At 35.1% G+C, this 72,089-nt stretch overlaps 2 protein-coding genes across 3 annotated transcripts; one reads left to right on the top strand and one right to left on the bottom strand.

Moving 5' to 3' along the window:
- Positions 1-20,845: 20,845 nt before the first annotated feature.
- On the bottom strand, positions 20,846-38,887 carry LOC127092321 (tubulin-folding cofactor D). Of its 2 annotated transcripts, XM_051031170.1 has the most exons (17): positions 38,530-38,886; positions 37,873-38,420; positions 37,143-37,245; positions 35,773-35,949; positions 34,856-35,041; positions 33,186-33,302; positions 31,875-31,979; positions 31,500-31,670; positions 31,195-31,410; positions 28,590-28,788; positions 24,737-24,942; positions 24,387-24,611; positions 23,730-24,305; positions 23,373-23,651; positions 22,547-22,591; positions 21,495-21,680; positions 20,846-21,318 (listed from the first exon to the last, which is right to left on the bottom strand). In XM_051031170.1, exons 1-17 carry the CDS (start codon positions 38,722-38,724, stop codon positions 21,028-21,030), a joined length of 3,825 nt encoding a protein of 1,274 aa, XP_050887127.1. In that variant the 5' UTR covers positions 38,725-38,886; the 3' UTR covers positions 20,846-21,027. The 2 variants fall into 2 exon arrangements, with proteins under 2 accessions (XP_050887127.1, XP_050887128.1); XM_051031171.1 differs by lacking the exons at positions 20,846-21,318; positions 21,495-21,680 and adding an exon at positions 21,759-22,037 and having other exon boundaries at positions 38,530-38,887.
- Positions 38,888-63,694: 24,807 nt separating this feature from the next.
- Positions 63,695-69,017, top strand: LOC127092320 (uncharacterized). Its single transcript, XM_051031169.1, has 2 exons — positions 63,695-64,487; positions 68,571-69,017. The coding sequence occupies exons 1-2, from the start codon at positions 63,941-63,943 to the stop codon at positions 68,774-68,776; spliced, it is 753 nt and encodes a 250-aa protein (XP_050887126.1). The 5' UTR covers positions 63,695-63,940; the 3' UTR covers positions 68,777-69,017.
- The last annotated feature ends 3,072 nt before the right edge of the window (positions 69,018-72,089 follow it).

Here is a 72,089-nt window from a genome sequence, read left to right as displayed (position 1 = left end):
AATATTATATATTAAGTGTCTCATTAAAATAAAAATAAAAATTGTTAGATAGAAGCTTGTGGCGTTGTCCCACATGTTTTGTTATCCAAAGTATTTATAATATTTGTATAACACATACTTCATTACTCTTGAATTTAATTTGGGTATTGGTAGTTTTAGTTAGGGGTGACAAACGGAAATGTCCGTTGCGCTTTGGTCTGTCCTGCAAAAGTCCGCAAGAAACGGGATGGGACTGACATATTTGAGGGTTAGACTAAAAACTTTACCCCGTCTCGCATAAAAATGATGGCGAGGCGGGTCCGCGTACATTGAACTTTGGGAATTTTTGTGTATTACTAAAGTACCACGTGAAAATACAAAAATGCTCACAGAATTCAGAGATGCATCTCCGGACACACCCTAAGTCAATAGAAGTCTGACTTAATGTAAAAAAACTCCGAAGATGCATCTCTGAATCAATAAATGTTTAATATGGACATTTTATAGGGGCTGTTTGGGGTGTGCTTTGGAATATTTCAGAGATGAATCTCCATATTCGTGTTTAAAAAAATATGTTGGCGTGCCTCAATGGGATGCATGAGGTGGGGTGTGTTTTGAAATATTTTGGATATGCATTTCCGAATAAATTGTAACATTTTGATTTAAGAAAAATGTGCGTCCGGAGATGTATCTTCGAAATCTGGGAAGCATTTTTAATTTTCCATAGGGTATTTTTCCACCCTATATGGTGAGATAAGAAATCACCATATTAGATTTAGGCCTAAAAATTACAAAATTGTATGTAAAAGCTTGTGTCCATAAAAGTTCAAAAAACAAAGTGAGGCAGAACAAACACATTAAAGAATTATGGCCTAAAATTTTAGTCCACTCTGCGAAAATGCGCGGGTAAAACGACATGCACGGCGGACCGGACCCATTTTACCATCCTTACTTTCAGTCAAACAAATAATAGTCATTTTTTTTATTTTAAAATAAATTAAAATTTTAAAACAATTTCTATTAAAGATATTCTTACCCAACTTAATGGGTATCGAAAAATATATTTTTTATTTGTTTTGAATAATGGCTAATTCTATAAGTGTCAAATTATTTAAATAAATATTAGTTTTTTAATGACAAAGATATATTTATATATATTAAATATATTTTCGTTTAAGCAATCTTATTCACCCACTAGATATATCTACAATAATTAAATTTGTGACAAAACATGATTCATTGGAGTTGAAGAGTCTAAATTTAATTACAATTTTTATAGTAATTCTTTTTTAATCAGAAAATAACTTTTATTAATTCAAAAACAGTTATTACATGGCGATCTCAAGGATCATGCCTTTTACAGATCATCAAGCTAGTTATGTTTGTTCTTAATCTATTATTATACCATCTCCTATAAACTATAGTATCTATAATATTATCCATTATCTTTGTATTATCTACATTATTGCCAAAACATTTATCATTGTGATATCTCCATATGCCATAGATTGTTTTTGTAGCAGTCAACTTAAGGATAGTTGTCATTCATCCTTTACTTTTACTATGCATAGTGATCCATTTCATCTCATCATGCCAATCTTTCGGATCGTGGTTGACTTGGATCCAAGCAAGCACTTTATTTCAAATGGTCTTCAACTCAATGCATCCAAAAAGATAAATGATCAATGGTCTCTACATTTAAGCAGAAGCAACATATATTGTTATCTAATAGACCAAATCGATGCAATCTCTCTTTAGTGGGTAATTTTCCATGGCAACCGAGCCACAAGGTCATCAAAGCTTGTGGTCTCGCAGCATTTCCATAAAACATCATCTTCCAAGGTACCTGTTCAGAATCAGTATCTTTCATATGTATATACATATGTTCATACTAAACTTGATAGTCTGCATCATTTGATCCCAAAAATTCTTCATATTAAACAGGAGGACTCTTTGTTTCAAGATGGCCTTCATAATCCAAGAGTCGTGAGGCTTTCTTTCCATACCCATCAGGTTGTCCTTTTTTATATAGTAACTGTGCACCTACTTTACCCATAAATTATCATCTTTTTTACTCAAGTTCTATAAAAGCTTCATCATAGCTATGTTGTTCCAAGTATGTAGATCAATTATGTTCAAACCACCATATTTTATGGGTTGCATACCTATTCCTAAACAATGGGGATGTTCTTGCTAATAACAAATCCACCAGTCCACACAAATGACATACAAATAGAGTCAATCTGATGGATTACATGCTTTGCCAAAGGGAAGCATTGCATCCAATAGTTGACAATGGCAAAAGAAACATTTTTAATAAGTTGAATCCTCCCTGCATAACTCAATAATTTGATGCACTAGTGTTTGATTCTTCCAATAATTTTATCAACAAGGATCATTCAATGATGGATTGACAAATATTTACTTGTAAGAGGCACCCTCAAATACTCAAAAGGGAGTGATCCTTCCATAAAAGTTGTCATCCTTTTTATAACCTTCTTGGTATTATCATAAACTCCACCGAAATAGATCCTACACTTGCTAGGATTAACAATCAGGCCAGTTGACATAAAGAATACCTTCAGAGATTTCATCATTAACTCCACGGATTTGAGGTAACCTCTAGAAAACATTAGAATATCGTCTACAAAAGCAAGGTTAGTTACGCTCAGTTTTTCACACTTTGCATGGTGGTTAAAGTTTCGACCCTTTTGCATTTTATGAAGAAGTTTGTTCAAATATTCCATGATGATGACAAAGAGCAAGGGCGACATGGGGTCCCCTTGTGTAATCCCCCTCCTAGCTTGCATCACTACGGTGTAATTTCCATTTATATTAAACATGTAAGAAATAAAAGTGATCGTAAGTATAATCCATCTAATAAATTGATTTGGTATACCAATCTCTTTTAAGATGCATTCCAAGGCCCCTCAATCAACCATATCATAAGTTTTTTGAAGATCAAGTTGCATCATACACCTAGAAGTGCCTCCTTTTCTAGAGTAACCTTTGGTTAACTTATAAGCAAGCAAAACATGGTTATGGAGTTGTTGCCCAGGGACAAAAGCAGCCTGACAGAGACTGGTTATGCTACCAAGAACCTTGTCAAGCCTAGTTATGAGAACTTTTGAGATGATCTTGTATAGAGTGGTGCAACCAGTAATAGGCCCGAAATCTCTAATGGACCTAGCCATGTCAGTTTTAGGAACGAGTGTTACCACCATGTTGTTAAAAGCTTTGTAGAGTCTCTCATTATCAAAAAATTCCATAACTGCTACAATCACATCAGGTTTGATAATCTACCAGCTAGCCTTGAAGAAATTTTCACCATAGTCATCAATGTGATCCGCTGTCGCACACGGGTCAAAAACGAGTAATAATATATACTAAACGGAAAGCGACACCTCGAGTATCGTATCGCAAGGACTTTTGACAAATTAACCAAGTATAAAAACAAAATATGGGGGTTTCAATTCGATTTAGAATAAGTGATTATGAAAAGTGATTAAAAACAGTGATTATAGAATAAGCTGACACAAACCAACCTACTGCATCATCTTCCGACTTATCATTGATTCTTATAAAATTCCAAATCCCTAACGGGTCTGCTCCTATTCGATTATAATTACTATTAACAAGCGTAAAGGAAATTATGCGAGTAATATTCCCAAATTATGAATTAAGAAAACGGATTAAAAACTATTGCGAATTAAGCAGACGCAACTTGATCGTTCGTGATAAAATAAAAGCTATGTTAACACGAAATTGATTCGGGATCATCATTCATCAATCGAATTTAAGGATTCTATCCTATAGCAACAATTAGATTAAGCAAATAATTGGAATTATAAGAAGAATTCAAAGGAAACAAATTGGAATTAATAAAAACCTCAAAGCGGATTCTGAATTACAGCAGGTTGATTCAAAAGGGATTAGTTCTCCATAGTCATCTTGCTAGCTCTCAAAAAAATCGTCCATGAACAGAAAAACGTAATACTGTTTTTGGCTGCCTCCGCTAGGTAAAAACACCCAAAACCGTTTCACAACTCAACCGGGTCAAATGTACGATCCAGACCCAATACAACTAACCCAAACAAAATATAAAAATAATGCAGCAGTTTCAATGAAATTTCTGGCCCTGCTACAGTCTGATTCAGCTCTCGACTTCTGAAAAACAGTTGTAGATCTTTTTCTTAGCTTTCCATCGACTGGTAGCACGTCTCAATCCGATACTCCTAGCTCAAGATATAATTTTTCTCGCGAAAGCTGCTAATGCTGAAAATTAAATACGAAAATTAAATAAGTGCAAAAATAAAATAAATTATGAAAACACATTAAAACATAAAAATAATCAAAGCAAACCGAAGAAATGCTTAAGTACAAACATGGAAGAACGTGCATCAAAATGCACTGATCAAATTCCCCCACACTTGAACTTTTGCACTCCGAGCAAAATGAAAAACAAAACAAAACACAGACACATCAACGGTTACTCATTCTAGGCTACAAGTCATCTTCGGTTAAGTTTGCTTCGATAGGTACTAATCTTGCACACTAAGGACATTGTAAGAACACTAATCCACAGTTATGCAGACATAAACCTCCTGAATACACAAATCAACTCGAATCATGTTATTATATTAAAGCCTAACTTACTCATCCTTCTTTGGCTCTTTTTCATTCAGGCGCAATCACATTAAGCCCGTTATCTCCACACACTCATAGCAAGGCGAACGGTTAGTGACTCTGATCCTTTTCTGCACGGGGTTCTGGTACTTAAGTGGCATAACCCTTTGCTTACTCAATTGTAGTTGCGGGGGATCGGACCGTAATCCGCCCTACCAAGTTCAGCACCAGAAACCGCTGAACCAACTACAAAAGAGTCTTATTTCCAACTTTTTTTTGAAGGTTCCACAACCGTTGGGTTAAGTGACCGGGTGAGGGTCACCAAACTTAGAAGGTGCATTCCTTTATTTTTTTCTCTTTTTTTTCGGAACACTCACTTATATTCATCGGCTTCCCTGCGTAGAGTGTGTGTGAGATGGTGTTGACTGCTGAAATAAACTACTCAAGAGCTGTCAGAGGATGAGAATGTAAGGCTAAAACATAATAAAAATTCAACTCAATTTCCATATGCAGGAGACTTACGGTGTTAAAACAATACCGATCTTGTGAATTTTTTCCAAGTCTCCGCAAACTAATCTCAAATTAGTCAGTCTATAGCCTAAAACTTTCAAGAAGATGCATAGAAAAACAGAAAAACAAAATAAACAAAACAAAACAAATAAATGATTCCCTCCCCCACACTTAAGACATACATTATCCTCAATGAAATACCATAAATATAAAATAAGAGTGGGAGAAAGGAAAGAACACACCCGAAGAGTCAAGGCGGATAAGTGATTACATACGCAGCCTTTTCCAAAGAGAGTTCTTCTGCAGTCTCTTCTTCCAAAGTCGGGTTCTCATGTAGTAGCTTTGGGTAGTGTTCATTGACCTTGAAATTTTGATTAGTGTATTCGCCTTGTATTCCAGGATCAAAGAATAATCTTTGATAAGTAAAAGTGTTGAATGGGCGCGTGAAAGTGATCTCCTTTTTCACAATATCAAGAATCAAAGGATTACGGGGCTTCCTCACTACTTTTATTTCATCTTTAAGTGAGATTCTATGCATACATATGGATGGGCTAAGATCACGAGTGTCAGCCTAGGTCCATCCAATTCCCTTCTTATATTTTTGCTTAAGTTGAAGCTTTGATGAATAATATGAATCCTTGGGAAGTGGTTTAGGCTCTAAAGAATGTGGTTGCTCAATGGATGGTATGTTTGGGGCAGCTGGAATGTCAAGAGCTTCAGCTACATAAACAACTTCATTTACAATATCACCCTGCAAGGCAGCATCAATCTCCGCACAAACAGCACAAAGGTTAGTGTTAGTACAATTATCACATGAGTAAATATCATCAAAACCAGATAAATTTGGAAAATCAGCTGAAAAGAAATCAGAATAAGCTTCATCAACAACTTCAGAAAGCAACTCTATTTGAAAAACAGAATGCTCTTCCTCGTCAATCTTCTTATTTTTCAGTGCTCCTTGTGGGAAAGAGATTGATGATACATACTTTTTTTCAACCTCAACAACAATAGAAGGTTCAGGTTTATTTTCAAGTGTTACACTAACAGTGTTTTTATTTTTTTCTGGGGTTGTTTCTGTAACCTTTCCAGATCTCAACGAAATCGCACTCACATTAGCATTAGAATCCTTTGGATTGACAACTGTTTGGGTTGGAAGCTGGTTCGACCCTTGGGCTTGCATGTTATTTATTTGAGTAGCAAGTTGTCCCAATTGCGTGTTCAAGGTCTGAATGATAGAATCGGTCCTTTGTTGGAATTGGAGATTGTCGGCGGCCATTTGTTTGACAAGTTCCTCTAGTGAAGGTTCAGAAGGTGAAGAGGTGGTTACTTGTGGACGGTTATATGGTGGTGATGGTGGAATGGGTAGCATCAATTGTTTCACTAAAGAGGTAAGTTCATCAATTCTGGTTTCTAGAGCCTTGTTGGAAGAAGAAACCTGAACCTCATTCACACTTTTTTCTTGAACCACAAAATTATCCCTTGTTATGAACTGTTGGGAGTTAAGTGACATGTTCCCAATAAAGGAATTGGCAACAATAGGATATTCAATACACAAAGCATTATAATCAACATCAGGGACAACAAGTTCTCTCAGAGTTCTTTGGTCAGCCATGTTAAACTTAATAGAAAAGAAAAAAAAATCAACTAATAATGAGAAAACACAACTAACTCAGCAATGCAGCAACAAATAGGAAAATACCGACAATGACCCTATTAAGTAAAAACAATTGAAATACGAAAAAAACGATTAAAATAAAATTAAAAAAATACAAAAACACGAAAACTAAACTAATAACGTCAATTGAGAATTTTGAGAATTTTTGCGGAACTTTCTGAAACCACAAAAACAGAAAATAAATCATAAAAAATAGAAAAATAAGGAATTTCGGTTTTTTAGGGCGGCATCCATTATTTATTCCATAATTAGAGGCTTTTGATTACTGATTTTTTCCTAATGAATCGACAAAAAATCGGAATAATCTGAGACGATTTTCTTAAAAACAGAATTTTTTTCCTAAACCGCAAAAAGACCCGAACGCAAGAAAGTCAGGGCAAAAAAATGCTTAAAAAATAACACCTATGACTCTAAACACGATTAATATAATCAAGAATCCTCGGCAACGGCGCCAATTTGATCCGTTGTCGCACGCGGATCAAAACGATTAATAATATATAGTAAACAGAAAGCGACACCTCGAGTATCGTATCGCGAGGACTCTTGACAAATTAACCAAGTATGAAAACAAAATATGGGGGTTTCAATTCGATTTAGAATAAGTGATAATGAAAAGTGATTAAAAAAAGTGATTATAGAATAAGCTGACACAAACCAACCTACTGCATCATCTTCCGACTTATCATTGATTCTTATAAAATTCTAAATCCCTAACGGGTCTGCTCCTATTCGATTACAATTACCATTAACAAGCGTAAAGGAAATTATGCGAGTAATATTCCCAAATTCCGAATTAAGCAAACGGATTAAAAACTATTGCGAATTAAGCAGACGCAACTTGATCGTTCGTGATAAAATAAAAGCTATGTTAACACGAAACTGATTCGGGATCATCATTCATCAATCGAATTTAAGGATTCTATCCTATAGCAACAATTAGATTAAGTAAATAATTGGAATTATAAGAAGAATTCAAAGGAAACAAATTGGAATTCATAAAAACCTCATAGCGGATTCTGAATTACAGCAGGTTGATTCAAAAGGGATTAGTTCTCCATAGTCATCTTGCTAGCTCTCAAAAAAATCGTCCATGAACAGAAAAACATAACCCTGTTTTTGGCTTCCTCCGCTAGGTAAAAACACCCAAAACCGTTTCACAACTCAATCGGGTCAAATGTACGATCCAGGCCCAATACAACTAACCCAAATAAAATATAAAAATAATGCAGCAGCTTCAACGAAATTTTTGTCCCTGCTACACTCTGATTTAGCTCTCGACTTCTGAACAAAAGTTGTAGATCTTTTTCTTAGCTTTCCATCAACTGGTAGCACGTCTCAATCCGATACTCCTAGCTCAAGATATAATTTTTCTCGCGAAAGCTGCTAATGCTGAAAATTAAATACGAAAATTAAATAAGTGCAAAAATAAAATAAATTATGAAAACACATTAAAACATAAAAATAGTCAAAGCAAACCGAAGAAATGCTTAAGTACAAACATGGAAGAACGTGCATCAAAATGCACTGATCACAATGCCTTAATCCTTCATATCTCAAATCCTCTTAAGGGAATTGAAGATCTCTTACTCAGTCACAGGGCCAATAAGACTCTCTCTTTAATCCATGTTCCTTTGAGCACCATCTCTCATGGATTCAACTTCAATGTGAATCAAATTGGTATTTTCCTTTCCCATTAGACCACCATAATAATCTAAGATAACTTCCTCAATCTTAGCTTGAGTTGTAACTCTGGTCACATCTTCTTTTTGTAACATATGCATACATTTGGCATGATTCTTTGATTTAAGTGATGCATGGAAATAAGAGTTATTGTCGTCCCCTAGTTTCAGCCACTCAATTTTAGCCTTCTGCTTAAGGACAAACCTCTATCTCATTTAGATTGATGAGATCATCAGTATACTTCTTCACCTCCTCAATCTTATGGAAATTCATCCTATCATTACTTAGCTCCTATTGGGACTTCTAAAGAGCATACTTGGTCTATAAAATGTTCTGTTTCAAATGTTGTAGAGGCTTACTCAGTTTCCTCATGACAATTTGCAACCTCTTTAGCTTTTCCCAAATCATAAACATAGGTCTCCCTGGTAAAGGTTCCCTCCAATTATTAGAAACACTGTCAATATAACCACTTATATTAACCACATAGTTGGTGAATTTTAAGTGAGTTCTCTTGAGTTGAATCTTCTCTTGATTTTGCAGCCATAACATGGCATGATCAGACACACTATGAGGGAGGATATTAAGAGTAACATTCAGGTGGTCTTGAAACAAATCAACATTTCCCAATACCCTATCAATATTGTTGGAGAGGTTGTTGAGGAGGTAGCTAAGGAGGTTGCTGGAGAAGTTGTTGGAGAGGTTACTGGGGAGGTTGTTAAAGAGGTTGTTGGGGTGGTTGTTGAGGAGGTTGTTGGAGTGGTTGTTGATGAGGTAGATGCTGAGGTGGTCCAGTCAGATGTTATTGTTGATGATCCTATCTTATTTGTTACTTCTGACACAGAGGTTACAGTTCCTTTGACCGAGCCCTTTGAGCACACTGGTGAAGGATTTCCTAGAGAACTCATTGATCGGTCGGTGCTTACTGAGTATGCAGACCATGTGGCATTACAACTATGGCAAGGAAATATATATGTCTTTTATGTTTAACTTTAGTTTATTTATTATTGTGCCATGAAAGCTAACTGCAAGTGTTTTTTATATTTGTTTGTCACAGAACTATCTCACGCTAAAGGTGACTTCGCATGGGTTGAAGTTGAAGGACTTTCTGAAGATTCTGATGCCTGAGCAGGTCAGTCGGATTGTACGGGATTTCAAGCTACTTGATTTTTCCCACTGCTCCCTCACCATGCTTGACGTGCCGCTACTTACTGTGTTTGTTGAGAGATGGCACAAGGAGACATCTTCATTTCATATTCTGTTTGGAGAGATTACTACCACTCTAGATGATGTCTCCTCTTTGTTCTATCTGCTCATCAGCGACAGATTCTGGACGGCTCCTGTTCTTAGCATGTCGCTTGCATGTATGACTGCTACATGAGATTTAGGATTTTCTGAGGCGGACGTGCAGAAGGAGTTTACCTTCAACATGGGCGCTCACCTTCGGATGTCTTGGCTTCGGTAGATGTACGATGAGCTTATAGCGGCTAAGAGTTATGAGGTTGTCGCTAGGGTGTACATGCTACATGTAGTAGCATGTACTCTCTTTGAGGACAAATGAGGTGTTTATATTGATGCACAGTACGTGTGTCTGTTCAGTAGCCTCAACGTTACTAGTTGGGCTTGGGGTTGCACTGCATTAACTATCTTGTATACAACACTTGGAGTGGCGACAGTATTTGAGACCAAACAGCTTGCTGGTTATTTGAGTTTGTTACATGTATGGTATCACTTATTATTTGTTGTTATTTTTTTACTTAATTGCTACAAATAACATTTCTTATTTATTATTTGTTATGTCTATGTTTTGAAATCAGTGTTGGATATACGAGCACTTCTCCATCATCTGTGACAAGAGGGTGCAGTATTCCCCAGTGGGGGGCCCATGGACGAGGAGATGGAAGGGGAGGCAGTCACATCCGAGTGATGTTGCTGAGTATCGTAGAAAACTTGATGCAATGACTGTAGATGATGTTATCTAGACACCATACAGTAATCATATAGTCCACCGGGAGTTCGAGGAGTCTTCATTATATTCAGGTTATATGTGGTGGGAGACCGTGGTTGCTAGACACTTTCCTGAGAGGTGTTTATGATAGTATGGTTATGTTTAGAGTATCCGACGACCAGTTCCAGATATACCATCTGCGAGAATTGATTGGTGGTTTTAGAGTAACTTCATCAGCTCTAGTCGTATCATTAGAGATCGAGCAGTTAGGGTTCAGCATCCATCGTAGTGTGAGGATGGTTACTTAAAGTGGTACTTCACTGAATCACACCCTCACATCATTCCATATGTCGAGGATACAGGTGATGATGGGACTTCTAATGTTGGGGTACTTGTTGATGACGTGCCACCACTGTCACCTACAGCTGATGCAGATGACCAGCAGCGCCTCTAGATGATTGCAGTTATTATGGGTAAGCTCATGGGTTTGGTGAACTCATATGGCGAGGTTTATATTGGATTAGCTCGGGTTGCACACATAGCCCGTGAGGGTGGATATTTAGACATATTTTATATATTATTTGTATATTACTCAGACATCTTCATCACAAAAAAAAAACTATTAGATCATATTTTTGATATTCCATTCATGCTACATCAACATAAACTAACATTTGATAAACTATTACATAAATTAAACATAACTTTATAAAACAATGATAAATAAGAAAACTTAGACACTACCAGATGATTTTGGACGTTTCAACATCTTCATTATATCGTCGACAGAACTTGAAATTTTAGCATTTAACTCGATCATCCCCTTTGTTATCCTACGGATAAATGATCTCCACATATCCTTCACATCTCCATCCATCTTCGACTCAACAAGGTTGTATTTCACTCTCCCGTCAATATCAATCCAATCTTCATGAAACTCGGTCTTTCTCACCTTTTTGGTTTTGGTATCGGGCAACAATTCATTCAACTTGGCTGTCAGACCAGCAAAAGATATGGTGTCATCTAGAATCGAAACTCTACGGGAGGTGAAGCTCCGTTGAAGTACACTTCTACCTTAATAAAAAATTGAGGAAGAGACATTTTTTGAGATGTTCTTATCAAACAACAAGTCACTCCTTATTTATACAACTTTGCATTTATTTTGGACCACATAAAACTGTCGGTGCAATCACAGTCATCCAAAACTGTCGGAAAATCCTGAGCGTTTAAAGTTTTAAACAAATAACATTATCGGAAATTTCACTTTGGTTGCAATTTCCGGTATCAACTAGTAAATTTCAAATTTTCTGAATTATTTGAAACATACCGAAAATTTTGAAATTTCTAGTATATCAGAAATTTACAATACGCTATCGGAAATTTGTCTGTACCGGAAATTTATTTTTACCTATAGTAAATTTCATTTAAATTTCAATCAGGAACAGTTTTGGCAATACGAAAGTACGAGGGATGTCAAATTTAATTGGGGATGTCAAGTTAAATGTTGTTATGTTGGCATTTATATATATTATTTTTAAGTGTATACTTTTAAGTATATAGAAAATAAAAGATTAAATTACTGTTTTAGTCTCTCTTATATTTTTTTCATAAAAAATCAATAAAATATTTATTTTTTAATTTTTTATTTATTTATAAAGTTCAATAATAATTTATATAAATATTATAAAATAATGAGACGAAAATTATAATTAAGCCAAAATAAAAACATAGGAGTAACAACGTGTGTTTATTTAATCCTGACCCTAAAGATCATGCGGTATTTGAGGGGGTAAATTCTACAGTTCTTTGTTGATAGTTGTTGATTCCAAATTTTGGAGTTACATGGGTAAATAAACGCAAATTGGTGAATATTTAAATCATAGATGTGCAATTTACTAAATCAGGCACAAATGAAATGATTGCTGAGAAATTTCTTAGAAGTTTCACATGTGTCTCAGCCGTATTATTTTCAGCTGTAGAATTTTTATCAGACTTTTATTGGGTACTCCGTCACAAATTATTTATTATTTTATAATATAAATAAAAAATATATTAATTAAACTACCTTATTCAATATAATTTTATAATAGAGTTTATATTATTTAGTATATTTCTTTATTCTTTTTCTTTTCTCTCTAAAGATGTTGATTTGCTTTAGGAATGTACATCGTACATTTTGCTATATTGATTTTCCATATGCTCCATCCAAATAGATAATTTTTTCATCGTGTTTTTATATACAATTGCTTACTGAATTTCTAAGCAAGTAGTTGCTTACTCTTGCCCCCAAAGAAAATGTATAGTATTTTTGTTGATGTTGCATCTTAAAGTAAAATTCTAATTATTTCAATATTTAACATTTTTATATAACTTAAAAATAGAGAAATGAGGTGGATTCAAAAGGCAGTCCTGTTAGGAATGTCCTATACCTTATTCAATTATTAAATGTATATTGTAGGTGTATCAATACTAATACTTTATAATATATGTATTTCTAAATAAATATGCGTATCAACTATCATTTGAATTGTGTTTAGTGATTGCAATAACTTCAAAATTATTTTTAGAAAAAACAAATTTGAAACACTCATTTATCTCATACTATTTTACTAAGATAAAAATTAATATTTTTCAACTTAATATTTGTAAATGCAACTTTACATCACGCTTACAGCCGCGGGTTTCAATCTAGTTTGTATTAATTGAGAGGTATTTTACTAAGAATGACATCAATAAATAATAGAGTGGATTGATAGGATCCAACCAGCTGCAGGAATGCCACATGAGCAGTTGATTCATCATAAATCAAATGGGTCCAAGGTTTGAACGTATATTTTAGAAGGGGTGAGAAAGAAAATAGTGGTTAGTTAGTTACTAATGGATCACGTGTCAAGGAATGAGAGACCACACAACCATATCGGAGGTCTCGCTCTAATTTTAAAAATGGGTCCAATTTTTTTTTTAAAATACAATTATAATAATTTTAAAAAATTATCAAAAATGCAATTATATATTAATTAAAGATAAATTTTAATATAATTATTTTGAGTTTTGATCAATTTTGATTTTTGTATGTATTGAGTTTTTATACTAACATTTATTTCAATTATTGAATTTTTTTAATAACATTTTATTTGTTTTTATTAATATTTATGAAAAAAAAAATTCAAAATTTGGGACCCTGTGTTGCAGCACATGCTGCACTTGCACAGGACCGACTCTGCCAGGAATGAGAGAGCAGTTGTTTTTCCACGATTTAAGGAGCCCGGAGGAAAGATGAAAGGAAACTTGGAGTTTAGTAATATTCTAGAATGTACAGGGAGCTTTAGCTTCCTAATTAGGAGCCTAACTCTGTGTTAAATCTAGGGATTGTTATTCCCACTTATGTATTTGTCTCCACTGATCATAATTAATAAAGTTTTCATTCCTTATTACTATTTTATTTATGTGTGTTTTGTATTTGAAGTTTATGATACATATCAAATTGGTCCGGCCTACTAGATTTGACGATTGAGCCAGTGAATGTCACCTAAGAAGGTGATGTTGTCAGCATTCACGAAGATGGAAGTTAGGGTCGAAGCGTTAGAGAGTCAGATCTCAGAGGTACAATCAACTCTCGTCGATGTGCAGAATTCGGTGACGACAAACCACGCTAATTTGATAGCAATGTTGGAAATATACTTGGGTAAGTCGTTGATGGTGGATGAAGGAGACACGAACGTTTATGCTAAAGACTTGTCGGCGGTGGCGGAAAAGGGTGATCTATAGAGTACTGTTGTCAACAACCTTTGTGGAGATGCATTGACGAAGTTTCGTCAGTCTGTTAAGAAGGTTGTTTCCGGAATTTGACGGTGAGGATCCGGCGGGTGGATTTCACGAGCAGAAGTATATTTTCGCGTTCAGGACACGACACCAAAGGTAAAGGTAAGTTTAGCGCAGTTGTGTATGGAAGGACCGACGATTCACTTCTTTAACTCTATCATCCGAGAGGAAGAGGATTTGACATGGGATCAATTGAAGGAGGCGTTGTTAGGAAGGTACGGTGGGCACGGAAAATGAGACATTTACGAACAGTTAACGAACTTGAAACAAGAAGGGACGGTGGAAGAGTATATTACTGAGTTTGAGTATTTGACTGCGCAAATACCCAAACTCCCAGAGAAATAATTTTTGGGTTACTTTTTACATAGGTTGAAAGAGGAGATACGTGGAAAGGTTTGAAGTTTAGCCTCCATGGTTGAGATAAATCGAACCAAAATTTTGCAAGTCATGAGAGCGGTGGAGAAGGAAGTCAGTGGAAGTGAATTGGGCTACAATCGTGGGCCTAGATTGGGTAGTGGATCTTTCTGAACTAGTTCAAAAAGAAACGGGTATGATTGGGTTATGGTGAAAGGGAAACAAATTGAATCAAGTGGGGGTGCAAAAAGTGGAGCTAAGGGGTCAAGAAGTGACAAACTGACCCAATGTGATAGAAGAAGGAATGGGCCTCGTCAAAGAGGGTTTACTCAGTTATCTTACTATGAGTTGATGGAGAGAAAACAAAAGGGGTTGTGCTTCAAATGTGGGGGGTCCTTTCCATTCATGCACCAATGTCCCGAAAAACAATTGAGAGTCTTGGTGGTGGATGGCGATAAGGATGGGGAGGAAGACGTCAAAATATTGGCGGTAGAGGTAGAAGATGCTGATGACGAAGGAAATGGGGAGTTCAGTGTGCTTAACCTGCATCACATAGCACATGAGACTCCTCACACAGTCAAATTCCAAGCTCACATTAGGGGAGTTAAGGTGTTAACTTTTGGTGGACAGTGGGGCTACACACAACTTCATTTCTTAAAAATTGGTGCATCAAATGGAGTGGTCAGTGGAAGTTACCCCCCAAATGAAGGTTAAGTTGGGAGATGGGTCCCAAACTACAAAACAAGGTGTGTGTAAAGGGTTGGACATGCATATTGGTAATTTTAAGTTAGACCCGGATATGTATTTGTTTGAGTTGGGAGGAATTGATGTTGTTTTAGGCATTGAATGGCTTAAAAATCTAGGAGATATGATTGTAAATTGGAAGCAACAAACAATGCGTTTTTGGAAAGAAAAAAGGTGGGTGACATTAAGAGGAAACGAGGGGTGTAAAGGGTCAATAATAGCGCTACAGAGCATTCTAAACAATCTCAAGCCCAATAGGATAGGAGTTTTATGGGAAGCTGAGAAGGTAGAGTTCGTAGAAGCCCAAAGCCCGAATTTAACAAAGAGGAACAAACAGAGTTGGAGAAAATGTTCAGTAAGTACGCACGAGTCTTTCGAGAACCATCGGGGTTACCACCAAGAAGGGAAATGGAGCACGCGATCAATCTTGTGGAAGGCCAAGGAGCGGTGAACGTGAGGTTTTACCGTTACCCCCATTACCATAAGAATGAAATTGAGAAACAAGTCAAAGAAATATTGTCTATAGGGATTATACGCCATAGCATCAGCTCATTTTCAAGCCTTGTCATATTAGTCAAGAAGAAGGACAACACATGGTGGATGTGCATTGATTATCGAGCCCTCAATAAGGTCACAATCCCAGACAAATTTCCCATACCGGTTATCAAGGAGCTATTATTGAAGGGGAATAGCGATACAAAACGCAACGGAATTTAAAATTTTCTCCTTTAGTGATCTTTATGAATGGGCTTGATCAGTGATAGGATCGTTACGTCTTGTGACGATTGAAACCTTTGATGCAGATCTACGGAGCGATCACGAACGTTGAACGATGACAACGCCTTTACTCAGTCCACACGAACGGATTCCTTCAATCTCAGTGCTAGCTGCTACGAATGAAGGCTTTGAGTGAGTGAGAGAGAGAGGGAGAGAGAGAGAGAGAGAGAGAAATGAAATTGCAACTGCTCATAAATGCTTCTGCACAAGGGTTCTATTTATAGAACCACTTGTGTGGGCTACAAGCTAAAAAGTCCATTTAAATGTATGTGGCCCATATCTTATAATATGCCAAAATCACTTAAGTGTGGGGTACCTTACCATATTTTGTATTCTACTTAAGTACATCATACCTTACGATGTTCTACAATTCACTTAAGTGCACCATACCTTACGGTGTTCCTTAGTTACTCTATCTCTCATCAATCCGTCCTTTTGTGTGTGACCCTGTAGGTTTTCGCGGCATCAGCAATTATATTAAATCACGCATTTAACATAATAAACAGTGAGCGGTATCTAGCAACACATCACTGCTACCCAAGACACGAAAATGCCATGTGATCTGACAAATCCTTTTGTGATAATACTTATGTGTACAATTACCTTTTTGCCCTTATGTCTATATTGAACACAAGGCATAAACCGTGTCATCCTTGTCCAGTTCAATATTGGGCCCATAGACATTTATCCTGTTACGCAGGATGGGAAAATTTCATCTAAGTCACTCATGTCCCTTAGCATGCTTCGTGAAGTACCCATAAACTGTCTTTATGGTCATCCAATTACGGACAACGTTTGATTATCAACAAGACACTCGACTCTACATCTAGGGTCCATAGTGATTTCAGGTCGAAGGGTGGTATACACCATTATCACCATGAGAATAACTTATGACACTTTGCATAACATTCTATATAGTATTCTCATAGCGGGTCAATCCAGTATAAATATTAGTCTTAATATTCATACCTATGTTTAAGACTTGATAACTCCTTATCCATGATCCATGAGATGTGATCATCAGTCTATATACATAATAGTCTTTATGCTTTAATGTTATTCCACTTCACAATAAAGCTCGACTACGGATACTTTAAGAATAGTGTCCTTATGTTTAATGTGATCTCATGATTAAGTCACACTTGATACATTAAACGGATTAGCTATTCTAGGGACTTTATTAAGCAAACATAATAAAGAAAAAGTCTTTTATTATTAATAAATAATTCGATACAAGTACCAAAAGTATTGGTCTCTAGGGCTTACACCAACAATTATATGAGTTGAATGGACCTAAGTTTTATTCCAAACTGGATTTAAAGTCTGATTACCATCAAGTTAGAGTGAAGGAATCTGATGTCTACAAGACAGCATTTAGGACGCATGAAGGACATTATGAGTTTCTTGTGATGCCTTTTGGGCTCATGAATGCTCCCTTAACTTTTCAAAGTCTGATGAACAATGTGTTTTTTTTGGTTTTCTTTGATGACATACCCGTCTAAAGAAAGGAATGGGTAACTCATTTGTTGCATTTGAAAGAGGTGTTCGAGTCTATTGTCCACCCACAATCTAGTAGACAATAGAAAGAAGTGTGACTTTGACCAAAGGGCGGTGGAGTATTTGGGGAATTTAATAACAGAATAAGGAGTTGTTGTAGACCCTAGTAAAGTGACCAGTGTGATTAAGTGGACACTTCCTAAGAATGTCAATGGGGTTAGAGGTTTTTTAGGCCTCACAGGGTACTATAGAAAGTTTATAAAAGATTATGGAAAAATTGTGAGGTCGCTAACTGAGCTTACCAATAAGGACAATTTCAAATGGGGAAAGGAAGCTCAATAATCTTTTGAAGCTTTGAAGGGAAAACTCACCACAACACCTATTCTTGCTCTGCATGAGTTTTCTAAAAACTTTGTGATTGAATGTAATGCGTCGGGAGGAGGTGTAGGAGCGATTTTGATGCAAGACAAGAGACCCATAACCTATTTTAGCAAGGCCCTGGGAACAAGGAATTTGGTTAAATCTACTTATCAAAAGGAGTTGATGGCAGTTGTACTAGACATACAACACTGGAGACCCTACCTTTTGGGGAGGAAGTTTGTAGTATCTGCTGACCAAAAGAGTCTGAAACAGTTGTTACAACAGAGAGTGGTGAATGCAGTTCAGCAAAATTGGGATGTCGAACTATTGGGGTATGATTTTGAGTTTGTGTATAAACAAGGGAGATTGAACAAAGGTGCATACGCGTTATCCAATTAATGAGGGGCTGGAGTTAAACATTATTAATTCTTATGTGAAATGGACTCAAGAAGAACAAGTGCAGGCAGAAAATAAGCAAGATGATAAGCTATAAAAAATAATAAGGGAAGTGATGGAAGATCCCAATTTGTGGCATGGATATGAGTATAGACAGGGTGTATTACTATATGAGGGCAGGTTGGTAATTCCAAACAAGTTTGAATTAATACCTACACTGCTAGAAGAATTTCATTCTTCCCCACATGGAGGACACTCTGGTTTTTACAAAACCTACAGAAGGCTTGCTGCGAATGTATACTGGGTAGGCATGAAAGGGACCATTCAAGAGTTTGTGAAGGGTTGTGATATTTGTCAGAGGAAGAAATATATGGCATCATCCCCAGGGGGTCTACTCCAGCCCTGGATTTCATACAGGCTTGCCCAAGTCAAAGGGGTATGAAGCTATCTTGGTAGTGGTAGATATGTTATCTAAATATTCCCATTTTATACCACTTAGGCATCCTTATACTGCAAGAAGTGTTGTTGATGTGTTTTGTAAAGAGATAATTAGGCTCCATGGAATACCATTATCTATATTGAGTGATAGACATCCCATATTTATGAGTAGTTTTTGGAAGGAGTTGTTCAGAATGCAGGAAGCTCAAAATGAGTATTGCATATCACCCTGAATCAGATGGGCAGACAGAGGTAATAAATAGGTGCCTAGAAACCTATTTAAGGTGTTTCATTTCGGACTAGCCTAAGACTTGGATGTTATGGATACATTGGGCTAAGTATTGGTTTAACACCACATTCCATGCCGCCACAGAAAAGACACCTTTCGAGATAGTATATAGGAGACCCTCACCTGTACTGACAAGATGGTTGTTGGGTGAAACTATAGTGGAAGTTGTGCATAGGGATTTGCTGGACAGGGATGAGGCTTTAAGACAGTTGAAGAGTTAACTGCTAAGAGCGCAAGTCAGAATGAAGAATCAAGCTGATAAGAGGCATGTGGATATGAGTTTTGTGTGTGGAGAATGGGTGTTTGCCAACCTTAGAGCACATAGACAGAAGTTTGTAGTGTCCATAATTAATGCCAAATTAACTACTAGGTAGTATGGCCCATACCCTATTATAGAGAGGATAGATGTAGTTGCATACAGATTAAAATTACCATAGGGGTCCAAAGTGCACCCTATTTTTCATGTGTCTTTATTGAAGAAGGTTGTGGGAGATATCAGGAGAAAGAAGAACTACTAGACCAGTTGGAAGAACATATTGAAATGTATGAACCGGAAGGAGTGTTGGCAGCCAGGAAAGTGAAACAGCAAGGGGAAGAAATCAAACAGATTTTAATTTATTGGAAGGGCAAAACTTTGGAGGAAGAGAAATGGGAAGATGAGATTATGATCAAAAGTCAATTTCCAAAATTTGGCTTTGAGGACAAGGCCACAGCAGAAGGAGGGGGTATTGGTAAGACCCAGCCAACTGCAGGAATGCCACATGAGCAGTTGATTCATCATGAGTCAAATGGGTCCAAGGTTTGGAAGGTACTCCCTCCGACCTTATTTATAACCAAAAAAATTTAAACTTTTTTGGCATTAAATATAAATAAATGTCAACAAATCTATGTGCATTTAATGTCTTTATTCCAAAAGTATCTTTACATTAATTACTTAATATTATTAGTGAAAGACAATTTAATTAAGGATATACTAATAATTGTGTTATCTCTCGTATGAAATCAAAAAAATTAAATGTTAACTTAACTATATTTCTTAATAAAAGTAAAATTTGTTTTTTTTACTTATAAATCAGACCGGAATAGTATATTCTAAAAGGGAAAAAAAAAGAAAATAATGACTAGTTAATTACTAATGGATGACATGTCCCAGAATGAGAGATCCGTTGTTTTTCCATAATTTAAGCGGCCAAGAGAGAGGGTAAAACGAATCTTGGATTTTAGTACTCCCTCTGGTCTCAAAAAATGTCTTATGAACAATTCACGGTTCTCAAGGAAATGATTTGATATATTGATTTTGATGATAAAATTAATATCATTTACTAAAACACCCCTATTAATTGTAGTTAACAAAAATGGTTGGATAAAGTAAAAAGTAACAAATATGGGTATGATAGTGGAAAAATAATAATAAATACTGCATTGATATTATAAAATGACAATTATTTTGAGACAGAAAAAATTCAAATAAGACACTTTTTATAAGACGGAGAGAATAGTAATATTTTAAAATGTATAGGGAGCTTTAGCTTCCTAATAGGAGTGTAGCTATGTGTCAAATCTAGGGATTGTTATTCTTACTTCTGTATTTGTCGCCATTAATCATACTTAATAAAGCTCTCATTCCTTATTACTATTTTATTTCTGTCTTTTGTATTTGAATTTTCTGCTACATATCAAAGTAGTTAAAATATAAATGCTTGTTTGATTATACTACATGCGAAGAATATAGCTCTTGTGTAATATATAAAAATAAAAATAAAAATACCAAGTCTAATATCAAACTTACTTTTAGAGTACAAATATCTTAATATAAATCACTTCACTTTAAATTTAATCTTAAATAATTTAATTTTACAAAACCAAGTCCAACAAAGATTAAAAATTTGTCAAACATTCACTCACGTGCTAAACCTAGGATTTCACCAACAAAAATCAGAATCCAGATGACTCAACTAATGAGGAATATGATGCATTTTCATCCAAGTTTTCAGGCTTCTTAGTGCTCGTTTTCGTCGTTGTTCCATCACTATTTTTGTCCAATGGCCCCGCCTCCAAACCAGCCAACTCAAAGAATTCCAATCTTTGATGCTTTATTAAATCCATGTCATCATCCCAGCAAGTCTCAGAAATAATTTCAAGTGCTTTCTCAATCTTGTCTTCAGCCACAAGATTCCCATTTTGCAGGAGGACAAGGTAGACTTGTTCAGCTGAGGCTTTTCGAATCTGTTTAACAAGAGATAAAATATAATAAACTCAAGTATGAGAAGTCAAAAGGCGAGCAGGAAGAGTAACTTGTGAGCAAGACCCTATCTGCTTTGCAAGTGATTGCTTTTAAGCAAAAAAAACAAAAAATGTGTGCTAAATCATAATTCACATGTTGATGAATAATTGAGAATCACCTTAGGGTAAGGATGACTAAGAAAAGTAAGCAGTTCAGAAAAGGCTCTTGTATGGATTGGTTCCGGAACTGAAGCTATATAACCAAGTATTGCAATACCAGCATACAACTTGGAGAAGTTTGCTGATCCCTTTAGTTCTATTGCCAGAGAATCCAAAACAGCAGCACAAAAAGTTGGAGTCTGAGCCTGAAATGACAACATATATCAAATTTGTTCAATAAATAGACAACACATATCTCATATATGAAACCAGTAAAAATGGCTCATACAGTTTGAGTCATCTGGGTGACACCGGGAATTATGTACATAGGGTGGTGATTATGGCAACCCAAAACAGAGAGCGTGAACATAAAATAACAGAGAGCATTGAGCATTGTTATCAGTATTCCTATTCCCTCTTCTGGAATATCAGGACTATTTCTTTCCTTTTTTTCTCTGCGATTCCTAATCTCTAGTTAGCCGCTTATTACTCTTCTGTACATAGTTGTTGAAATTAAAGAGTATCTAGATGTGTGCTTAGTCCAAGTTCAGCTTTATACGATTCTGCATCATGAAATAATTTAACACAGAATTATTTGGTGATTTAATTGGCGCTATTTATTACATATAGTATTAGTACTCATTTACTGAAGAAAACTGGCATTCAATTTTGTTCTGGGTACTACAATTTTGGATATTTCCCTTTTATATTATGATAATTGATAAAGAAAAAAAAAAGGAAATTAATATTTTAAAGCGTATCAAGCAATGCACCAAGTTCATGGCTGCCCATGAACAACTCTACATTTCAATATGATAATCATATTCATATTATTGCTGTTTTGGTTTTTTTTCTTAATATGCAATGATCGCAATGAGATTGTTGTACAATGGCTATTTAGTACTTTAAGAACAAAAAAATGGAAGACAAATAAATAGCATGCTGTGGCCGAGGTATTTTTCTTGACCACCAAATTAATGCAGAAATTGGCAACATGAAGAAAGGGAGTATCAGACAAACTAATAACAGATCAAAAATAAAATAAAAATCAAAACAGAAAAGCAGGACTAACCTCCATATTAAGGAATATCTTTTTGCTGAGCAAACTCTCAATGGCCTGGAACACAACATAAGCTCATAAGTACATGAGAGTTCCATATAATGTTCAGTGCAAATTTAATTACATGTATAGATTTTCATTTCATAACAGAAGAGGCACGCAGCAAGTATTACATACAACAAAAAGAAAATAAATTAACATTTGATTTAAAAATAATAATTAATGATTGGTGTTGAGAGTGCTGACCAGGATAATCTGTGCTCAAAACATATAAATGACAAGATATTTTTAGAATGCAGATTCTTCAACTACAACACATGGACCAGTCTTACCAAGTAGCTAACTGAATATATCAAATTTATGAAGGCTGTAGAAGGTAAATCTTTAGGTTACATCCTAACCTCCTAAGGTACATAGAACTATTTATCTTGAAAAATCATTTGTGCAGCTTAAAGCTTTTAGGTTAGCAGTGGCACATCAGTCAAAACTAGACTGGACTAGTCAGTTACATTGGAAAACCTGTAAATTGATCAGATGCCTGGTCTGTTCAGACCTAAAAACTGGTTGATGACCAATAGATGAGTCACAGCAGTGGTTGATGGCGACCTGAGGGAGTCACGGGTGGCTATAGAAGTTCAACCCATGGATTTGCATGGTGGGTGTTGATTTAAAGCATGGAACCAGTGCCTCTAAAACATACAGAATGTTTTCCAACCCCTCGTACCAACATACCCAGAAAAAAAAAGAAGATAAAAATAGGTATAAAACAGAACCAGGTCTTTTGCATGTTCAGTTAACCGAAGCAAGAATGTAAAGCACTTCTTAGGAAAGGCAATACCTTTAAAGTGGGTACGATGACTCTGTCGTCTTTCCTGTATTGTTGGAGAACCCACAAAATATCAACTGATAGCATATACTCCCTGGATGTAGTTGTATTAGGGTCTTCAGATTCAATCCCTTCTAAATACTCTAACAGTGTCAAGAGTGATACCCTCTTCAAAGATTTCTCAGTATCTGCCAAATCACCAACGGATATTACTAAACCTGATAGCACATCTCTGCTATAACAACCAAACTGAAGTAGCTGTACGAAGCGCGGGTAAGTGTACGAAGGAACCTGCAATAAAATAGCATTGTCTCAATAAAAAGATTATACTATCAACCTCAAGAAAGGATGAAAAGTCTATAAACTTACAGCCCATTCGGCATCTGCTTCCTTCGAAATTATTTCTTCTAACTTTTCCCGGAAAGGTATATATGGGATATAAATCATCTGGTTGTACAAAATTCTGTAGAGAACGCTTGCTGCTGCTGCTCTCAACTTATCTAATTTCTCCACAGCTTGCTTACAAATCCCTCCAACTAAATTGGTAGCAAGATCTTCGTCGAATAATAAAAGCTCTGCATTTTTATTAAGCATGCTACCAGCCAGAGGTTTCGCTAAGGATCCAACATCATTATCGTCTGATTTTCCAGACAAGCAACCTGACTTGTCGATCTTACAAAGCATATATGTACATCTTTCAAGGCCATCTAGTGCAGCCGCACGAACCCAAGATCCTACATCACCTCTCCTATCAAGAGAATAGTCATCAAGAGCTTTAAATAAACTCCCCATCACCTCATTCTTTATAAAAATATACAGAGAAAAATCATTCTTGGTGAAAGAGGTTGTCGTATTCTCTTTTCCACTAATTAATGTTTCACATACTGATACCAGCCCTTTGACAGCATTTACACGTGCTTCAGCATCTCTTTCTCTAGGGTTTTTCTGCAATAGGAAAGCATTTGGGTAACACAACAATTGAACCTGAGATAGTAGAGATGTAGCATTTGCAAGTGCTTATAGTACCTCAATTTTACAACAGCCACAAAGCTTCAAGAGCACATTTCTCCATTGATTGGCCAATAACTCGTAAGGAAAAACACCTATGGCCAATGGAGATCCTCTCCTTACCATTACATTTGGATCAGTCAGCATATTAAGATACTTTTCTGTCAAAACAATAGTGCTTTTATCATCTGAATCTCGCAAGTATGCATAGAAGAAATGTTTCAGGCCTTTAACAGCGGCATTCTGTACATCAAAAGAGGATTTTACTTGTCAAATATACAATGGCCAATAAAAATGGCATATGCAACGGCATTGACAAAATTTAAATAATTATGCAAATTGGTAGTGTCAAAGGGATAGAATAGAACCTGTATCTGAGAATTAGGATGCCTCAAGTTCTCATTTAGAGTATCGAGTAAGCTTTTCTTTATTTTTTCTGGTAATGCCACTTTAGATAGGGAGATGCATTCAATAAATCGAGAAACAGCTGCGCGCATTATTTCTCCCCCCTTTCCACGATAAAGACGTGCTTTCTCAATGGCAGGAACAACATTTGCAAGAGTTTTCTGTTTATCTGTCAATGACATTTTCAAAAATGACAAAGTTCAGCAAACATCATATTTTCAATAAAGATATGTTTTATCATGACAGTTGGTTAGGAAGATAAACTTGACTAAAATTTTATGTATATATTAATCTTCAATTTACAAGGCCGTGTATTTAATTCCCCAGTCCAAGGTTTTTATTCATTTTCTTATGTTAAGGAATGAAGTCAAATTATTTCAACAATACTATTTCATAAGTTTCTTCCAAAAAGTACTTCGTTGGAAATAAATGATAATCATTTAAAAGTAAGATAAGGATTAGAGAGAAAATAAAGAAATTCATGGAGAACTCAATTGTATATTCTATGAATTGAATCACAAGGAATTAGCATCATAGACATGCTAATCCTGTACCCTTATGATGATGTGGCACAAGTAGTTACTAGATACTAACTGAACAAACAGCTGCAATAACTAATACTGAGTTAGTTATTGCTTGGCAAGGTGGTTTCACTAGGGAACAAATGGGAACCACTTTGAGCTTGACTCTGAATTTGGAAATTGTCAAAGGAGAAAGGTTTGGTAAGAATATCAAGATTCTAATTAGCACCAGGAATAAGAACAACCTGCAGTTGCTTGGCAAGAATGTTTTCCCTGACAAAAAATAGGTCAATCTCCATCTGCCTGGTTCTGGCATGGAAGACAGGGTTGTATGCCATAGCCACAACACTTTCATTATCATAGAAAATGATAGGTAACTTGCTGGGGGTTTGCAACTCTTTGAGAAGAGTTTGGAGCCACAAGATCTCTGTAGTGGTGAGGACCAGACTCCTATACTCAGCCTCTGCACTGGATCTGGCCACAACAGTTTGTTTCCTTGACCACCATGAAAGAAAATTTGGACCAGAGAAAACTGTACTACCAGAAGTAGACCTTCTATCATCAGGATCTGCAGCCCAGTCTGCATCACAGTAACCATGCAGGGAGAAAGGTTTGTTGGCTTCAGCTGGGAGAATTTAGGGACATAATTAAGAGTACTGTGGAGGTATCTTAGATTCTTTTGACTGCTGCTTGCCAGTGAGACTCCAGGGGGTTAACCATAAACTGACAAACCTTATTTACTTAAAAGCTGAGTTCAGGGCTGAGTTCAGGCCTAGTAATTGTAGCATATTGAAGGGCCCCAACTACTGACCTGAGTAGGGTAGGGTTGTCAAAGGGAGGAGAGCCAACTGTGGAGAACTTTAAGGTGGCCGGCATAGGTGTGGATATGGAGTTGGAGTCATGCATCATGGTTTTGTGAAGGAGGTCAGTGATGTATTTGGTCTGAGTGAGCAAAATAGAGCCAGAAGGTTGTTTTCTCACTTCAATGCCAAGAAAGTAGTCAAGCTCACCAAGTTGTTTGAGAGCAAATTGTTTGTGCAGTTTCAGTGATGACGTATAAGAGGCTTGAAGAATTTCCAGTAAGGATGGCACCATCCATATACACCAAGAGATAGGCAATAGGACTTTGAATTGAAAATGAACAGATATATAGAGTTTGTCGGATTTTAGCCTGTCAAACCATCTACTAGGAGCCTGTTTGAAACCATATATAGAGCTTTATTTAGCTTACACGGCAAGGTAGAGTCAATGGATAGAAAACTAGCAAGTGTGTCCTTACATGCATCTTCATCCAAAAAGCACATTAAGAAAGGTATTGTTCACATCCAGATGCTTGATGGACCAGACATAAATGAGAGCAAGAGAGAGGATAAGTCTGATGGTCACGGGCTTGATGACAAAGAAAAAGTTTCAAGAAAGTTTGATGGAAACCTTTGGCAACAAGACTGGCCTTGAATTTGTTCACAGAGCCATCAGGATTTTCTTTAGTGTGAAACACTCATTTGCATCCAATAGCTTTCTTACGTCGAGGGAGAGGGACGGGTTCCAGGTATGGTTAGATATAAGTGCATTAAATTCAATTTTCATGGCTGCAAGCCAATGAGGTTGTTGGAGGGCTTGTTTGGTGGTTCTGGGTTCATAATGTGTAAGAAATACAGAGGGGTGAATCTTTGGTATAGGAGTATCAGTCTTTATCCTAATTTGCCTAGGATGAAATATTTGATGATTATGGAGAATATATGGGTGTGTGAGTAGTAGATGAGGGCGGGGTGGAAGCTATGGCAGGAGAGGAAGTAAAAGATGGGAAGGTGGTGGATATAGGTGATATCGGGAGTCAAGGGTAGAGAGGGGAGGTAGGAAAGACGAAGATGTGGTCTGAGAACATGCAGGACTGAGAGAGATTGGTGGAGGGGATGGAATTGCAGTAGGAACAGGAGGATCATTCCTGAGATTGGGAGGAATGAAACTGACAGGAATGGGACTTAGTGACACAAGAGGGAGTATTAGGCATAAGTGACTGGATGGATGGTTCAAATAAAAGGAGATGAGGGGATCTATATTCATAAAATAAGACATCTTTTGGTGGAGTGATGGGTGAGGAAAACATAGAAGAACCAGACAAGAGGATTACCTCTCAGTAACATCAAAAAGCTGTGAAGGAGGAAAGGGATCACCAATTGAAAAGAAAGAATCCATGAGATTCGTGATGTGAGGTAATCTTCCATGGAACCATCAGCGAGAGTTGTAGCATGTAGTTCAAATCGCAATTGCCTAGCACACGCACGAAGTTTGGTTGTGAAAATGCGCATGAATGTGATTTCATAGTTGATGAGCGCGTACACATCCAACAACTTGTCATAATTGTTCTAAGAAAGTCGATTGGAGCCACGATAACAGCCATTGATCTTTGCGTGGTCCAAGGTTGTTAAGCTGGATTCTCAATATGTGTGTTTTGGTCTTCGTACACATCCAACGTGTGTCATAACTGTGTCTAAGAAAGTCGATTGGAGCCACGATAACAGCCATTGATCTTTGTGTGGTCCAAGGTTGATAAGCTGGATTCTCAATAAATGTGTTTTGGTCTTCTATCACAAGGTACTGAGGAGGAATTTCCAGAAAATAAAAGGAAAGATTGCAAAGGTTGTGCACATTGATCATTGGTTTGACTCGTTGTCGCCATACTAGAAAGTTCTTTTCATCGAGTTTTTCCGAGATGTTTTGGGTTGAAATGTTACTTTGAGAAGACCAAAGATTTAAGAGGATGGTTGCGATGAACAAAGAGGAGTCGTGAATGCACCGGTGAAGGTAGACATGCTAATCCTACACCCTTATGTACCTAATCCTACACCCTCATCATAACTAACATTGAGTTAGTTATTATGACGTGGCAAAAGTAGTTACTAGATGCTAAGTGAACAAACGGCTTGCATAACTAACATTGAGTTAGTTATTGCTGAGCTGTAAGGGTAACATATCTCACAATAAGTAATCAGCAGCTTAAGTGCTTTACTGATAAGTAAGGGGGAGAGAGAAAGAATGAACATAGCATTCTCACTATTCTGAATAGTTTATGTACTTGTAAATCATCTCTTCAATTTCAGAACATATGCATAAATTAAAGACTAAGCATGCAAGGCTTGTATAACAGAAATAAATCAACATAAAGAAAATGAAATTCAACAATAGCTGCCCCTTCTTTTGCTTTTTTTATATAGTTTTAAATTTAATAGAATAAAATTGTTTCACTTCCATTAATAACAGGAAACAGCATAATCAAAAGTTGTGAAACGATAACCTGAGGGTAGTGCGTAATCGCATTGATGTAAAGCAAAAACAAGTTCCCCAGTTGCCAACGTTGCACCATGGCGCTTACACAAATCAGATGAAAGAGTACAAGGAACTAGCTTTTCAATAACAGCACTCGCAAAATATGGAGGATCATATTTTACAAGTAAAGAAAGGGCCTCCGCAGAAAGTTCTCGCAAGCTTTTATCCTGAAGAAGTAATTTTCAAGTCAATTCTCTCAAAATATATAGAGAAAATTGAATATCAGGAAGCAGCAAAATAACCATAAACTGTTAGTAAACATCAGAATATAGATTAAGTTATACTGAAAAAGTATGTCAGATGAGAAGGAATCATGAGATTGAGAAGTAACAAACAGTTGAAAATAATCAAACTTAAAAAGTTAAACCACCCTATTTAGCCATGTTGGCTTAAGAGTTAAAAACCTCCACCGGAAAATGGCCCCTCTCTGTTACCAGGGAACTGTTGGGAGTATAGGTGTCAAAAAAGCCCCACATAACCAGGCCCCGTTGGTTGATTAAGCCCTCCACGAGTATTTTATTGGCCATGACCCCCTAATGTTATTATTTTTTAGAAGGCTTAAGCCCTACTTTTTGAAAAATTTGTTTGGAACAAAAGATTTTAGTTTTCTATTTCAAAATTAATATTTTTTAGAAAATAAAAAAAAATCCATTTTTTTAAAACAACTCCAAAAATAATTGTTAATAAAAAAATAAAATAAATCCTGTCGACATGGTACAGGTAAGTAAGGCTTCAAGAATGATCCCGAATTGTCAGGAGGATAAGAAACTGGAGCGCCAATAGGGAGAAGCAGGGAAGCAATTGTGAAAACTCAGAGGAGAAACATTGATATGCTGTTATTTTCTTTGGACTTGGTAATCGAACATAGATCAGATCTCAGCTTCTGAAACATTTCTTCATCAGACCGTTCCTACTGATTCATTGATCTTAACAGCATGATTCGTTGATCTTAACAGCATGACTCATTAATCTCGAATTGTTAACGAGTCATGCTGTTGCAACTCTGTATAACAGTTTCAGCCTGACCATCAGATTCAAACAGAGAACATGGTAAATTAATGGAAAGAATGACATAGTGTTGTAGCTTGTGACCTCAAACGATGCCTTTGATCTGTTGTGTCCATCGCAGGAACTAGGTATCGACGTACTTCAATGGGATCGGGTGCAAAAAAAGGTGATTGGCACATTAGGAAAAATGCAGTGTGAGCTATCAGATATGAGAGGAGTTAAGGAAGTGATCCTTTCACCCAAAATCAAAAATTAGCTCACAGTACAGTGTTAAGATTCATAAGGCGAGAAAATCGAGGAAAGTGAGAGTAAGTTTGAGAGTAAATCTGTAAAAGAGTTTGTATATTCTAGTTATAATGAATGCACTGGTAGAGGAGAGCATTTATGCTGTTAGATTAAGTGGCAACTATAGTAATCAGTTGAACTGATCTGAAACAAAATGAACTTCGATCTAATGGAACAATATAAAACTAGCAGCAGCTAGTGGGCTTCGGCTAATGCAGGAGGCCCAAATAAGAAAAGGTAACAAAAAGTCAAGAGTATAAATCAGAAACATAAAGGAGGAATTAACTTGTCACCCCCACTTATAACTGACACCTCCCTAATTTCAAAATTCCAAAAATGTTTTTGCTAATATTTACAGACCAAATTTTACTTTTCTTCTAAAATTTTTACTCTTACTAACATATCAAAAACGAAATTTCCGGTAGTACAATCAAAATTTTCAAATTTCCAGTAGGCATTTTTTCGCATTTCTGGAAATTCGCACATTTATACCGGAAATTTCAAAATTTCTTGTAAAACACAAACTTCCGCAAATTTTAAATTTTCCATTAATTTTGCATAAAAAAATGTAAATTCCAAAATTTCCGGTAAAAACCTGTAAATTTCTAAAATTTCCGGAATCATCCAAGGATATAACGGTAAAATTCCTCTAAATGGGGTGTCAAATATAAGTGGGGGGTGGCAAATTAAATGCTCATAAAATAGAGAGGTAAAATGAAACAACATATCTCTGATAAGCCATACATAATGAATAATTCGTTCATTCATTCATTTAAACCTGAAAGATTTTTAAAAAATAGTAAGCAATAAATCTACGAAGAAAATTTTCTACTGTGAAATACTTATGCCATTTATATAGGTGATTTGAAAAGCATCTGATCACATCATTAATTTATCATAAAATATTGTACAGTATCTTAGATTAAAACTGTCATATAAGTTTCAATATTTGCTTATGAATCATGGTTTATTTCCTTATTTAATTAGGATTAGAAGCCTGGTATTAGTATAAATAAGAATTTGTATTTTGTATTTTGTAACAACACCCGACACATCAATGCAAATGTATATTATTTTAAGTATTCCATTTCCTCCATTTATATCAACAGGACTAAACCCTATTCAGCTTCTATCATATTCAGCACCCATAAAACCAGCCAGAATGCTATACGAACTTCATTCAGAAAGTGCCAAAAATCCATAATGCAAGGGCAATTAAGGTCAATATGGTAGCAATATAATTGGCAAGAGAGAGGGAGAGAGATTTAATTGGAGTTTACCCAGTGACAAATTTTTCTATCCAGCAGGTCGCTCACAAATGGAATAAGGTATCCTTCGTATTGAGCAATGGAGAAGGCAACATGAAGATAAGAGTTAGCTCTAGAAGAAAGTGAAAAATAATCTGCAGTATTCACGATGTCAATGCCATGCGGATAATTCCCTTGTCTTCCAACATTCTCCTGAAAAGCAGCTGCTGCTGCTCTTCTGCAGTTAACCTAATTATCACAGGTCAGTTAGACATTCTATTTACAAAAGCATTCTAAAACAAAGCATGTTGTGCGAAGGGCATAAAAGATATAAGAACCTCACGGTCATAGCATGCCACTGTTAAAAGGTGTGGAGCAAGCTCCTCTAAAATGTTTCTCATATCTGAGTGATAATATGCACGTCCAAATGCCCAGCATACATATGCAGCAGCATCACGCACATTAGACCCTACACTGTACGGACCTCTTCGAACATCGTAATGCAGTGCCTGATAAAAAATATGCTGATTATTTCCATTGCCATGTAGCATTTATCGCTCAAAAAAATGTCAATGATCTCCCTAGTGTTAGGTATAGGGTTCAAAATAAATAAAGTACTTTGAACAAATAAATAATTATAAACAGAAAAACAAAATATTTTGAAGCCCCAAATCCTACATTTATAAGCCTAAGGATATAGTTTGTAATACCACCTTCAGAACAACGGGAACAACTTTGGGAAGACTAGCGGGTAAGAGCAAGCCTCTACGAGCAAGTTCAGCCAAAGCTAAGCAGCCTCCATGCCATGAACCTTCGCCCTGAAAAAAACATTGAATTTTAGCTATAAAAATGGAAGTCTGGAAGGGGGCAATGATATAGCACCAAATAAATTTGATGTTTAATTGGGCTTACTGTGATCAAACTCAAACAGAATTTTACACAAAATCAACAAGGACACTTCATGAAAATCTTACGGATAATACTCTCCAAAGACCAAACAACCAAATGGTTATGGTTTGGTTTCTAAAAATAACCAACCATGCACACCCCTACTCCCTACTAACCCTTACTTACATCATATATTAGAAACAATAACTGCTACGCAACTCAATAACTACAGAACTCCCTACATAGCTTCCACATGGGCGGAGTTCTACATCCTACACCCTCTTTTGGAAAATGCCTTCCCAATAGGAGGTTTATTGGTTTTTCAAGTCCCATCAGACTAGTTAACATAGCAAAACCCAAGTAGTCAATGGCAGCACTATCTCGCTATAGCGGAGCAGAGTGGAGGTCAACCGCCATGGGAAGAGCCTTAGCGGTGCAGAACACTATAGCGGGATTGCGGAGCGGAGTGGTTCCCGGCCTGGAGCGGTTTCTGGCCCGCTATCCTTTTCTCCTCAGAAAAACCAAAATTACACCTTAAATTTAAAATGTTTTTCGGGCAATTTTGGATTTTTCAATGAAATTTGAGTTGAGACTCATCCATAACCTCCCTCATCTCTCTCTGCACTTAGTTCTTCCCTCTGCCTCCGCCGTTCCTCCCTCTCTCACCCGCTGTCTCCTCCCTCTGCTCTATCGTTTCATTCTTTTTAGGTTGGTTTTTTTCTTCTTCTCTGTTTCTTTTTCTTCTCTGTTTCTTCCTTCTGTTTCTTTCTTTTTCTGCTCCATCGCTTCTTCCCCTCTTATTTTCTTTTTCTGCTTTGTTCTTCTATTTTTTCAATTAAAACTTGTTGGATTTTGAGTGTTTTTTATTAAGTTTTGTACTGGGTTGAGTTATTAGTTTAATTATATTAAATATATGTTTATTTATATGTAATTTCTCCAAAAAAAATGATCAAATAGCGGTCATCCCGCTATAAGCTATCCCACTATCCCATTTTCGGGGTTGTCCGCTCCGCACCACTATCCGGGATTGACTACTTTGAGAAAAACTAATGCAATACTTGTACAAATCTAGGTGAATGTGAATTTAATTAGTAAATTATGATGGTCGGGAACATGTATAAACAAAAGTTCCATACCTCACCGGGTGAAAACAGCTCCAAAACAGAGGATAAAACCTCCTCAGAAAGGGAAGATGTCAAATGTGAAGTTATGCGACCAATACCTTTCCCTGCAGACCAACGTACAACAGTAACCTACAATCCAATGCCAAGATTTATTTAGCAAGAGAAAGAAAACTATACTAGATGAAGGAAACATGATCAGCTTAAGTAGCTCTGGATGAATTCACTAGATGTTTAAACAACTATATATCATAAATAATGGTGTGTCTGTCATCAGCACATTTGACAGTTCACTTTATCAAATTTCCTACAAACCCCCTTTGGCATTCAGGTAATCTAAAGGAAAGAAAAACTGGTAAGGAATGAGGTGCAAATCAAGGATGTATTAATACTTAATAAAGGGGGATTGATTTTGGGTGTTTAGTTCAGTTGGGAGTCTAATTATAGAGTAATTGATCACTCCCTCCGTTCCTTTTTAAGTGTCACTTTCTTGATATTTTTTTTGTTCCTTTTTAATTGTCACTTGCGAAGTTCAAGGTAGTATTAATGATATTTTTGTCAAAATTATCCCTAAGTATTTATTAGAGAGAGAAAGAAAAAAAAAGTAAAATGAACGAAATAAATAATTAAAGGTATTATAAGTAAAACGATAATTATTGTTTGAAAGGTAACATATTGATTAGCTTTATTAGTATGTGTAAAAAGTCAAAAAAATGACACTTAAAAAGGAATGGAGAGAGTAACAATGAGACAACTGTCTCGCAGAGGATAAATGGCAGTTGCTGCAACTCAGTCTTATCGATTGTGGATGGTTGATCATGGCAGAAAGCCAAAAATCATTTATTTTAAGCGGGTCATATCCATCATAAAATGACATGGCACTGCCATCCTTCAGAAATTGGCTGTGAGTGATGTAGGAAAATCTGTCATGGCCAATATTTGACAACACTTCTACAAAGAACATGTGATTGGGTTTTGGAAATATACAAAGAACATGCAGAAAACTCTTCCAAAGTTGTACTGAAACAAAATAATTTATCAAACTGAAAGATAATCATATGGCAGTAGTATGTCAGAGAATCATAAGGTTCAAACTATGTCATCAGGGCTCTAGTACTATGTCAGAGAACCACGCATCTGAATAAATCATGTAGTTAAGAGCCTTCAAATTATTTTGATAGAGCAGTGCTATTTCACCCAACAGCCAACGTAATCTACTAAACAAATCACAAAAGGAATGGTCAGGATCTAAGGAAACCAGCAATGGTACAATATAAAGCCCTACAACACAGAACCAAATCAGGAGGAAACATGTTATGTGATAGACTTATCTATTTGGGTAACTCAAACATGTCAGAGTCAGAGCTAGATAACATTGGAGTAATATATAAGTCCTTTATATTCAACAGTGTTTAACTAAGCCTGTTAGTAGGTTCAGTAACATCATACATATCATCATTATTTCACATCTCATGCCAGTTCATATAACAAATGAACATCATCAGCAGAGTAGTTACAGCTTTCATTAGCTTACAAGACTTTTTTATACAAACCATTTACAGAGAAGCCAAGCTATCTATTTCCTTTCAGATGTATCATCATTGACATGGACAGAGACTCCTGAGCAACTTAGTACTAAGGTGAAACGCAAAATTCACAATAAGAATCTCACCCTTTAGACATACCATATCCCTCAAACCAGCTAACAAAATCTCAATGATCTCTTCAACATTTTCTGGAACATCCATATCCTCATCTTCTGCCTCATCTGTAAGTTCAATTGAGTTGGAGTAATTGTCGTTCACACTCAAATTGGACTGATTAGCTTTACTGGATGTATTCAAAGAAATATTTAGTTTGGCGGTTCTTCCCTGCATGGTATGCATAGAATTGTCAAGGGACAAAAACTGGAGGCAAACATTAAGCTTCTACATTTGTTTATAATTAATCACCAAATAATGTCCAACTGTCCTCCTAAAAAGTAAGCTATAATGCCATTACATCAGTTACCCGTTATTTAGAACACTTAGGATATATCAAAAAAAAGTAGCACCGGCGATGATGACTAATGAGAACCAAACAATGGAGTAAAAATTTATGTTGCTGAGACAGTTAGCTTTTATTAAGGGCTCAAATCAAACAACTAAGTTTTAAGTTCAACTAAGTGACTCAGGCCAACATGATAAAAATACTTTCGTTCAACTAAGTGACTCAAGCCAACATGATAAAAATACTTTCGTTCATAGTAGCTCAAACTTTTAAGAGGATAAAGCACGGCCATGGACAAATTGCTGAAGGGATATTTGAGTTCAACTCTTCACATTTCCAATATCAATAATCTCTCCAAAATCATCCACCAAGTTTTGTTTAAGTTCTACATCAAGTTCTTGACTTGCAGTAGAAGCATTAATTATTTTGTTGCCATAACAAGCATTTCTGGATAATGCATATAACTATAGCTAATTATTGCTTGTGATTTAAATGCCAGCTCAAAGTAGAAACAAACAAAACATGGACAATTATACTTGCAATTAGGTACACAAAAAAGTGTCTTCAAACAAGATATAAGATCCCATCAAACTTGAATTACAGAAAAGCTAACCGTATAACGCCATGAGGGTAAACGATGAGGAAGGGAAGCAAGCCCAATCCTTTGGGTTAACTTTATCAGATTCTTGCGGAGCAATGGATTTCCAGCCGCAATTGAGGACTTGTACAACAATGATGTGTCATTCCAAACAACAGGAATTACATCAAGCAAGAGATTCCGACTGCCTGCCTGCTTATAGATTTATGTTTGTAACAGTTAGAATCGTTAAAGGCAACAGACAATTTTTTAGTTACGATTGCTGAGTGAATATTTAACAGAGCTAAATGTGATGACTTGTCTCCGAGAGCTACCTGAAACATTCAATCAAATTGAACCATAAAGTTTGACTCATTCTTAGTTTGTATCTATTTGCATGAAAACCTCCCACTCCCTCCGTTTCACAATGTGTCAAAATGAATGTCACTATCACTTTTCAAGGTGTCATTAATTCATTTTTTCAATTCTACCGCCTAAATATTACTATGTACAAATCACATTTCACTTGGTATTTGTGATGGGAAGAACACACCTATGGTTAATAGGGTTAGTTTCGTAAAAGTGGTGTTTTTTTTACAACTTTATTTGTGGGTAAAAAAACCTTAGACGACACCCATTTTGAAACGGAAGGGGTATTAATTATCCATATGTAACACTATCAGTTTTAAGTTAGGAAGGAGAAAAGAAAGAAAAAGAAAAAATAACTCAGAATAATAGGACATTAAGGATGCAAAATAAAATCCTACCCAATAGTATTATTTATACTAATAATAGATTCCTAATCCTAGTTAAATTTAAAGCAAGGAACAAATAACTTCATAAAGATAAGATAAAAGTCCTAAAATTAAGATAAGGTTCCGGACAAATAAGACCCCTAAACATAAGGTAACATTTATTGATATTCTAATACTCCCCCTCAATGTTAATTTTACGAAGATTAAAGCTTGTTACAAATGATCAATTTGAATAAAAAAGAAGCTAACAAAAATATATAGACCAAACTCCATTAAACATGGCGAGAAAAATACTTAGAGATCTGATAGATAAGTCAAACAGGTGAGTATCTTTAGAACAATAACTCAACAAGGCAGCTGCAATAATAATAAGCCAAACAGAAATTCAAACAGCGGTAATATTTAGGAGACCGGAAAATTTGAAATTGAAATTAAGGCCAGTGAATACAGTTGCTAACGAGATAAGATCCCAGAAATAAAGTAACATAATAATGAAGCAATCATGAATTATCATTAAATAACATGAATTATCATTAAATAACATGAATTATCCATATGTTTCATCTCTCCCTCAACAGAGTTTTGTAGAAATTATAACATAAACAATGGTGAAAAACACTTGGACCAGGTGGTGCAAATGAAAGTTCAAACCTTGAAAATAGCAGCCAGTGCTTCAATGGTACCGAGCACTTCGAAATGCTGGAGTACATCTGAAGTTACAGAAGTCATGACCTCATGTGTCCACTCGACAAAGCTGAAGCAAAGAGAAAAGTCAGTGTATCCAGCAACCGTAGGGTGATTCAGTTTCTAGTTTTTAGCATGACGGTTAGTGAAACAATAGCTTCTATGCAACACAAATGCGGGCATGAATACAAGCCCAAACATGCCTAAAAGTGATAGCACATGACTGCTGTGATTTGCGAACTAGTACCAATTAAAACAAACTATTTAAGATATTTAATAAGAACTTTTCTTATATTTATAAACATGAGCAAAAAAGCCAATAATCAATTAATGATTTGAGCTAAGCTTTAATCAAAATGAAAACTATCCATACACCGTGACACAATCAGTTAGGGCAAGCATATATAAAGCTTGAGCTAACGTTAAGAGGGTGTTAGAATAAAAAACTCAATTGAGATTTGAGCATTAATCATTTGAAAGCCTATGTATAAGCTATTTGTACAATCAAAAGAAGAGGGACACCAGCACAAAATGAACTCCCTGTAAACTTTTATATATGCTATCTTAGAGAGCTTCCAGACATGTCGTAGGTTACTCTAGTAAACTCTTTGAAACAAATTGTAGTTATACTACTAATAAATTCAAATCAACTCTTCCAAACAACTTCTAAATAAGCTATAAAAGTAATTAAATAAACCTATTAAAGGCTTTCGGCATATCTGGACGAGTAAGTAGCCTCGAGAGCACTAGTCCAGCCATAGAATTCATAGGCCCGGCAGTTGAGAGATAATCCTTACAGAACCCTATTATCCTCAACACAAGAGGTACAATCTCAAACTCACTTAGATTATCACTACTTGCAATGCTAGTATCAACACTGGATATATCAAAAGGAACCAGCACAAGTATATAAAGCCACAACAACATCACACATTTCGCTTCATTTTCACCCGTGCTTTCATCTCTCTGCGATGAAATTGAATACGTCGGATGACACTTTTCAAGTAGAGATACCGCAAGTTCCAGATCAGAAACTTGATGAGGAAAGAATCTAATCACTGATTTGTAACCACAAACATGGACTAACGAATGCACAACTATGCATATTGGATTTACTATTTCCAGAATTTCATCCGTAACTACACCGAGTTCGATTGTTCGTGAACGAATAATGTTCATCAATGGCGGAACTATGCTTTCTAGGTAAGGCTCTAGAAGTTGACCTTGCTCTTTATACTTATCCATCTGCAAACAAAAATCAAACAAAAATCATGATCGAAGTTTATGAACAAAATAACTGTACGCAAATCGAAATCGATAAACAGAGAGAAAGAGTTTTAGGTTAGTAGAATACAATGGATCTGATATTGTAAGCAGATGGAAGATTGGAGACGCGGCCATTGGAAACGGTGTCGTCGATGAATGCTTTGACGGTGTTCCATTCTTGAAGGAAGTACTTTTTGAGAACTTTCTCCTTGGAATCGTACTCGTCGTCTTCGGCTTGATTCATCGCCGTCGCTATAACTGCTTCTTCGTTCTGTTGCTCCATGTTCTGCTACCGCTAACTCTTTACTCCACAGTTACAGTTCTGTTCTGCAAAAACACTGGAAATGAGTAGAATCGTGATTCGCGCCTCAGGTTTAAACCCCTCTTATCAAGAAAATTAAACTCTGTTTAAGATTGATTTCCAAAATTTTAAAAAAAAATACTATTAATAATCAGATTTTGAATATATTTTTTCCTTTTATATGTTCCTCACTCACTCACAAATTTATGGAGAAAAGATGTTAGATTAATGGCTAAAATAGTTGAAATTTAAAAATAAAATAAAAAAATTGAAATAATCACTTTTTTCAAAATAATTTCTAAAGTAATCAATATTTTAAAAAAATCATCGGAATAACCCCTTTCAGAACAGATGCGTCAAATCAACTAGCGCATCCATTTGAAATCAAGAGGAGACTCAGTGGTGTTGACGCATGATTTAAAAGCATTGTATAGAGGCGCCAGCAACCATGGCGCCTATGCATGGGCCTTGGTGTATGCGTCAGTTGATCTGGCGCATACACCTTAATATTAATTTTTTTATTGTATATTTAATAAATAATTAAATAGAATGTTATAAAAAATTTATTCATGATATAATAAAAGTTACATGGGATTGACAAAAATTCAATGACCGGTCCGATCGAAACGTCTCCATGTTCCACATTCAGGTGCGTTAGTTTGTCTTCGAGGCCTCCCACGATTTTTCTGAGATGTTTGGATTTTTGTGTGCTAACTTGATCCAATGATGGTTGGTGTGAAGGTCTAGCGGAAGTTCCAGCGGTATTTGATAGATGTGTCATCATTTGTTCCCAATAGTTGGGGGAGCTCTGGCCAACGGCGCTTCCGTAATGTAGTTCGGTGCCCATGCTATCGTAGTTGGGTCGATGTGGTTGGACGGATTATGGACGATATAGTTGCCCGAATTGGGACATTGAATCGTTTTGGAAATGAATCAATGGTTCATGGGGTGTACTATACTTAAACAATGGTTGGGTGTTTTGGTGATGGAATGCTTGGGTGGTCATTGGTGGAGGGCTACGAGAAAGTGACTCATATGAATCATCTGATATAGATGGTTGCGGTTGATGCGTATGGTTGTTGGTGGGTAGGGTTCGATTCTTGGTTGTGTGGTTGGTGGGTGGCATGAATGGATTGCGAGGTTGGGTGTTTGGTTGTTGGGTGGTGACATGAATGAGTTACGAAATTTGGTGTTTGGTTGTTAGGTGCATGTGGTAAGGTGATGGTGTGAGGTTGGTTATTGGGTTTTGGTGGTTTGACATTGGTGTTGGATGAGGACTTGTTGTTTGGCATATGATGACGAAGCTAGTTGGTGTGGATCAATCAAATAATGTGGCTCAGACAGAAATTATTGTGTTGTAACCGACCTAAATCATGCCATATATTGTTGAGTTGGTTTAGCACCATGTATGACTGATTCGTTCAAGATGTGTTGTCGTCGATTCCTCCAATAATGACACATCTCTTCTGCGAAGTCTCTCCAGTCGGAATAATCCCATTAGGCATCGACTCTTTTTTTATGCCAATCTCTCAAACACGTCGGAGGTTCTAGAATTTGTTGCTGCATGCCGAACTACAATTTACCCGGTCATTCTGGTGTATCTCCACAGTAGTGAACTGTATAATTTGCGTCTTTGATGTCCAAACTGCAGCAGCATCATGGTTAACCTAATGATCAAGACCCAGATATGGCCTCCAGATAAACTGTACAATAATACAACACGATTAGATGATAAATAGTTTGATAAGTATGTTTAAATTAAAATAGAGTTGTGTAAGAGTATTACATTGTCTGGTGCAATGTGATCTAATAGATTACGATAGACTACTATAGCGTATTTCAGACACTTATTGTAGTTCATCCCTCTAACTGACCACCTAGATCATAAACAATTGAAAAATATTATGTACAGTTAATAGTAATATAAAGTCTAATTAATTATATGGTAAATTTTTAAACTTACTTTGTTGCAAACGAGAATATGAATGGCTTCTCGTTTACCGAGGCGAGTGACGGCATTCTTGACCAACCTCATGCTTGTAGCAAATACGCACATGAATAAAAAGTACAAGTATTTTTTTTGGCATTTTTACACATTGCATTATATAGATGGGTCAATACAGTTGAACTTCAACCATATGTGCTTACCTTATTAATGTTGCGTAACAACGGTAAATACATAATATTTACCGTATTACCAGTACTTTCTGGAAATAAAAAATTACCAAATAAAATCATAATATAACACCGAGCTTTAATTATTTTTTCGTACTCGGTTGATTCTTCGAACAATATTATACTCGCATAATATTGTTTGAGATATTTAAATTTATACCTCGCCCCTAGCTTGATTGGATGACTCTCCCTCAGCTTGGTCATCACACAAATGGGCATCCAATAATTCATTGCAGATAGAGTTGTCCTGGTTAACTCTACCATTCACGGCCTTACCATCTATACGTAGACCCAACAACATGCAGATGTCCTCAAGTGTGATGGTACACTCGCTGAAAGGAATGTGAAATGTGTGGGTCTCGGGTCTCCATCTCTCCAATAAAGCAAGAATAAATTTGTAGTCAACCGAGTACGAGACTATATTTAGGAGATTTCCAAAATCACATCCTCTAATATATGGTTCTATCAAAGGATCGTGGGGTACATATTCATGTACACGGCATCGAAATCGCTTTAGGTCCTAATAAAACATAAGTAAGAAATAAAATAAGAAGTAATATATAATAAAAACACAGATAAGAAATATATACGAAATAAGTAAAAAGAGAGTAATAAGATACAAATGTCGAGATGTTGTCGATTGTTCCTCTGTGTTCATCACCCATAGTCAACAGAGACATAATGTTGTAGAGGTTGAGTGTTGCGGAGGTTGAGTGTGGTAGAGATGGAGTGTTGCAGAGATTGATTGTTAGTGTTGCAGAAATTGATTGTTAGTGTTGCAGATGATTAGATGTTGTAAGTTGATGCCCTATTTATAGATGAAAAAGTCTTGAATATGTTGAATAGCTACGCAACATGTGATTGAATGCATGCATGGGATAAGAGAGTAGGCGTCATAGCCTTAGGCACATGCTTGTCTTAGGCGCCATAGTCTTAGGTGAATGCGTGCTTTTATCACATGCATGGTCACGTGCGTCAAGGCTACTGGCGCATGCATATGTTTTTTACCATGCAATGAGGATGCGTCAAAGGCATGGCCGCCTAGGTTGCTTTATGTGCCATTGGAATGGGCGTCTGCTTTGGACTATTAGGGCAACGATTCTTGTGAGATTCCTTTTATGCATGCGCATGCTTTGTGTGTGCAGAGATTCTACCAGGTGCATGCATTGTATTATCTTGTTTCTACATGGATTTTTTTTATTGCATTGTCTTGTCTTTGTAGATGAATTGCGTGATCAGCCGATTGTGTAAAAGCCATTAAAAAGTTTCACATGAAACTATTAGTTGATTTCAGAGTTGATATTTCAAAGGCATCTGAAACCTACTTATAATCGCTTTGGTGCAAGCAACATATTTTAGGTTAGGGGCGTTGTTTGAGACCAGACGTTCCAAATGGAGTTCAATGTTGCAATCCGGGCAGCTGTTCAGTGATGCTTCAATGAAATTCATTAGACACGAAGCTGCAAAAGCAAACACACACGTGGTCACGATGTTTGACCGTACTAAAGGTTGGTATAGTGTTGTTGAATCCATGAATTACAATAAGGGCATGACGATGAGACAATATAGAGTCGAAATAGATAAAGGTTTATGCGACTACGAAAAGTTCCAAGCCTTTCGTACGTCCTGCTCCCATGTCATTGCGGCATGTTTAAAGGTTCGAAGGGATCCATCATACTTATTATCTCACATTTACAAAGTCACTAGCCTAACAAATGTTTACAAAATTAGTTTTTCCGTAGTGGTAAAAGAGGATTACTTGTCAGAATATCAAAGGAACATTGTCTGACATAACGAAGTTATGCGAAGGAAGAAAAATGGTCGCCTAAACCGCACCCGTATTCGAACCGAAATGGATACGATGAACAAAATGGTTAGATTATGTAGTTCATATCGTCAGCCAGATCACAATAGCACTAACTGTCTTAGTGTTGGAATGAGGACAACAAGATAAATTCACATGTACCTCTGTTGCATCATATAAAAAAACAAAATTTATTTCATATTATAAGTTTGTGAGGAAATACCATTACATAAACAACAACACAAACAACTAAAATAATTAAAATATCATTACAATAACTAAGCGATTACTGTTGGTGTAAGCCCTATAGGCCAATACTTTTGGTACTTGTATCGAATTATTTATTAATTAATAAAAGGCTTTTTCTTTATTATGTTTGATTAATAAAGTCCCTAGAATAGCTTGTCCGTTTAATGTATCAAGTATGACTTAATCATGAGACCACATTAAACATAAGGACACTATTCTTAAAGTATCCGTAGTCGAGCTTTATTGTGAAGTGGGATAACATTAAAGCATTAAGACTATTATGTTTGTAGACTGATGATCACATCTCATGGATCATGGATAAAGAGTTATCAAGTCTTAAATATAGGTATGAATATTAAGAGTAATATTTATACCGGATTGACCCGCTATGAGAATACTATATAGAAAGTTATGCAAAGTGCCATAAGTTATTCTCATGGTGATAATGGTGTATACCACTCTTCGACCTGAAACCACTATGAATCCTAGATGTAGAGTCAAGTGCTTTATTGTTGATCCAACTTTGTCCGTAACTGGATAACCATAAAGACAGTTGATGGGTACTCCACGAAGCATGCTGAGGGACATGAGTGACCTAGATGGAATTTGCCCATCCTGCGTAACAGGATAAATGTCTATGGGCCCAATATTGAACTGGACAAGGATGACACGGTCTATACCTTGTGTTCAATATAGACATAAGGGCAAAGGGGTAATTATACACATAATTATTATCACAGAAGGACTTGTCAGATCACATGACATTTTCGTGACTTGGGTAGCAGTGATGTGTTGCTAGATACCGCTCACTGTTTATTATGTTAAATGTGTGATTTAATATAATTGCCAACGTCGCGAAAACCTATAGGGTCACACACAAAGGACGGATTGATGAGAAATAGAGTAACTAAGGAACACCGTAAGGTACAATGCACTTAAGTGGAATACGAAATATGGTAAGGTACCACACACTTAAGTGATTTTGGGCATATTATAAGATATGGGCCAAAATACACTTAAGTGGGCTTTTTAGCTTGAAGCCCACACATGTGGTTCTATAAATAGAACCCTTGGGTAGAAGCATTGTCACTCAAGTGAAGACTTGGAATTTCGTTTCCCTCTCTCTCTCTCACTCAAAGCCTTCATTCGTACCATCTAGCACTGAGATTGAAGGAACCCGTTCGTGTGGACTGAGTAGAGACGTTGTCATCGTTCAACGTTCGTGATCGCTCCGTGGATTTGTATCCAAGGTTTTGATCGTTACAAGAGATCTGCACCAAAGGTTTGAATCACCATAAGAGGTAACGATTCTATCACTGATCATGCCCATTCGTAAGGATCACTAAATGGAGAAATTTTTAAATTCCGCTGCGCCTTGGATGGCAATTCTCCTTCAGTGGTATCAGAGCCACTTATGAAACCATGAATCTGATAACTATTTATTTTCTGTATTAATACGATTAAAATAGAATGAATCAAAGATTAAATTGAGATCGATCAAGTTATATATATGATATATGTAATCCTGATGCAAAATACATTATATATGATATAGTGTTCTCGTTTCGTTCATTCAAACACTCAATGGTTATTTTCCTTTGAGCGATCAATGGTCGTTTGCTTCTTGATCCGACATTAGTATGGTGAAGCAATGACGTGTTGATCAATCATACTGAATCAACAATCGAGATGTGTTTGACGGTCTGAAATTGGTGCATCAGGGTTAGTGACTGCACAAGGGTTGTGTTGTCAGAGAGTTATACGATTGGGGTTGTGACTGCACAAGAGTTGTGCTTTCTAAACACTTTTTGGAACAGTGTTAACCGGTTAACGCATACGGTTAACCGGTTAACGCAATACGAAATAATTTTTTTAAGTTTTTCAAACAGTGTTAACCGGTTAACGCATTTGGTTAACCGGTTAACGCAAGACAGGAAACAGTTTTCCAAGAGATTTTCAAACAGTGTTAACCGGTTAACGCAAGGCAGAAAACAATTTTTGAGCAGATTTCAAACAGTGTTAACCGGTTAACGCATATGGTTAACCAGTTAACGCAAGACAAAATTCACCCGTTCGACTAACTCAGTGCTTTAAAGTATCAAGTGTTGATGCGAAAAGCGACGTCGATTTTAAATGAATTGTTCATTAAAAATTTCGGCCAGAGGCGCTGCCCCTTCAACCCCGCAAGGGGCGCTGCCCCCTTGACCCCCGTCCACTGAACGGTCAGCGGAACCACCGTTCGCTGACCGGGCAGCGGACCTCCGACTAACTCTGCGTAGTGTGATCGATCGTCGAAATTTAATTTGGTTTTAATTAATTAAAAGAATTAAAATTGATAATAATAATAATAATGTGTTTATTATTGTCTTGTGGTGATCGGTTATGGCCTTAGTTTTCCTTTATTTTTGTTTGGTTTTTAAAATACGACCTGCGTGTCGTGCCTCTCTTTTAATCTCTCAATGTAACTTCTTTTCTCATCTCACTCCCTCGTATGTAAAACGAGTTTCTTTTATGTAATGTAATGATATGAAGAAAGCAAAGAAGTCAGTGCCAAAGGAGGACAACCTTGAAGATCTTGCTTGGAGAAGCTTAGATCGTTGTTAGGTTAACTTAGGTTCTCTCATTGACTTGGGAGAACAATTGCGCTAGGGGCCATAACTGTTTCATTGTGTATGTATGTATGTTGATGCATGTGAATGTATGTTGATGCATGTGAGAGGCGATTTATATGATAAATAAGCCGGTGAGATCAGAAAAATTGCAATTCCCTCAAATTAAATATTAAGTTTATGCTTTCCAAGTTTTAACACTCATCAAGACTAGTATCGGATAATGTAGGTTTTGCCTACGCGAGGTGCATGTTTTATATTAGTAAGGTGCGATGGGATAATTGTAATATCCAACTGTTAAAACAATGGGTCAAACTTAACTAAACAAATTATAATAATATTATATATGTTTGTTTTCCAAGTTTTAGCACTCATCAAGACTAGTATCGGACAATATAGGTTTCGCCTACGCGAGGTGCATTTTATATATTGGTAAGGTGCGATGGGATAATTGTAATATCCAACTGCTAAAACAATGGGTCAAACTTAATTATAATAATATTATATATGTTTAGAAGTAAGAGTTGGTAATGATCCATATGATGGATTGGAATAAGGAGTTATTCACCCAACTGAAATTTTCGAGAATTGTATGAGATACAATTGGAATGAGTTCCTACCTAAATAACCTAGTTTTGTGTAATCCGCCTACGCGGACTTAGAACGAAGTGAAATATGGATCTCGACCCACTAGAAAATCTTCCAACGGGATTTTCTGAATCAAATGATGAGGGTCATTTGTTTTGAGTAAAATAGTGGGAGCATATTTAATTAAAGGCCTAATTAAATATGTCAATGATACTTATATTTTCATTAATCCTTATGTAGATTACCATGACAACAAACACCTCTAACGACATCTTGCGATCGATCCTTGACAAGGAAAAATTGTCTGGGACAAATTTTCTGGATTGGTACCGAAACATGAGGATTGTCCTCAAACATGATAAAGGGAAAGACAAGGAAGTTGTCAAACCCAAACCCACTATTGCTGCTTTAAAGCCTAGTGGAGGCATAGCAAAAGAAGGCACCTGCTTCCATTGCGGTAAGACCGGACACTGGAAGAGGAACTGCCCAAAGTACCTGGAAGATAAGAAGAATGGAGTAGAGACTCCAACTTCAGGTATTTTTGTTATTGAAATTAATTTATCTACTTCTGCATCATGGGTATTAGATACTGGATGCGGTTCTCACATTTGTACAAATGTGCATGGACTAAAAAGGAGTAGAGATTTGGCAAAAGGTGAAGTCGACCTACGAGTTGGCAATGGAGCAAAGGTTGCTGCCTTAGCCGTAGGAACTTATGTATTGACTTTACCTAGTGGTTTAATAATTCAGTTAGAGAACTGTTATTATGTACCTGCAATTAGCAGGAATATTATTTCCGTTTCTTGTTTGGACAAGTTTGGTTTTTCATTTATAATAAAGAACAATTGTTGTTCAATTTATTTGAATGATATATTCTATGCTACTGCACAAATGAACAATGGACTATATATCCTTGATCTTGAAATGCCTATTTATAACATTAATACTAAAAGGATGAAATCTAATGAGTTAAATCCAACTTACCTTTGGCATTATCGATTAGGCCACATAAATGAGAAGTGCATTTCCAAACTCCATAAAGATGGACTCTTGGACTCTTTTGATTATGAATCATATGAGACATGCAGATCTTGTTTAATTGGAAAGATGACAAAGTCTCCATTCACAAGAAAAGGTGAAAGAGCTAATGATCTTTTGGCCCTCATACATACTGATGTATGTGGACCACTGAACATACCAGCCAGATGAGGTTTTCAGTACTTCATCACATTCACTGATGATTTCAGTAGATATGGTTATGTGTATTTAATGAAACACAAATCAGAGTCCTTTGAAAAGTTCAAGGAATTCAAGAATGAAGTACAAAACCAACTAGGTAAGAATATTAAAACTCTTCGATCAGATCGAGGTGGTGAGTATTTAAGCCTAGAGTTTGATGACCATCTGAAAGAGTGTGGGATCCTATCCCAACTTACTCCTCCTGGAACACCCCAATGGAATGGTGTATCTAAGAGAAGAAATCGAATCCTGTTGGACATGGTCCGATCCATGATGAGTCACGCCGATCTTCCAAACTCCTTTTGGGGACATGCATTGTTGACAGCAGCTTACACAATTAACCATGTTCCATCCAAAAAGGTTGAAAAGACACCATATGAGATATGGAGTGGTAAGAAACCACATATGTCTTACATGAAGATTTGGGGTTGCGAAGTTTATGTGAAATGACAAATTTCAACTAAGCTTAAGCCCAAATCTGACAAATGCTTATTTGTGGGGTATCCTAAAGAAACAAGAGGGTATCACTTCTACAATCCTTCAGAGGGCAAAGTGTTTGTCGCTCGAATTGGAGTTTTCCTAGAAAAGGATTTTATTTCCAAAGGAATCAGTGGGAGGAAAGTAGAACTTGAAGAAATTCAAGAATCACAAAGCATCGATACACCTATGCAGGAATTAGAGCAGGAAACACAAGTAGTTGTGGAAGAGCAACCTGCTCAAGTAGAACAAGACCATCGTAGGTCAAGCAGGATACGTCACTTACCTGAGAGATATGGATATCTCATAACAGATCAAGGTGATGTATTACTCATGGATCAAGATGAGTCTGTGACCTACCAAGAGGCCATAACTGGTCCCGAGTCTGAGAAGTGGCTAGAAGCCATGAAATCTGAAATGGATTCCATGTACACAAACCAAGTTTGGATCTCGGTAGAGCCTCCTGTAGGAGTTAACCATGTAGGATGCAAATGGGTCTTCAAAAAGAAGACTGACATGGATGGTAAGGTACATACCTATAAGGCAAGACTGGTTGCAAAAGGATATAAAGAAATTCATGGGGTTGACTATGATGAAACCTTTTCACCAGTTGCAATGCTTAAATCTGTTCGGATTTTACTTGCTATCGCTGCATATCATGATTATGAAATATGGCAGATGGATGTCAAAACTGATCTCCTTAATGGGAATCTTCTTGAGGATGTGTACATGACACAACCTGAAGGATTTGACATACCAGAAGAAGCCCAAAAGATATGTAAGCTACAAAGATCAATCTATGGATTGAAGCAAGCTTCCAAAAGCTGGAATCTTCGTTTTGATGAAACGGTAAAACAATATGGATTCATCAAAAATGAAGATGAGCCTTGTGTCTACAAGAAGGTTAGTGGGAGCATGATCGTTTTCCTGGTATTATATGTAGATGACATATTACTCATTGGAAACGATGTCCCTACCCTGCAACAAGTAAAGTCTTGGTTGGGGAAATGCTTTTCTATGAAGGACCTAGGTGAAGCAGCCTATATATTAGGAATCATAATCTATAGAGATAGATCACAAAAACTGCTTGGCCTAAGTCAGAGTACATACATAGACAAAGTGTTGAGACGCTTTAATATGCATGATTCCAAGAAAGGATTCATACCTATGCAACATGGTCTGTGTCTATCAAAAACATAATCCCCTTCAACTAAGGAAGAAAGGGATCGCATGAATAAGATTCCATATGCATCTGCAATAGGATCTATCATGTATGCCATGTTATGTACTCGACCAGATGTCTCGTATGCTTTAAGTGCAACGAGTAGGTACCAATCTGATCCTGGTGATGACCATTGGGTAGCTGTCAAGAATATCCTTAAGTACTTGAGAAGGACTAAGGACTCATTCTTGATATATGGAGGTCAGGAAGAGTTGGCTGTAATTGGATACACCAACGCTAGCTTCCAGACAGATAAGGATGACTTTAGATCGCAATCTGGTTATGTGTTTTGCTTAAACGGTGGCGCTGTGAGCTGGAAAAGTTCAAAGCAAGATACAGTTGCTGATTCTACAACCGAGGCCGAGTATATTGCTGCCTCAAGTGCAGCAAAGGAAGCTGTTTGGGTCCAAAAGTTCATTAGTGAACTTGACATAGTTCATAGCATTGTGGATCCCATTGGTCTATATTGTGATAACAATGGTGCTATCGCATAAGCTAAGGAGCCTAGATCTCACCAACGGTCCAAACACATACTTAGGCGTTATCACCTCATTCGAGAGATAATAGATATAGGAGATGTGAAAATATGTAGAGTACCTACACTTGACAATATTGCTGACCCACTAACAAAGCCTCTTGCGCAGCAGAATCATGATGGCCATACTAGATCAATGGGCATTAGGGTTATGTCTGATTGACTCTAGTGCTAGTGGGAGATTGTTGGTGTAAGCCCTAGAGGCCAATACTTTTGGTACTTGTATCGAATTATTTATTAATTAATAAAAGGTTTTTTCTTTATTATGTTTGATTAATAAAGTCCCTAGAATAGCTTGTCCGTTTAATGTATCAAGTATGACTTAATCATGAGATCACATTAAACATAAGGACACTATTCTTAAAGTATCCGTAGTCGAGCTTTATTGTGAAGTGGGATAACATTAAAGCATTAAGACTATTATGTTTGTAGACTGATGATCACATCTCATGGATCATGGATAAAGAGTTATCAAGTCTTAAACATAGGTATGAATATTAAGAGTAATATATATACCGGATTGACCCGCTATGAGAATACTATATAGAAAGTTATGCAAAGTGTCATAAGTTATTCTCATGGTGATAATGGTGTATACCACTCTTCGATCTGAAACCACTATGGATCCTAGATGTAGAGTTGAGTGCTTTATTGCTGATCCAACGTTGTCCGTAACTGGATAACCATAAAGACAGTTGATGGGTACTCCACGAAGCATGCTGAGGGACATGAGTGACCTAGATGGAATTTGCCCATCCTGCGTAACAGGATAAATGTCTATGGGCCCAATATTGAACTGGACAAGGATGACACGGTCTATACCTTGTGTTCAATATAGACATAAGGGCAAAGGGGTAATTATATACATAATTATTATCACAGAAGGACTTGTCAGATCACATGACATTTTCGTGACTTTGATAGCAGTGATGTGTTGCTAGATACCGCTCACTGTTTATTATGTTAAACGCGTGATTTAATATAATTGTCAATGTCGCGAAAACCTACAAGGTCACACACAAAAGACGGATTGATGAGAAATAGAGTAACTAAGGAACACCGTAAGGTACAGTGCACTTAAGTGGAATACGAAATATGGTAAGGTACCACACGCTTAAGTGATTTTGGGCATATTATAAGATATGGGCCAAAATACACTTAATTGGGTTTTTTAGCTTGAAGCCCATACATGTGGTTCTATAAATAGAACCCTTGGGTAGAAGCATTGTCACTCAAGTGAAGACTTGGAATTTCATTTCCCTCTCTCTCTCTCACTCAAAGCCTTCATTCGTACCGGCTAGCACTGAGATTGAAGGAACCCGTTCGTGTGGACTGAGTAGAGACGTTGTCATCGTTCAACGTTCGTGATCGCTCCGTGGATTTGTATCCAAGGTTTTGATCGTTACAAGAGATCTGCATCAAAGGTTTGAATCGCCATAAGAGGTAACGATTCTATCACTGATCATGCCCATTCGTAAGGATCACTAAATGGATAAATTTTTAAATTCCGCTACGCCTTGGATGGCAATTCTCCTTCAATTACAACCATCAAAACAATTTTGAACATATAATGCATCATCCTATGAACGTCTCTGTCAGTCTTAATATCCACTCATTCACGCACTTTTTCATTTTGGTTGAACGTGGCCACAAGCCATTGGATTCTTCTAATCCTTTCACCATCTTCAATTTCTCCATCTAACCAATTGTTCAACGTCCGGTTAAGATGTTCAAATGAATTTATATTCCAAAGTAGAATCTTTATCGGAGACACGGCGGCGAAAAAAATAAATCGGCATTTTGCTTGTGAATGTATTCAAACATGGTTAAAACTCAAAAACCTGAAGGAGATTGAAGTTGAATGAAAGAAAATATGGTTATAGGTTAAAAGTTATGTGAAAAATATAGCTTAAGGGCGAATCATTTATAGAAGAAGTATAAAAAATGAATGCGCCAAAGGGTTAGGCGTCACACATGTGATCACATGCATGCGCCAACACCCTTAGCGCCTACATGCATTGCTTTTAAAGCATGTGCCAATGGTGTTGGCGTCTCCTCTTGATTTTAAATAGATGCGCTAGTTGATATGGTGCATCTATTTTGAAATGTGGTTATTCTGGTAATTTTTTTGAAATACTGTTTATTTTAGAAATTATTTTGAAAAAAGTGGTTATTTAAAAAAAACAAATTTTTATCCAAATAACATTTTTTTTTTCAAATAAATATTCAAAATAATTCACTTTCCCACTTATTTCCTAAAATAATTTCCTTTCAAACATCAAAACAAAATAGGCGTGAATTCAATTAGTGTTTGTGTACAACACATAAGAGCAGATGTCAATCCAATTGGCGATATTGTACAAACATGTATGAGATGATGTACTCGTTTTCCTATATGTTTGTACATTAGCGTCAATTGAATTGACGTCTCCTTATACGTGTTGTACACATTCCAATTGGATTAGATCTTTTTTATGTTAAAATATATTTTTTTAAATGGATTCTTTTGGGAAATAGTTTGAAAAATAGGTTATTTTTTGTATTTATTTGAAAAAATTGGTTATTTAGATAAAATTTTCAAAATAGTTCGTTGGTTGAGGAAGTTAGCGAGTTTTTGATTTTGATTATGTTATTTATTTTGTTTGAATCTTTATATCTCATTTTTTGTATTGGTTTTAGTCCTAAAAGTAAAATTCGCAAGAAAAATCGCAGATTCGCAGGAAAATCCGTAGGTTTTCTACGGATTTTATTTTGAGGGACTAAAATCAACACAAAAGTGAGATATAGAGACTCAGACTAAAAAAATACAAAGATCAAAATCAGAAACTCACTAATTTATCGAGACCAAAAAACTTTTTACACCTAGATTAATTTACTGAAATTTCGTCTACTAATATTTACGTATTTTTAAATAAAAAAAGTTGTTAGATTGGTTTATGTGAAATTTTTCCATTTCATAGTATTTTCTCTTTTTCTTTCTTCCTATAAAAATAGTAAAATATAATGGAATAAAGTGGTGATTAATAAGATTTTATTTGAATTTGTAAATTTATGAAATAAAAAAATTAAAATGAATGATGTATTTCAAATAATATTAAATAATTCATTTTTAATTATATTATTCATCTCCAAATTTTATTAAATATATTATATTAAGCATTAAATATTTACGAGAAAGATGAATAAGTTCATCAATTCACTGTATAAATGATTTAAAGATCAATATTTAAATTTTGAAATAAATTTTAAAATTAGACATTTACTTCAAGTTTTGGCAAAGAATTATAAAATTATTATAATTTTTAATAGTTGTAATAAATCAAAGATAATAAAACTTTAATAAATTTTATTTTTTATTATGAAATTTATATGAAACGGAGAAAATGAAATTACTTATTGATATTAAAAAATAAATATTTATCAATCATCTTTTTAAAATATATAAAAGGATTACGAAAACTTATAATAAAATAGTGCATAGATACTTTAATATTATATTATCTATTATAAAATAATTGTCTTATTTATAAAAAATTAAAATAATAATTTAATTAATATGATATTAAATAGATTTTATTTTTAATTATATTATTCATTTGCATTGCATAAATTTTATTCAATATGTTTTATTATGTATTATATTTATGAGAAAGATGGATTAATTCATATATTCATATTCAAATTTGAAATTTTAAAATTTGATATTCTTTTGAAATTTTGATAGCTAATTATGACAAATTATAGTAAATTTTGATAGTTATAGTTAGTTAATTTTTTTTTCTATCGTAAAAATTATATGAAATGGAAAAAATATAACTACGATCCAAAAAATATTGAAAAAATGAAAATGTAACAACTATTTTTTTAAATGTGTGAAAAGGATGCGGGGAGCTTATAATAAGATGATGCATAAATATTTTAAAATTATATTCTCTATTATAAAAAATTGGTTTTGTTGTTTGAATTTGTAAATAATGAATGAAGTGAAACGGTTACAATTCATTACATCTCATTTTATTTAATTATTTTATTTTTTGTTCCATTCAATTTGAGGTATATGCAATGGAGTGGGATATTTTTAATAATATAACCAAACAATTGACTGAAATATATGTTCCATTCTACTTCGCTTCATTTTATTTTGTAATGTTTCATTCCGCTTCGCTCTGGTTTGTTCCATCAATTCAAATTTATACTATAAAATCAAATCTTTTAAATACTACTAATTTTTAACTTGTTTTAAAATATCCCAGTTTTTTTGTCAATTATATATATATATATATATATATATATATATATATATATATATATATATATAATTGCCTATAAATAGGAGAAATGAAGTCTTTGAAAGTTTTTTGCAACCTTAATATTCAAAACTACTGTCACTTTCTAAGAATACATTTTTATGTCCCTATTCCCTAAGAGTATTAATTGAAGCAATTCTCAGTGCGTTAGCTCAAAGTTTTAGTCTTTCTTCCTCTTCTCCACTTTTTCAACATCTCACTATCAGGTACCTTCCTCAACTCGTATTTTCTTCCAGCATTTCCCATTTTATATACAAGATGAGTGATAACATTGTAAATCTTACAAGTGATTATGAGAGTGAAACTTCTTCTATTTTGAGAGTGGGAATATGATAAGTTGTATTTGCATCATTATTTCCAGTCATTTTCCTTCAGTATTTTACCGCATTTCATTCGATTTACTTTCAACTGTCATATTTTATACTTTGATTTGTGTTTTCTTGCTAATTTTAAGGTCTAATGAGCATCCAATAAAAAGACGGATAAAAGGCAAGCAAAACATGGCAAAACGAAAAAAGACATTTTCTCCCATACAAAAACCAATGAACTGTTACGGTCATTCGTAGCAGCTGCTATAAAGTAATAACTAATTCAGGCACGCGAATATGAGATATTACTACGGTTGTTTAAACGGACGTAGTAATATGGTGTTACTAAATATATATTTTGTAGTAGTGTATGAGAAAGATAGAGTTTATTAAACAAACACAAGAAACCCTTTTTAGGTTTACGAAAGAGAGAAGAGGATAGAAGAAGAACAAGAATTGGTTAAAATCGTTTGACTATTTACTTTCACAATTATGGCAAATTGTTTACAAGCAAATATCAATCAACCTTAACCCCTTCTCTTAATAACCAGAGAGAGCAACCTATTTATAGACTACAAGTTAACTTAAACACTAAGCTAATTTAACTAATAAGCTAACTTATACAACTGAATGCTATAACAAATTTCGACTACAACATACACAACTCTTATCGAAACATGAAGTTATCCCTGTCGAGACTATAGTTCGATCCAAAATAATATATATATATATATATATATATATATATATATATATATATATATATATATATATATATATATATATATATATATATATATATATATATATATATATAAGAGAAAGGGAGAGAAATTACATTGTTTACAAATATACATTTTTTTATATTAAAATACAAAGTTTCTTATATTACATTATTTTGATTTGAATCTAAAAATATAAATTTTTGACAAATGTGATTCATGGTCATTGTCGTTGTTATTCTTGAAGAAGAACGAATCCAAATTTTGTTGCATACTCGTTATTTTTTAAGTTGAACAGTTATGCACACGTCCAATTTATGATATAATATAAAAAATTTAAATACATAACATAAAATTCTAGTTAAAAGATAAAATATTATATAAGAACACCAACGTTGAATTTTTTTTCAGCTCTTGCAATCTATCCTATAGATTTTCTAAGCTTCTTTAAATTCCATTGTTTTCATTAAAATATTTTCATTATCAATGTTTGAGTTTCACAAGATATCATGCAAGATATATAGTGGTGGTGCTCACGTTCTTATTGGATGTAAAGAGTTTCTTATGGATTGATATGTTGACAATATTTTGAGCATTGTTACTTTATGAATGCAAAGCATTGATTAGTCGTAGGTTGACTCAGTAATTATACCCCCCGACTCTTTTATAAAATCGAGGATAAAAGTTATTTCTCTTTTAATTAAAAAATAAAACAAAATACAGATTTCTCCCTCAGTTTTATAAAGAAACTCACTTAATATATTACTTATAAAAAAATGGTGAATCATAAAAAATTGAAATTAACATGTAATGTTTCCTTTTTCAATCTTTTTTTTATCATTCACCACTTTCTTTCCGTACTCCAATATTTAAAACAAATTTTTTTAGATCTTATATTGTGAAACAACAATATTGCTTGCAATTTATAGTATGTTTAAGAATAAATTTCTCAATATTGTACACCGAGGAAATCACTAAATTATTTAGTGATATATTTTATTGATAACATATAACAATGACCTTACAAGAGGTGGAAACAACAACAACAAAAAAAAAACACCATAATGTGAGATAGATTTTCAGAGCAGAAAAAATGTTTTGTTCAAGATTGGTGTTAGAAGAAAAACATATAACACAAAACCTTGAAGATTTTTTCCGTCTTACAATCAATCACAAAACAATGTTGTAGGAGTTTGGAGCGGCTATAAATGGGTTAGGTTTTAGATCAAAGTTAATGTACAAGTGGTTTTATAGTAAAATTTGATTATGCAAACCCTCGGTTATTAAAGTAACCGAAGAAATTGATCATTTAATTTACAAATAAAAAATAAAATAAAAAGAAAGGTAACACTTTCAAAGAAATAAAAACACAAATTGCATTTGTTGGGAATCGAATAGTGTCTCATTTTTTTCACCTCGGTTATATTTAAAAACCAAGAAAATAAATGATATTTTTTTTAAAATAAAATAAAACATAGCGCATCCTCGAATTATAAATCGATTTTTTGTTGGGTGAGGTGAAAGTTTTGTCATGAAATGTATTATTTGTAATAGTGATTGTATAAATATGTATCTTCAGAGAAAAATCCAATTGTAACCGATATGTACCAATACATATAATCATTAGTTAGTTTAGATTCGATTGGCATGGAAATGTCCTTTAAGACTCGTTGATGATGATGCCTCAATTGACGTCACTCAGCTTTAACGAAGTCTTCCCAATTTTCAAAGGCCTGTTGTTCACTAATTTTACATTGATGTTATTGTCCAATTGACGTCGGGGGATTTGGGATTTTTGTATACATGCCGAACTACAATTTCACACGGTCATTATGGTGCATTTTAACCGTGGTGAACTTGATGATCGTGTGCATGCACTCTAAACGACTGCATCGTCTTCGTTAATTTCATAATGATGTTCCAAACCTAGATATGAAATCCAAATAATATTAAAAACTAATTATTATGAAATGTTTAGTTTAGTGACAACACATCGTCTGGTGTTAGGTGATCCAATAGATTTTGATATTTAATGACAGAGTGTCTAAGACATCTGTTATAACCCATCCAACGAGTCGACCACCTAAACAAAAAAAGTTAAAATAATTTATTTAGCAATAATAATGAGTAAAGTAAGTAATATATACATAATGTTATTGACTTACTTTTGTGCGTAGGGGAATGTGAAACTGTTGTTGTTGACAGGCGCTAGGGACGACAATCTAGACCAATCTCATGCTTGAAGCAAAATGGCGCATCCATAAAATGTTGATATGTCTTTCTTTGAATTTTTACACAAATAACTATAGAGTTATGACAAACAACCTGAACTCTAACTATATGTTCCTATTTTATCTAATTTTCTTAATAAGGATAAATAGATAACATCCATACTAAAACCAGAACCTTCGAAAAATAATAATGAACCAATTAATAGCATAATATAACATCTTATTTTAATTATTTTTCTTTCTTCGATATAATTTTCATCTAATGTTATATCGTTGTAATAGTTTTTAAGACGTGTAAGTAAAATACCCCGACCTCTCAAGTTATTATCTAACAAGTGGGCGCCTAAAAGTTCTTTGCATATTGTCCCACTCTGATTTTGACCCTTTCAAAATCAAGTTTGCAGACATCAGTTTTATTAATCTACGCTTCATGCAGTTTAATCTGTTGTGCTCGATTTATTTTTCGGTCACATTTTGATACGTCTGAGCATTTTAACCGGGCGTTTTCCATTTCAAAATTTGACGAAAACCTGTATGTTTTCGAGAAGTTTATTTTACACTGATCATTGTGGTGTGGTTGTTTTAATTTTTCAGACATTTTTGTGCCCGATTTTTATTCATTTTTGATCCGTTTATTTATGTTTTTCAGTCAAAATAATTGGGCCGACTATTTAGAATTATTTGTGTTTTTTGTTGGAATTTTTATTGTGTCATTTCTTTTTTATCAAATTTTGAAGTTATGTGTTTTAATTTAATTTGTCATATAAAAATCAAGAGAAAGAATAAAATATATCTATTCCTCCAATGGGAGAAAGCCACGTGTCCCATGTGACCAATGATAGTGATGTAAACACATGTGATTGAGGAGAATAAATGCTCCAACATCTTTGTCTTTACTATCTAGCATAAGATTATTGTTTTTTCTCCATTTTTCATAAATTCTATGAGACCCAGCCACACATCCCAATTTAGTGGCTCTAAGAAGCATTTCATTCCACAGTTTTCGAAATATGTAAGGAATGGATAAAGAAAAGTGGCATTTTTTTGGCTGACACCTAGCAGGCCCTAACGTCCCTTTTTTTAGGATAAAACAAGAGCAACACAATAACCTTTTTTTATAGAGCGAGAGAGATTGAACCAAGTGAGAAGTTTTTTCTAAAAAAACATTGTCCTTCTTTATACCCCCTAATCCACATATTATACATCATTTCATCCATCGTATTGCCTTTCCCATTGAGTGAATATAAGAAGGTGACCTTTAATCTTAAAAGAGCCATCGTTTTTGTCTTTTTGGAAAAAAAGGAGAAAACTTCCATTTTCATCAATACTTACCTTCAGCAAACGAAAAAAATATACAAACCAAGACCCCCCCCCCCCCCCATTTTTCTTCACCAACAACCCTTCATTCTACCTCTCTTTCTTCCTTCGATTCTTCACCCTTGGTCGTCCATTCATCCACTATCGGCATACACTTTCTTCCACCCCTAAAGCAACTGAACACCTTTCAATATTTTCCATAGACCACCATCAAAATATTCTCAACCTTAACCAACTTGCATTCATCCTAAGCCCCACTTTTCACTCGTTGTTCCCACCCCCAATCTTAAACCTCCACACTACCATGTTATTTTCCACCGTTACTCCCTCCGTCAAGCTTAAAAAACATCGTCGTGTTAACTCTCAACAAACACAATAGTTCCACCACGAATTTACATACACCATAGTAGATCGATGGATCTTCTACTCATCTTCAGAAAAAACTCAACAACATTCCACTTAATTTCAACCTGTTTCGTTCACTTTGCACACTTAACCTCACCTTGCACCACCACTTATTTTTGACTACACCATTAATCATCACCTCAAACAACCACGACGATAAATACACAATGACGACATTGTAAAGAATATGTGTAATACAATTGTGTGGTTGATGTTGTTAATGGGGAAATAAAATATAATTTAGATTATGTAGATAGTATGTAGTCTTCATTGTTTTCGTAGTAGGTACCGAGAGAGAGAAGTGCATGAATAAATATTGCTACTATTTTATTGGTCATTGTTTTCTTTAATTTATTTTTAGCGTGAACTTATTTTATATTTATATATATATATATATATATATATATATATATATATATATATATATATATATATTTGCATAAAAATGACAAGAGGACAATGTTGGTCCAGTGGTAGAGACGCTAGTTCGCTTTCTACAAGTCCACTATTTGAGTCATGTGCGCCCCATTTTCATATTTTTGACATTGTTTTCTTTATTTTACATTTGTATATTGCAATATATTATATATATTTATTCTTGTATATAGTTGAAAGCAATAAGATGTGGGGGAAATGGTTGAAGCTTCACGCCTCCCTCTCCCATGTTCTAGATTTAACACTCATGTTGCCACTTTCCATTATTATTTTTTCTATTTTCACCCTTCTTTTTTATTATTTTTCCCATTTTCTTTCACCATCCAAATGATTTATTCTCTCTGATTTTTTGACATGTGTTTCTTATTGGTGACCTTATCTTCACAATTTAATTTTTGTTTATATTTTTTCCTATTATTTTCACCCAATTACGGTCGTTGCAAAAGTGCCTTGTGAACGTTTTGGGAAATACGTTACTTGTTGGATTTTTGATTTTTTTCTTCGATTTCTTTTCATGATTAAACTTCAAACTTTGATTTATGGATACGACACTTTCCATATTATTATTGCATGATTGTTTTATCAATACATTGATGGTATTTTGTCGCGTTTTGATTCGTTGCATACGACATTTCAATTGTTGTCAATATACGCAAATCGACTTTGAGCACATTACATAAGGTTTTGCTTGCACTTCTCAATATCATTTTCCTTGCACGTTCTTGCGTTACGTGACCTTGATTTGCATCCTTGCATCCCAGTTTTAATCTGTGCATGCTTCAATTTTATTTCTTTCGATTTAATTTTTGATGAACGTTTTGGGAAATACGTTACTTGTTGGATTTTTGATTTTTTCTTCGATTTCTTTTCATGATTAAACTTCAAACTTTGATTTATGGATACGACACTTTCCATATTATTATTGCATGATTGTTTTATCAATACATTGATGGTATTTCGTCGCGTTTTGATTCGTTGCATACGACATTTCAATTGTTGTCAATATACGCAAATCGACTTTGAGCACATTACATAAGGTTTTGCTTGCACTTCTCAATATCATTTCCCTTGCACGTTCTTGCGTTATGTGACCTTGATTTGCATCCTCGCATCCCGGTTTTAATATGTGCATGCTTCAATTTTATTTCTTTCGATTTAATTTTTGTTTGTGTTGTAAATATTAAGTTGTGTGTTTTCTTCACATGGCTTACTCCTAGGCTTTCTTACAATGTAACCATTCTTTTGCACTTACACTTATCTATTTATTTGTTGATTGAGCCCGATTTAATTTTTTCATTATCATGAATCCCTATTCGACAAAATGTACCTCCATTCCTATGACGTGTAATAACTTTACCGCTTTTATTTCTCTGCTTGCTTGTTTGTTTAGCTAGTTACTAACACGAGAATAAAACCAACCCTTTTCAATAAAGATAAAAAATAAAGACTTGATCCAACGTTGAGTATTTTCTCAAATAATCAAATCAATCCACTTCTATCCATTCCACATCTTTCAAACTATTTCATTCAAATTCTTCCTCAATCGTTCATCAAATACTTGATCCAACGTCAAACCATTTTTATAACAAAACTAAAAAATACTTAATGCTTATTCAACGCTTTTAAATAAATATGGAAATAAAACGAGATGGATACCACGAGCTCTTGAGACTAAGGTTCGAGATGGATATCTCGTCCATCTTAGCTCTCGCCATCATTCAAAAATTTCAATGTTGTTTCTTCAAACCCCCTTTCTCAATCAAATCTTAAAACACCTAAGAGATATTAAACACTTTTGCAAATAAGATGGAAACGGAACATGGTGGATACCACGCACTCCGGAGGCTAGGATTCGAGATGAATATCTCGCCCATCCAAGTTCCCGCCATCATTCAAAACACATTTAAACCAATCAAACTATTTTCTCGCCACTGTGTCATCGATCTTTTAAACCCTTTTCTCAAATGAAAGGTATTTTGTTTCAAGACGACACAAAAACAATGTTTCATCTACTTGAACGTGTGAGTAAACTTGCGATGTTGCCCACAAATGTTGATTTGTAAATCCATTCGGCTGTGATTCAAATGTACCCTTCTCCACTTGTTTTGGGTAGTCCAACAATATTTTAGTCGATTGACACAAAGTAGCTTTCACTAAAATCAACCAACAAACAAACATTTTCTACCGAGAACTACATAAGCCTTGAGTTGTTTATTGCACCCGAAGACATGTAGGAGCAGGGTTTGTAAATCTTGCCAGACTCATTAGTAAAAAACTTAGGTTTAGTACTCTTCGTTGCAAAATCCAAAAAAAAAATTCTCTCTTATATTATTTCTTTCCCTTTTAATAATTCAAAAAGCCTAACATTTCAAGCTAGCACTAACGCGAACAACTAATCTAATGGTTCCCATTGGACGTGAGGGGTGTTAATACCTTCCCCTTGCGTAATTGATCCCTGACCCCTGATATTGGTTGCGACGACCATAATCATTGTCGTTCGTTCTTGGATTTTATCAATATTTCACCTTTCCGTTTTAGGAATAAATAAAGTTCGATGGTGACTCTATTCAATCCATCATGCGAGCGCGCGTTTGCGATTCGCTAAGCCATATTCTCATTTTTTCCGAGGTGCGACGCATATTGAATTTGTGTGGTTGGGTTTTCTACTAATCGTCTTACCCTTAATAGGTAGAACCAGAAACATGTACATGTCCTCTAGTGTTACAGAGACAAACTCTCAATAGGTTGCCAGACCAATTCTAAATCAATCTCAGATAAAAAATACTCAAGCTATGTCTTTTGCACTCTAATACATTATTAATGCTCACCACAACGAAGAGACACATGTCTATGATGTATCCAAGTTTGGTTTTTGAAATATCGATATTGTCCGATTTGCAATCAATAAAATTCAAATTTTTTGCATTTGAAAAATATAATAGAGTCAAAGCTAAGGCCTCGTCCTATATCACAAATTATATAACAAAATCCAGTATTTTTTTAAAACAATCACATCAAATTTTATCAGCTAAAAGTTCGAGATAAAAAAGATGTTTAAAATATGTTTGTTAGTCAAGAACATTTTAGATTCAACTGTTTTGAGTTGTATACTTTACTCCAATAAACTCATTCGTCTCAACAATCTCAAATATTTGATCAAGTTGAATTTGAAGCGGTGGCTTCAAATGAATTTGAAGCAAAAGTCGACGTCGTTGACGATGAAGAAGAAGAAAGTTACACACATATCAATTATATGTTGAACAACAACATTGAAGATGACGACCAAACACCATTACCTCCAAGTCATGTATATTGTCCGCCTCAACATATGACAAACTTGAACTTGAATGACGATGAGTCATTCGCTGATATTTTTTACAACCCGTATATGCAGTCACATGGTGAGTTAAAAGTTGGAGATAAGTTCCGCACAAAAGAAGAATGTGTGCGAGCTATCAAAAAGTTTTAAATAGAAAACTCTGCTGATTACACCGTAGATCGCACTGATGTAAGAATGTATGTCATTCTTTGTCGTAATGAGCTTTCCATGTTTTAGTTGGCAGTGTTTTATAGGAAGAAAAATGATTCATGAGAGATAAGTTTAATGGTACCACCTCATAGTTGTACCACCATGAATCTTGTATACAATCACTTAAATTAAGCTCTGAAATAATATGTCAAGACATTTTGACTCTTGTTAGCAATGGTCCTTCAATGAAGGTAAGTATATTAATCTCTCATATTGTTACACAATATAATTATACTCTATTATACAAGAAAATATGTATTCCAAGGACAAATGTTGTTGAACGAGTATTCGAAAATTGGGAGGATTCATACAAAGAATTTCCACAATACTTAGTGGCACTTAAGACATATGCTTCAGGAGTTATTGCAGTTATGGAGACTTAACACAAACAACAAATAAAAAGACTTAACACCACAGCATGCCTAAGAGATTACAACAACCAGAACAACATCAAGTCCATACATTATAACTATAACATCAATGTCATATTTAACTCGCACCCACATACGCTACACTGGATATCATTATTTTCATTCGCAATAGAGATATACGAAACAAGTCTCTCGATACTTCTTATTCTTTCACCATCATTAATCTCTCAGTCTAACTAAAACTTCAAATTCCTCTTAAATTACTCGAAACTCTGAATGTTCCAAAAACACATCTTTATCATAGACTTAATTCCCGAAAAACAAACATGCTTATTTTTTTTAACAATCATGATAGAGATAATGAATAAAATATTAAGAAGAAAACTAGAAGAAATATAATGTAAATGGTAGAAAACATATCTATCTATAATAAAAGCCAAAATATTTCTTTAAAAAGAAGTCAAACGCCATGAAAATGTTTTCATCGTACGTAACCGCGTCGACGAAATAGCAAAGAACATTTCCCCGATCTAGTTTTCTTCTTCTCCCTGCACTTATTCACTTTCATCATCATCATCATCATCATCATCTATTTCAAAATCATTGATATTCCACTATCTATATCATCATTCTACGCAAACCAAACTCATCCACTAATCCATTCACAACAACAAAATGGGTGTAGGCATTTCAGTATTAATAGCCCTAAAAGCAGCAACACTCTTACTCTTCTTCGCATACCTAAAAAACCTAGGGTTCTTCATTTTATCCCTTCCTTTTCTCTACTCTTCCCTAGTTTCTTTCCTCGTTTCAATCGCTTCGCATCCATCAATCGATCTTCCACTACTCCTCGGCAAAACCTCCGATGGAACATTCCCAATTTCATCCCTAATTATCTTCGCTCCTTATCTATACTTTGTAAGAATCTTTTCTGCAATTCGGAGACGGCGGAGCGGTGAACCGGCTTATACGGAGGTTCATGACGGACTTTATGTTGGTGGTTGGCCGTCTTCGCCGGAGAAGTTGCCGCCGGGGGATCCTGCTATTATTGATTGTACCTGTGAGTTTCCGAGGTTGAAAGGTTTTAGTGGCGGGTTGCCTTATAGGTGTGTTCCTACTTGGGATACTAGGTCTCCTCAGCCTGCTGATATTGAATCTGCTGTTAAATGGGCTGGTAGAAAAAGGGATCTTAATAGACCTGTTTTTGTTCATTGTGCTTATGGTAATTGATCTTTCACTTTAACTTTACTTTGATTAGTAAACCTGTTTTTCATTCAATGAATGTTGTTTAGTTTTGATTGTTTTTTTTTGTTGGATAGACAAATGTTGGTAAATTAGTAGTTATGTTTTTGTGATGAGTGTGAATTGAACTTGATACCCTGTGACTTATAACACTCACACATAATCAATAATCAACCACTTGCGCTAGATGCCAGTGGTAGTAAATAAGTGGTGGTTATGTTAGTTTTCCTGGGTTTGAATCTTGGACCCTAGTACTCGCTAAAAAGTACAATTAGAACAACCCCTTACCGTGTAGGGCTGTTTGAGGTGTTTAGGGTATTTTGTCTATGTTTAGGACTAGCTCACGCAAAGTTGTGAGAAGCTCTCTGCATGACTTTTGGGGAGAAAGATTGGAGATCCCTCTCTATTATGAGAATGGGATATGTATATAGCGATTCCTTGGATTATGGGGAGACGGTTTTCCTCATTGACTGACCTCTTCAGTCAGTTACTGCAGGGACACGTCACCTCTCACGCTTAATAAACGAATGGATGATGAAGCCTATACGGGTGGCCCAAGCCAAATATAGGCGATTTGCTGAGTAATCTGGGCGGCCCGCAACATTGCTTCTGGGCTGCCCAGGCCCTTGCTTCGGGCTGTCTGTGACGCTTTTGGGATGGACCTTCTTTTAGGCCTGGAATTATCCCAGTACATACCTTTTTCTTAAAACTCCTTGTGTGATTGCCCCTTACTTTTGACTGTTGCTGTATATACTAGTAAAGATCATGTGCAAGATTGTACTCATGTGGAAAGAAATAGTGGGAAACAGATGTGTGAAATTTCACTAAATATCATTAGTGGAAGAGTTTTCTTAGAATAGATAGAAGATAAATAGGGTTGTTGCTTTTGTATAGGGTTATTGTATCATGTTTGTACAAGGGCATGCTTGTTTAATTGGTAATCAGTAATATATTTTATCAATTGGATTTGAAGTGAGCGCCTTTTTGAGCCTTAAAGTGTCATTGACATTGAGACCTATTCAGCCCGTACCCTAGGCCTTAGGATATGTCTTATAGTGTACTTTTTTCAAGTAGTTGAGTTTTGCCTTGTGTTTATGATACTTTGTTTTCGTTGTGATAAGTTCCTTCTCGAGCTTCTTTTGTGTGGTTTGGCTGGATAGTTTATGAATCTTTGTTGTGATTTGTTGCAACCATTCTAAATTCTAAGTGTTAGTTTTCTGTTGGTAAACATCCATGTTTGCCCTGTAATTTCTTCAACCGACAATATATGATAATAACATGGTAATTCGTTATCTTATTCTCTCCTTTGTCTGTGTTAATCCTACTTAATACTATTTGTCTTTGTCCAAACAAACATATTTTGAAAGGAGTTTTGAATTTTTTTAAATTTGTGTTTGTCAAGGAAGAACATCTGAGTATAAGAGAATTGTTTAGAAATTTAAGAAAAAGGTTACAAATAAATACTCTAATCCGAATTCTTCTTTCTGAATTGAAATAGAGATGAAGTCATAATAGAAGGTAGTCTATAGCCATAGTTTGTCAACATTCTGGTTTCTGTAAAAATGGAAATTTTAAAACTTATTATAAAGGACCTAATCATACTTCATTTTCAAGACAGAAGTGACAATCTAAACTTTTTAAATGATCTCTTATCGTTGTTTGCAAACCAGATCAAAGAAGGCCAATTACAATTTTATTTCTTGTTTGATAAAGATAAGTGGTTTTATAAAGGGAAAAATTGGACAGGTGGTTAAAATTAAAATAAGAGTAATCAAACCAACCGAAGAGAGAAAAGAACCCTTACATGTTATTAAGTGTTTAGAGATCTTTTAAACAATAAATCCCGGAAGGAAACAACAGAGAACTTACACAGCCATTGAAGTAAAGAATTTGATTACGATACTGCTAGTGTTGGGCATTGTACATTTTATCCATCAACAAAAACAGGTCAAACATGCCAATGATGTGGCCTTTGGCGTCATAGGTTAAAGTTATTTTTGGTTATCTTCATATTATGGTGTTTGCTAATCTTCGGTTGGTTTTATTATTCTATAAGAGAAGAAAAGTTATTGCAAATTTGATACCCAACAAGAAAAAAAGTCACTTTTGATGTTAGCAAAGTTTGTCTCTTTTGCGTTAAATATGTCTTTGTAGGGTATATTGAATTGTTACACTGATTTATGCTGTATCTGTTTATCATAAGAAACCCAACAAAAATGACCCATTAGCTTTTTTATATTGTTTGGATTAGTGGATTTAGTATTCCCTTATACAGAAAGAAAATATAAAGGTATTGAAAAAAAAATGCACAACCCATGTAGAATAAAAATAAGGTCTGAAATGAGTTTATAAAGAGTGATACCTCTCACCATCTTACAAACCGGTTTTGTAAGGATGAGTTAGACTTAGTATAAGAACCTAATAAAAGGAAAATGCAAATTATGAATGGAGGGAAAAGTTATTACTTATTATCCAGCCCTTAGTATCTGACCATTGCCATGTTTGAGTTTTAGGAGGCGGGAAAAGTTATTTAAGATCACAATTTTTCCATATTAAGATCACTGGTTGTCCTTCGTATATTATTAGCCCATGTTCTTCAGTGTGTCGAGTTCTAAAGACTCCCCATCCTGTTTACTGTTTTTTTTCATAATCATTTTGTGATTGCTCTTTCATCATTATTATCCGTATATAGCTGCAAATCCTAGTATGTTAATGTTACTTATAACAACACACGTGCAACAAAAAAATCGGTCAATGCAGGATTCTGAAAGCCCATAGTTTTATCAACGAGGTATATGATATATGGCATTTAAAATGTTTACCTTATGATAGAAACTGGTCCTTTTCAAAATTAAATTGGGACACTTTATGATATTTATTGGTACAAAACAGAAATATCACAAACAGAATGACAGGACCAGTTTGTTTCCTTCCAAGAATTCGAGAGTCTTAGATCTCTCCCTTCCCAAATGTTCGAGACTTGGGTCTCTCCCAATAGCCACTCACTAATTCCCAGATAACCCACTATGCTTTGCTATCTTCCTATTTATTGAGCATAACAGCCTATTGAACTTACACACATTAATTAACTAATTAACTAATTCTGAAGGGCTAACACCTTACTACTCATTTATGTTTACGCCCCAGTCTGTTCATATTCATATGATAGAATGATACACTGATTTCTATTGCTAAATTTGCAATATAAAAGACTCTGATTGTTGTTGCATTAAATAATGAATACATTCAGAGATGACAGAAGTATGCAGAAAAATGAACTATTAATATTCTTAGGTCTCTACATCAGGCACATGCACTGACATAAGTTCTTACTGGCTAGTGACTAGTTGTGGTACTGTAGTATATTGGACTCCCATTGGTCATATCTGTCCACAGTTAACTTACAAATTAGCAAATATACACGCATGAAATCACCCCATAAATGCATTGTATCCACAACTTATAATGAGTAGAGTTGTAAACAGTTTATCAGATCTATAAAACATTCTCAATATAATCCGAGTTACTTAGTTAATGTTCTATTATTTCATTCCTGTCAAACTATGTTGTCAATAGCGCGCTATAGCAAACAAAATAGCGTAGCGTAGTTAGGGTTCGGTGTGCCACTATTGGCCTGCAAGCCACTATCAGCAATAGCAGCTGTTGTGGGCCTGTAGCCACTAATTGCGGCCCCAAAGTAGCTATTATATGCATTATTAGGGTTTCATGGATAGATTTCTCATATTATTTGTTTAAGTGGTTGTCTTTTTTATTTAGGTAATTTCAATCCAAACCGGTAATGTCCTGTTCTCTATTTTGATGTTCTTGCTCAACAATCGTTATGTTTTTCTTCCTACTTTTGTGTATTTGATCTATTTTTGTTTACTTTGTATGCTGAATTTTAGTCTTTGCAATAGTGGTTATCCCGCTATACCGCCACATCAATTTAAGGGGTCGGTGTAATGCAATTCTATCTGAGATTAACAACATAGCTGTCAAACTTGATTATTATGCTTGCCTATAAGAATGCGGTATAACTAACATTATTTTGTTATGTGTAAAGGTCATGGAAGAAGTGTTGCTGTTATGTGTGCACTGTTAGTAGCACTAGGTATCACAGAGGATTGGAAGACTGCTGAAAAGCTGATAAAGCAAAAACGGCCTTACATTCGCATGAATGCCCTCCATCGCAAGGCACTCGAAGAATGGTCCACAGACAGATTATCTGTGCCAAAGAGTAAAAGATACGGGGGTGGATTAGTTGACTAAATCTGAATTGTTTTTATCAATCACAGTTTGATGGTTTTCCAAACACTACCGAATGGAAGTAAGAAAATGTGTAAAATAGATTCTGCCTGTCACTCTACTTTCTTAACATTATTGTTTTCCACACAATTTAGAACCTGTTCTCTGGTTACTAATTTGCTCTATAATTGACTTCTTCGAACATGATAATTGTTGTATGATAGTTTGAATGTTCTAAAGATCTTGGAAAAGTATTTGGACTCAATATTTAATTTGTGATTACTCTTGTCCAGGGATGATGGTTAGGCACATATCAAGTTCTTAATACTTTGTAATATTGTTTTGTTATTGAAATATTTTAACCGTATATCAAAATGAATATGTTTAAAATTAATTTTAATATTAAAAATAAAGAGAATACTCATAAATATGAAAATTTATATTGATTTTGTTTATAAATTTGATAAATACTAGTATTTGGATCAATGTACTAGAAAGTTAGTTATCTTAATCACATATTAAAATATTATTAAAATTATATACATGACTTATATTCTTATATAATACTATAATTAATCACTATTTCAAATTTTTAACTTAATTATAAAGTAAAAAAAATACCAAATCACCATAAAAGTGTCTCACAAATTTGTATCAAATTACATAATCTATCAAATTACAAAAACGCAAAATATATATATAGAAAAGAGTTTCATAATTTTCTAATGGTGTTAAAAGTTAAAACTTTCAAATAAAATAAGAGATAATTTCTTCAAAATCAAGTAAAATCAGGTAAACTAGAATAAAGTTGATTCTGTCTAATTTAAAAGAGTTTACTACGTGATAACTTAAAATTACATTTAAAAAGAGTTTCATAATTATGTCATTAAATTATAAAAACGCAAAAAATATATATAGAAAAGAGTTTCATAACTTTTAATATTGTTAAAAGTTAAAACTTTCAAATAAAACAAGAGATAATTTCTTCAAAATCAAGTAAAATCGGATAAACTAGAATAAAGTTGATTCTGTCTAATTTAAAGGAGTTTACTACATGATAACTTAAAATTACATTTGAAATCAGATTCATCTTTGATTTACCCAAATTCTATTTTTCAAGTGATTTAACTCAAAATCTATAGCTAAATGATTTAACTCAAAATCCACATGTAAATGATTTAACTCAAGTAATTTTTTTTCCGCCCAAATATACAATCTTTGAGGAGTTTTTTTTAAAGATTTTTTTTTTAAATAACAATATTTTTCAATTAAAATTATAATATAACCTATTTTTCAAAATATTTACGAAAATAATCACGTTTCATGAAGCATGCGCCAGTTTGACTGACGCATCTATTTTTCATTCAAAAGAGACGTCAATGGTCTGGACGCATGCATTGAAATATTGTATTCACTGGCACCACATGCAATGTCGCATGCATGTGTAGACATGTGAAGGCGCCACATGAAATCGCGCATGCATGTGTAGACACGTGTGTGCGCCATATGTAATTGCGCATGCATGTAGCCATGTGTGTACGTCAATGCTCCACCACTAATCTATTATAAATACAACATATCTCCCATAATTTTTCACATAACTTCTTATCCTCTCCCTCCATTTTCCTTCAATCTCCTTCAAATTTTTTTTAAGTGTCTGCAAATTCATACTTGTGTCCATACATTCACAAGAGAAATATCAATTTAATCTTTTCAGCAGTGCAACCTCCGATGAAGATCCGACTTTGAAATGTAGATACGTTCGAACATCTTAACAGGACCTTGAACTGTTGGTTAGATGGAGACATTGGAGATAGTGAAAGGATCAGAAGAATTCAATGGCTTGATACGACGTTCAACCAAAATGGAGAAGTTTGTTTCTGTGTCAATATTAAAATTGACAGAGACGTTCACAGGATGATGTATACTTCTCACAAAATTGTTTTGATGGTTGCAATCACATAGTTAGGTTGCTTATGTGTTGTATTTGTTTGTGATGTGATTTTATTTGTATAGTTTCTTGTGTTGTTGTTTAATTATTGTATTTGTTCTGCTTATTATATGAAATGAATGTTATTTTGTTCTGCTTATCATATGAAATGAATGTTGTTTTTAATATAAAACAAAAGAGTTACAATTAAAATTGTCTTGTTGTGCTTGTTTAAATATTGGAACAATTAGTACGATTATGATCGGGCTGACGACATGAACTACATAACCTAACCATTTTGTTCTCCGTATCCATTTCAGTTCAAATACGTATGCTGTTTGGGTGACCCTTTTTCTTTCTTCGCATTATTTCATTGTGCCAGAGAATGTCCCCTTGATATGCAGACCAGTAATCCTCTTTTGCTACCACTGAAAAGCTAATTTTGTAAATATTGTAAAGGTTTTTGGCTTTGTAAACGTCGGATAGTAAGTTAGAAGGATCTCGTAGAACCTTTGAACATGCTGCCATGACATGGGAGAAGGGCATACAAAAGGCTTGGAACTTTCCGCAGTCGCACCAACCTCTATCTAGTTCCACTCGATAGTGTCCCCTCGACATGCCTTCATTGTGATCCATCAACTCAGCAACATTATACCAACCTTTGGTATGGTCAAACACCGTGACTACATGTGTGTTAGCTTTGGCAACTTCCTCTTTAATGAATTTCATTGAAGTATCATTGAACAATTGTCCAAATTGTAACACTAAACTCCATTTGAAACGTCTGATCTCAAACAGCGCCCCTATCCTGAAATAGGTTGCTTGCACTAAAGTAGTTATAGGTAGGTTTCAAATGCCTTTGAAGACATAGTTCATTGATTCCACAAGATTTTTTGTCATGTGGCCCCATTGTTGACTGTTGTCGTATGCCCTAGTCCATTTCTCCAATGGAATATTGTCGATCCACCTTACTGCATTTGCGTTTGACAATCTGATGTCTTCACAGTAGTGTTTGAAAGAAGGTTCTGTTAATGCATACCCTGCATTGACAACCTTCTTCCGCAACATTTTGTCTTTGATCTCCCGCATGAAATTTTGAGCGATATGTCTAATGCAGTAAACATGCGTCAAAGGAGGGTCCTGCCAGCCATTATCAATGTTTTTGTAGGCACTCACTATTGAAGGGTGTCAGTCTGAGATCAAACATAAGTTAGGCTGAGGAGCAACGTGCAATCGGATATTTTTTAAGAAAAAACTCCATCTCCCAGCAATCCCCCTTTAACTAGTGCAAAGTCGATTGGAAAAATATTGATGTTGTCATCTTGTACAATTGCCATTAGTAGCGTTCCTTTATATTTCCCGTACAACCATGTATCATCAATTTGTATAATAGGTTTACAGAAAGCA

Source organism: Lathyrus oleraceus, chromosome 6 (assembly GCF_024323335.1).
Source record: "Lathyrus oleraceus cultivar Zhongwan6 chromosome 6, CAAS_Psat_ZW6_1.0, whole genome shotgun sequence".
In the NCBI taxonomy this organism is placed as follows: domain Eukaryota; kingdom Viridiplantae; phylum Streptophyta; class Magnoliopsida; order Fabales; family Fabaceae; genus Lathyrus; species Lathyrus oleraceus.
Note: the sequence above shows the minus strand (reverse complement) of the source record. Positions and strands in the feature narration are given on the sequence as shown.

What these genes read in the sequence shown, in the direction of transcription:
- LOC127092321 (XM_051031170.1), bottom strand. Translation starts at nt 38,724, where the DNA reads ATGGAGCAACAGAACGAAGAAGCAGTTATAGCGACGGCGATGAATCAA. An exon ending in TACCCTCATGGCGTTATACG is followed by an intron (nt 35,042 to 35,772) that starts GTTAGCTTTTCT and finishes CATACCATGCAG; the next exon opens with GGAAGAACCGCCAAACTAAA. An exon ending in ATCCTAATTCTCAGATACAG is followed by an intron (nt 24,612 to 24,736) that starts GTTCTATTCTAT and finishes TTTGATGTACAG; the next exon opens with AATGCCGCTGTTAAAGGCCT.
- LOC127092320 (XM_051031169.1), top strand. Translation starts at nt 63,941, where the DNA reads ATGGGTGTAGGCATTTCAGTATTAATAGCCCTAAAAGCAGCAACACTC. An exon ending in TTTTGTTCATTGTGCTTATG is followed by an intron (nt 64,488 to 68,570) that starts GTAATTGATCTT and finishes TTATGTGTAAAG; the next exon opens with GTCATGGAAGAAGTGTTGCT.